Genomic DNA, 72089 nt, shown 5'->3' with positions numbered 1-72089 from the left:
CCCATGTAGTGATGAAGTATCCATGTGATAGTGGACATTGTCTCATGTTGCCATTTTGTCAATGTAGGAAACATAATTTTAGGTCATATGTTATAAATGTTTGGATTGGAGTATGTTATAAATGTTTGGATTGGAGTATGTTATAAATGTTTGGATTGGAGTATGTTATAAATGGTTGCAAGAAACCCTTAAATCAATGACATGCTCGTGTTTCGGTTTTGGAAGAATATACCAGAGCAAAAAACACTTTATCCAACACACGGTGTTCTGTAAAGGGCATATGCGACAATGAATCCGTGCAGTCCAACACATTTAGTTTTGATAATATAAATGCACATAAAAATGCACGTAGCACTAACACTGCACAAGTGCATTTAAGGTCAAAAACAAACACACCACGATAGGGGATGAAGTGTTTGGTTGTCCAGGAAAAAAAAGACCATTCTCCCATCTGCCGTATCTGTGAGGAAATCAGATTAATGAGTTGTCGCTAGTAATCATTTAATGACTTCGGAAAAGATATAAAAATTTGACAGAAGTTAAATAGAATGTCTTTCTTAAAACGCTTTCTAAAGTGTAACTATGGCAACGCTAATTTCAGAGTTTGAGCACGTCCTAGACATACAACAATTTTCAAATAAATTTTCAGGATATCTTTCTAATCGGTTTAAGAAACAATGTTTTCCAATACATCTCAGTCGGCCACACATAATCCATCTTTTAAAGTTGGAAAACATTTTAGGAGGATCTTCTTCCAGACCGTGTTCAGTCCTTTGAAGCTGCAGATTATGTCTGACTCAAACAGATTTAAATTTCTCAGCGTCTCTTTTCGGAAAATTATAAGTACAAGGAATTTGTTTTCACTTTGTAATATATGTTTTCGATAATGTCAAAATATATTTGCCAATAACAATCGGTAAAAGAATTCTTTGGATAATAATTAATGATTACATGCACACGTCACATCAACTCATTTCTTTGCGTTAATCATGCTTAATAAGCTTGAGAAACTTTGATAGTTATTTGTATACAAGACGACATTCAGTTACGCGCGGTTTGCAAACCACGTAACAATATTACTAATTATGAACGAATACATAATTATTTAGACGAGAAACCGAACATGCTTTGAAATGCAGTACCAGTGTTGAGTTAATTTGTTTTCATTCTATTTGGAAACAAACGCTGCAGTTTGTCATCCAATCCACTGTCATCTCATCTTCAGGGTTAATCTCTAGGATGTCAAAATTATCATCATTGTAATCACTTGTAAGCGTTATATGCAGCTATTGTGCTGGATCTATGACTATTTATAGATGCATTCAAACGCACAGTTTTGGTGTATTACTCCTACACGATGTTTCACACAATGTCTTTCCCTACATCTCAAGGCCCACTCAAGGTGTTAAGTGAATGAATCCACATTGTATTTTATGTTGAAACCTCTGTTTTAGGCGCTCCAATAACGTACACACGGACATTAAACCACAAACGTATTTGAATCAATGGCACATTGTAATGAAGAATGGCTCCAACTGGCTTTGAAATAAACTATAAAAAGGACAGAAGAATGCATTTTGTAATTGTTTGAATGGCATTCTGTTGAGTAAATAAGGAAACAAGCTGCTTTATTGATTGCTTGTTCATTCTTACACAGTTAGAGAGCCATCCTGGTTAGAATTGGTTGTAAGCAACCCAGTAATGTTGCTAGAAGCAGCTAACAGGATCGGGTGGTCAGACTTACTGACTTGGTTGACACATGTCATAACATCCAAAGTGTGTAGATTGCTGAGTGGATTGTCTGGCTCGATTATTTAAGGACTAACACGATAGAGGTATTACTTAATGAGGTATAACACAACAAACAAACACTGCTGGAATGGTGAGGTGCCTACAATCAAGAGTTGATAAAATGTATTCAAGGAAGACAAGCAGACAATAAATACAATAACATCATCAGCAGCAGGCGACTCATAGTAGGTGTCTTATAATTTGGTGAAGACGATGTAGAGTAAGACCAAGAAGTAGCACAGATGTACTGACGTCAAGAATACAAACGAGTGTGAATATATGTTTATTCTTAGCCTAGTTTGCTTTGCAGCAAGCCAAGCTTTCGGATGAGGTTGAATTCGATATTTAGGCATTGTAGCTGTGAAGAAACGAAAGCGATTACCGTCTTACAACAGCATAGTTTTCTCGACAAGACACCAATGGCCTTCACGGAGTAACGTATCTGCGGAATGAAACTGAACGCACAGTAAAATGCCTTGATGGACGTGTTGATTGGATGAGGGATGATAACATAGTTAACGCATACCGATTCCGTCACGTCACCGAGATAGAAATATGCTGACAAGTTCAATTCATGGTGTTGCTAATTTCAATTCATGGTGATGCTAATTTCGGAACACCTATTTCACGATGAAATGAACAACTAAAAGTGCTGAATGGAAGACGATTCTTCCGTTTCTTGCAAAACCTTGGTTTAATTATTTGGAGTTTTCAAAGAATTGGCAACAAATTGAAGAATTCATCCTTTTATGACTACCTAAATTCTGATTTCCGGACATAATTCAGCTCGATAACTTTATAAATGTCTTGTTCCGTTGCTGAGTTGATATCCTAAGCCGGCGTTCTGGAGTAAGACATTTCCATCTGATCATGTCACTCACGATGAAACAGGTTTCAAAGACACAAATACAGATGGAAAGTGAATCCAATTTCCAGTTTGTTTCCGCCTTACGAATGTCGGATTAACCACATCCTATTTTACCAATCCATGATTATCACATACTATCTCGGTTGTGTGAGCAAAGGTGGATTCCTCATCGATCTTAGGGCTTTGTCCATAAGCTATAATGAGGAGGAGAACCCGGTTGCTCTGTGAAAGGTTTTAGTTTGTATTTCTAAACGTATGATAAGACTTTTAGTCGGAAATCTTCACCAGACGCAGATAATAACTTTTAAAGATAGAATGTTAGCTACTAACTATAAGAAAACAACACCTCGTAATGTTTCTTACACAATTATTACGAAACACTTATAGTTTCGAGAGACAAGTGTAACATTGCATAACGAAAAAGCTGATCTGTTTCAACCTCAGTGTGATCTTTTTCAGTACTGCCATAACGCCAGTGACGAGCACCTTTCAGTTGACCAACAGGCGACGACGCGGAGATGTTGCTGCTTACCTATATCTTGATGACAGATTTGGGTAACGTTCGTTTTGGGGACAATTGTTGTGAGTTATATCCGGACATTTTGTCTTCAGCATGATTGTTCTTTGCTTTGCGGGCTTTGGAAGCAAATGTCAGTGTAGATAACAATCGGATACATCATCACATATTTACTAATTTACTAATGTACTATATTTCAGATTCTCTGTGTTCCCACTTCAGGTTGTATGAGTTATGTATTAAAAGTTAATGTTTTCGTGCATATTTCTCTTTTTGAACTATCAAAAGTAGCACTGGCGGTCTTTGGTCGATGGTCTGTGGACGGTAAGCCGTTGTAGTGGACAATATAACAGTAAGCGTTAATACACAGTATAAACTGTGGATTGAATTACGTGGATGATGGCGATGCACGATGGTAGATTTGTGACATGATATGACAATAGGTCAGACATATTTTATATAAAAACATGATTATTTGTTCAAGCATTAATGTTTTATCGGGCAAATAAGTGTGTTCTCATATTTTTGTCAAGACAGACAAGAGGTGAATCTCTATGCCCCAGGTATGGAATACATGCTGAACAGTAGTTGACTCTGTTAACCAGCGTACAGGCAGGATGTTTACTACGGCCACGAGATTGGACTGTAATGGACCTTTACAAATATTTTACTATCACATCGAAGAGATTAAAATAAATTTACAAATAATTCGCTCTGTCCAAGTAAAAGAACAACGAGCGTCATTCCAAACTTCCAATGATATGGTGGATTGTTTTTAATCACACTGAATGTATGGTAATCCTTGGGTTCATATGAATCTTTATTCTCATCAGTCAAAGATCTTTTTCTTGACTGAAGGAATCCCGGGATAGCGTGGCTGCCACGTGACATTAACACGCGTGTTCTGTACCACGTTTGAAAATTAACGGTAACCTTTTCTTGATATGCACAATAGTCCCAAACGTTCCTTCACTGCCTTCTATAATCTTACGTTATTATCTAGAAGTTAGGACGTAGTCCATTCTCTTGTGTTCTGGAACAATACACTTCACCTCTCTATTTGTGTCAGAACCTTGCGTGGCAGAATTAGTAGCCTTTGGATATGTGTAATGGAGAGGACACACTGCTGACATATTTGAAATCAGCAAACAGAACGTTTTTGTAAGTTTATTAAATATTCCTACACATCAGCCGCCATATATTGACATATCCTGCATCGCCCTTGAGCCGTTCATGTCTGTCTTTGCAAATACAAGCCTTAACATGGGCCTGTAACTGATGTCATTAACCGATTTCTGTGTAACGATAGAACTCGTTTTGACGCCGATCACGGACGATAGGCACGACACCTGATTTTTGCATACGTGTATCAAAACGTCAGTCATTTAGAAATCCAATAACGGTTGCTGTGAATTTAGTGAGCGGTTTTTGTATTGAAGTTGTGAATTTCCCATACGTTCTTCATACGGCAATTAACGTAATTTACGGCGGATATTTTCCGTCAAATTCCAATACATTCTCAATGAGTATAGACCAACTAAATCTAAGGCGTATAACGTAATCTCTGGGACTGAAAACAAAATAAAATTGTCTTTTTTTCTTCAAACCAACACAGATCTCAAACCAATAATCGAATTGAGGGATTGGTGGGAATAGGACATGCAACTGTTTTCAAGACAAATAGAACGCTGAATCTCGTCAACCGCCGACTTGGGCCCTGTGAGCAGTTAATCACTGACACAGTCTTTGAACCGCAGGGTACAATTTAGTCTCAAACGAGCTATTTTGTGCCTTAATTGTTTCCAAAACGAAAATCCTGCTTTCTTGATGAAGTCTCATAAAAACACAGGCTTTTGTCTTGAAGGAGGGACGCTGTGGACGACATCCGTGACACCCCCTGGGCAACGTTACCATCGTGGTCAGTACATGTATTTGCGACCAGTGTTGTACTTGGTGTGTGCATGAACTTTGTAAAACCGTGATAGATGAGAGATTAGCGTTTAACCTCGATGATGTTTTTTTTTCCGAGAAACCTTTAGAATGATAAATTTGAACGACAATGATTGGGTCGTTCCATATTAAACATAAGAATCTTTAATTTGAAAGGATTTACAAGTGACTTATTTAAGATGCTATATTTCTTTCCAGTGACTGGGAAAAACAAGAGTGCTCAGTCACTCACTAAGATGATAAAAAGTACACGCAGCACCATGTCATCCAGACATTGATTCTAGGATCAACGTTGGTCTACAAGTTGTTTTAACACTAGACTTGATTCCAATTCCAATACACATATGATCTAGTATATAGCCAGAAATGCAGAATTCGACGCTCACATTATCCAGTACATGGTTAGACGTAAATATTCCGTGTACCATACACAGGTGGCGCAGTTTGTTGGCCATGCCTACTACCATAGTCTAAGAATTAACCTGCAGCAAAGTTTGCAGAATTCATCAGTGCTATTACAACATCCGTCCCAAATCATAGTCTCCAGACTAAAAGCGTGACAAAAATCACTTGCAAGAACAGCGTCCTAGAGCAAATGCTATCGAAAGAACGTGAAAAGCTACCACCAGTCGAAAAATCGAAAGTTTGACAAAATTAGCAGCGCCTGAATGTTGCCGAAATCGTTGGCTTGTCAGATTAGAGCGTTGATAACGTGTTGATTTTGTGATTGAATCCTACCAGTCAACCATGAATGTGATTTGTTTCTTTCCTCACTGAACAGAGTTGAATTCTCCAGGGTTCATTCTTTATCCTGTTCATTTTGTTCGCCTGTTTAACTCTCCTGCGGTAAGTGATTTTCTATCCTCTTTTCGGTTACTTGCTTTTGGGGCAACAAAAGAAAGGGAACATTAAATGAGAGACATGGTCGTATTGAAGCCCAAATGGTTGTTTAAAATTGAAATTTCCCAATCGGCCAAATTAGCATCATTGATCATCAGTGAATGTCAAAACGGAAGCGTGAATGACGATACATTGAAACGTTGGACGACTAATAAAGTAGTAAATGTACTGTTTTTATGTTGCGGTTAATGGTACGTTTGCAAGGTAAAACACAGTAACATCATAGTGGTGGCGATAGGGCTGGCCACTTAAGGGTAGGGTACATGTAGGGTACACGTAGGGTAGGGGGGTAAGGTAGGGTAGGAGGCCATGGGGTAGGGCAAATTCGGATTACAATTTCTTAAAGTGTGATGCGAAGACGCTGGGGATTAGGCAGACCACTTTGTGTGCTGGCGATTGGGTGCCTGACTTTGAGGATGTGGGTTTGAATCAACCCAACAAAAGTGCTAGAATCTCTACTAAAAACGTATAGCGTAGTTACATTGTTACATACCGAAGGAAGCAACACAAGGTCAAAAACCCTGTAGTTAAAAAAGAAACAAAACCCCACACGAATTGGCATATGTCTTTGTTCATTCACTTACTCAACTGTCAGTGCCAAGACGTTATGTTTTTGTTTAAAGTCCCATCCAATCACAGTTGCACAAATTGAAAATACAATCAAATTATAAACTGTCCTTCTTTTCCCGTTCCTGAGTATGTTGTTAAGGTCAAAGCAGAATGGAAGAAGGCAAAAATCGTCAGACATGTTGGTTCAGAGAAAAACTCTGAGTGTGCTTTATTTCCCTTGTCCCTGACATTATGTTTTGGGCAGGGATGGAAGTAACGGGGTAATAGCACGAGATTGGATTTACCTGCCAACTATGGCTGAAAGTAATCAATGGAATAACCTACAAGGACTGATCTTTGTACAGTTTTTTCTTCCGGTTTTTGCATAATACTGATGCAAGACACCAATATCATGTCCCTTCTAAACTACTGATGACAAATGCCCTCGATAATAATCATCTTTCAATACAACATGACGTTTCCAAGTTGTAATCTCGTACTTACTCCAACACTTGTATCATCGTTACTCCTCTCTTCTCGAAGGTCACCGGCTCTATGTCCCACTTCTTTAGCTAATCGCCTGCCTTCCCGACGTTTTAAAATTAACCGCTCTGTTCAGCCACATCTCGAAGTAATTTACATGTCTTCCTAATATCTCAAATTTGACATTGGGAAGCTAGTCACATTTCAGACCCACTTCTCAAAAGAAATCGCTTGTTTTCTCCAGGTCTTAAAATTAACATACACTTTTTATACCCAAATTCTGTCATTGTTACACTTTGTAGATCAATGTTCCTCTTATCTCCTGGACGTCAGTCCCCACTTTTGTGACGACATAACGCGTTTCATATTGGACTTCATACACCTGCGTAATTGCCTGTATCTCGAAATCTTTACTGCACTTTATATACACATGTAAAACTCCTCATCTCAATGTTTACAGCGTCTTTATGAATCATACAGTTAATTAACGTTACTTCCTACAGGTCAGTGTTAATTTGCCAGTGTAGTTCCTGTACCTGTGCTGCTCCCCGCACCTCGGATTGTCACCTGTCGCGTATACCATTCAGGACACCCGAAAATGAACTGTCTGTTTCAGCTAAGTTGCCATCAGGTTAGTAATATATCATTTAGCAGCTGGGATTTTACGCTTCCTGCCAATTATTAGGGCTGGCAGTGGCATAGCAGTATGGCCCTGCATTATTCCGCCAAACAGCGCGTTCAGTGTGATATTATTGCACCACGACCCATCTCGGGAACAACGCCGAACAAGTGCTATCGATGGCGAAATAGAGTCACGTGACTTGAGTCAGGCATGAAACAGTGACGCTGTATTTCGTAATTCACGACGCAACATTATATATACGAAACTGATAATATTTCAACACTCGATAGACTGAAACCAGCAAATATCTTCGAAGATTGTTACGGAGCATATACTATCATGTATAAAGGAAATCAGCAATCACGTTTTCAATAAAGACAAAAATAGACTGGGAATCGTATCGCAGAGAAATCCCCTTACATCAACAACACCAGAACGTTACCCCAGTTGGTTCCTCTTTCTGATTTCTCCCACCCCTCCCATGGGTGCAACACGTGCATGATGCGAGTCTCATGTCAGGATGTGTTGGTGTAACGTTTGATATTTTGTCGATAGCTGACACATGTAGGATTAGGTACATACAGACCGAAAATGTAGGCCTATAATGTAGGTCGCACTCAATTCGTGGTCGATGTTTTATATGGTCTATTCAGCAGGTGCGGTTGACTTGCAACAGTTTTCTGTTGAGTTCCTGTCTCGTATAACATGGTTTATTCAATCTGGATCCAATCCCTGCTGTGGTTATCGTGTAGCTACAACGCAGTTGTTGCCAGCTGTAGATGATAGTATGTTGTTCATGAATTCTCATCATTACATCAAATCATTACATTACATTGTAAATCATTACATTCGCAAACTGTTTCTTTGGTATGCACCATTGATGTAATGTGAATTTCAACTATGGTTTTAAACGTCCGTGCTCCAATGAAGCTGCCCCACCGCCCCCGAGGCCCCCACTTCCTACCCCCATCCCCTCAAATAAATGTGGGTTGGGTCAGTCCATTTCACACTTAATGCAAAATGTCAATAAAAGGGTCACAGAGTAATACACAGAGGAGTGTTAGCATGGGATGATGGCGTTTATCCGTTTCGCGTGGGTTGACATATTAAGGATGAAAAACGGTTATAATTTGGAATTCAAACTCAAGACCAGAGGATCCTGAGTGAGTGAGTGAGTTTAGTTTCACGCCACACTCAGCAATATTCCAGCTATATGGCGGCGGTCTGTGAATAATCGAGACTGGACCAGACGATCCAGTGATCAACAGCATGAACATAGTTCTGCGCAATTGGGAACCGATGACATGTGTCAACCAAGTCAGCGAGATTGACCACCCGATCCCGTTAGTCGCCTCTTAAGATCCTGAGTAAGGTAAGCAAGACCTCCTCCATCCATGCCACTAATAATCGCAGCAGCAGCTGGGGATTTCTTTGTTTGGCTGTTCGTATATTCAGGCTTCATGGAAGACACTTTGTATTCGAATTGATATCATACTCTGTTCAGAACATCTTATTATCGGGAAGGTTGGGCCTTCAACCTCGCCTGTGTTTATCAACTCTACCCAGGTGAGAGCAACGTGTAGTCTTGCTCCATACACACAGAGGCCGAGTGTAGAGGGAAAGAGGTCATCGCATGTACACAAACAATCTATCAGATTCCTTCACGTGTACAGTTCCTGTCGTAATAGAGAATTATTGGAGGACTGAATGTAGAAAACATCATAACAGTGATCCGTATCCTGTTAATGGCGGGAACTGTATTTCTTTCTTGAGAAAGGTTTTTGTTGCTTATATTTCACTGCCCGTTTTAGAAGGTTTGAGCAGTCTGTGTGTCCTCATACCTTTGACATATAGAATTGTGCGAATGTTGATGGCATTCAACTTAGATATGTGTCATTCACTGATATCTAACAAACGGCATTATAATTACCAACAGATACCATTAAAAAGTAAATTCTGTGTCTGGTAAACTAGAAATTGAAATAGATAATGTAAGCGATATACTGATTTTATAATTATCAAATGTCACCCCATATGAAGATACAGCCACAATGTGTACAAAAACATTATTTATGCAACTATTCCAAATACACACCCAGGGTAATAAGTGACAAAGCGTACCCAATGCACGAGCGCATATAGTCATGAATGAGTTTCAGCGATCCTTTTATAGCAATATAATTGTCACCGCTCAGGACCTAATGGGATGTGTTCTGCCTGAATATCGAGCAGACATAGTTACAGTTGTATCATAGATGAGGCAGTGACAACAGTAACACCATCAATCTACATGAGTAACATCATACCAGTAATTATTGTCATAAACACTAAGTGCAACATGGTCATATTCTCTACAAATATAGTTATCTCATCATTCTTTCCATTGCTGCAGGTACATCGACATCCAACAGCAACCCATCACCTGTAAACCTTTACCAGTCCCCGCTCCCCTCTCCCCTCCAAGCAAATACCATATTGCCTTAACTAGTGCACAAAAGCGTGTTATCTAATATAGGTAGTGCTCATTGCCGAATTAGACAGCCAATTTGTCACCCAAATAATTCTGACTAGTCATTCAAAATGCATTGTAAACCAAAAGTCACTGTGTTCTGTAATCTGATTGGTTGAAAAACATGATCAAATGGTATTAGATTCCAGGAAACTACAAGACTATTCACTGCGTATTTACACGTAAACAATTGTTTTGTTGTGTCATCAACAGTGGTGACGTCATTAAAATCATATTGTGACGTAAAGTTAGAATGACGTCACAAATGAGCAACTCCAAATGCTACCATGTGAACCAGCTGAAACGGCCAGCTGATGACACTTCACTGCTGTACCCCTACCCGATGTAAACGAGTGCAGACAGTAAAACCCCTTTGGTGTACTTTTTTGTTTACAATGTCGATAAACATCATGTGTTGGTCAATTTCCGGGTGTTATTGAGTATTTGAAGCAAGGGCATTTCCGTGCTGTGCTTCAAATACTCAATAACACCCGGAAATTGGCCAACACATGATGTTTATCTCCTAAATAAGCACTGATAGTGCATCATTGATTGGTGTATCGCTAGGCGAGGTAACTTCTGTCCTGAAGAACAGCCTCTAAACCAACTGTGTCCAAGGGACATTTAAATGAATGAGTATATAGTATAGACCAACTGAAAGTCGGGGCCACCACAAATTCTACCTACTCCCGATGCAAGTATAACGTTTCTGCTGAGTGTTGGATATTCAAACTGCAAATTGGCTTGTATAGATTAGTAAAGTTCATTTCAGCTGTGGTCATCAGCTTATATTTAACATTTTATAGATCAGGGAATGTTGGTGTAAATTAAAAACGAAGAGAGCGTATGATTTCTAACGTAAAATCTTCTCTGGAACAAAAACGTGATTTTAAAGTAATTTATCATTTCTTGTAATGATTTTATATGGTGGTAATTAGTTCCAGTCGCATATCATCTCGAATACATGATAAGGCAGCAATCTGTATTTTCGTTTAGCTCCAAGGTTTATAGAACAGGCCTTCAGCAACCCATGCTTGCCATAAAGGTGACTCTGCTTGTCGTAAGGGGCGACTAACGGGATCGGGTGGTCAGGCTCGCTGACTTGGTTGGCACATGTCATCGATTCCCAATGTGCGCAGATCGATGCTCATGTCGTTGATCACTGGGTTGTCTGGACCAGACTCGATTATTTACAGACCGCCGCCATATAGCTGGAATATTGCCGAGTGCGGTGTAAAACTAAACTCACTCACTCATTCACTCACTCCACGGTTTACACACCCAGACACAAGTGGAGATCGATCCACGCACCTTTCGCTAACTAGCGCGGAGCCTTAGACAGTTCGCCCACCTTGGCCCTACTTGGGACAGACATGGGTGAACTGGTATCCTCTTCGGTTAAGCAGGATTCGCTGCTGTTGTAGAAATATCCCGTATCTGAAGTCGTAGTTGAGTCGGTAGGATTTGATGGTTTCTATTCCGTTCCTTAAATTATACTTCTGTTGCCGTATTAACGTAAGTACTGTCTAACTGTTTCAAATCAGTAAAACGGGCAACATCATCTCGTTCACGTACACGTACATGTTATATTTTCACACTAAAGCGAATCGTTATCCGAGGAGTTCTGAACAAATATTGACCTTTGTCAGATAGTTCTGCTGACATAATCCTTTCTCTAAGTAATCTATTTGGCTATGTCTACACATAATCAGGGCCTTCTTTCAGTGAGCTCTGTTACCTAATCTGACTGATAACTCCACGATTCAGATTCCCTCTATCTGTGATCACAGTTTCACCATGTCCTACAGACCCTATTTTCCAAAGACGACTAGAAACAGATCCGTGCCTCGATAAGCCAGTCTGTTTCAATGAGGTTCGAGTAATACGGACAACAATGTTTGTTCACGTGACAATATTTTCACATATGACAACTGTAAAGGGTGTTTCCATATGATCACAGCGGGGTGCATTAGGTATGGGTGTCGCACAATGTATGCATATGCTGAAGGGTTTCAGCCTGACAAATAAGTACACCATCCACTGGGCTATCCTGCCGCGCAACACATTGACGGAGTACAATCCGTCAGTCGTTAACATAAATATTGGTATAGTCCGTTTGGCTCAAAAGCGTACGGATGAATTGCAGTCTAACTCGGAAACGTATAGAGGCTTTTACAGAATTTTTGTAGTAAAACTTAAAATGTTGTTTAACAAACTATCAATAAAATATTGACACAGTTCACTATTTGTTACGAGACAGGAGTGCAAAGAAAGGAACAGCTAGGTATCCAAGAAAGGATAGCGACGGCACAGCACATTTAAATGAATAAATAACTTTGTCGGCACTTGTGCAAATACTTCCCTGACACCAGGCTGCCCTTTCCTCTGCACTCCTCCCTCGAAACAAACAGTAAACAGAGTCAATATTTTAATGATAGTTTGTTAAACAACTTTTTTTTATTTTTTCGACAAAAATTCTGCAAAATCGTCAGAGAGATGGTATGATGTTTTGTTTATGATCAGCGTTTCTTTGAGTATTTTATATTTTATAATTTTCAAGTTAGATTGCAAATCATTGGCACTCTTTGGAGCCAAACGGACCATAACCTTTGAACAAGATGTCATTTTAGAGGCTGTTTATGTAAACTTTTCTTTGGCGTAATGTGCACATACCATTGAGTGTGGACAATGTTAAATATATGTTGCAATACATCAGTAGAGAGTAAGTGTTCATTTCACAGCTGAAGTTATTCTGCTTTGTTGCTCTCAGGTCGTTAAATTACCTTAATTTGGTAAGCTGATGTCCGTTGTTTCCAAATGTCAAAACGATGTGGTCAACGTGTCTTATCTTATTTAGCGAACTTACTGTGAATGTCCTGCTACTTTCACTTTACGACATCCGAAATTGTCCTGCTAATTTCACCTTACGACATCCGAAATGATAGCAACAATAAAATGTTACAATTGTGTCGTTTTAAAAGATTCTAATTTTTAAGATCAAAGAAACATTTTGTGTTCGCCGCTACCGGAAGCACATCTGTTCCCCAGACCAACACTCGTATGTTTCCTAGAACATTACCGCTAATGTTGTAGTTTAACAAAATGAACAACTACGAGGTCAGTTATTTAGCCCGTCCGGCGAGATGGAAGTTGTGTGAGATGCAGGTTTTGATTCTTTGAATTCTATTGGAATCTATCACAAAGGACGATGGTGTTTGATTGTACCAGCGGGTAGGGTGCTAAAAGACTAAACATTATGGACCTCATGGTCAACAAATTATAAAGCCTGCTGGATAATGGCTCAGATACCGGTTTGTTTGTTTGTTTCTTGTTTAAAGTCGCGGCTGTCTGTAAATGAATAAACGAATCTGCATCAGACAATCTAGTGACTAACATCATAAACATTGAACCCTGTCGCTGAAGTTCGATGCCACGTGTATCACCAAAACCCGATTTATGAAATCATATACCAAAGTATAAGGGTATACGTATATTTATCTCCTGCGGCCAGATCTTTTCTGACTTTGATCTTCACGGGATAAGGGACAGAAAGCTGATGTATACCACTTGGTCAGCTGACAGCGCACAGACTCCAGGTGATACAGAGTAGGATGAACATCTTGTTAGGCGATTAATTTATTCTAGAAAGATACATGTTTCGGCACCAGCATAATTAGCCTGTGTTGTGCCAAATGCCATTCATAGTGCAATTTAACTACACATGCAGAGTCATATGACCGGTACTAATGGTGAGTATCGACCACTGAATACTTTTAGGAGTGAGTGAGTTTAGTTTTACGCCGCACTCAGCAATATTCCAGCTATATGGCGGCGGTCTGTAAATAATCGAATCTGGACCAGACAGTCCAGTGATCAACGACATGAGCATCGATCTGCACAATTGGAATGCTTTTAGGCGCCTCCTACAACAAGCAATGAATTTTCACCTGGCCCTGTACAATGTATGCAGTAATGAAGGGTGTTACCGTCTAGAGAATGGTCAAGAAGAAGGAGCAGGGAACAGCAGTCTGGACATTGGTGTTTTACATGTTTTGGTATTATACAAGGGCAGTTTATGAAACAAAAACTACATCAGCAAAACAAACCCACAACGTAGATATCAGTCAGTTGTCAATATGTCTACCACGTATGTTCACCGATTCAATCCTAGAATTTTAAAGGGCCGGTAATGTTGATAGGTTGAGGGGAAACACAAACATGAAATGACAGTGTCTTAGTAACATGGAAGCCAAACTCCAGACGAAACTCTTAACAATTACTGTAACGAGTTCGTATATTGTGATCAACGTCGCTTTATTAGATTGTAGTTATATAGAAAGTTCTAACAGAGAGATGACTCACTTGGTCGATACCAGTCGCACTACAGATAATGCCACACAGATTATGAAGACGGGACTTCAGGCTGTAATAACCTTTGTAATTTTGATATCAACTACGCTTGTTTGACGGGTTGAAACAACACAAGACACATTTCAAGCAGAAACATAGCCATTAGTCTGACAGTGAGTGTGGTATCTGTCCAAACATTGCCAGAGCAACTGAGCCGATGCATGATATCGCATGGAGACTGAAAGCAATCTGTAAGCGACATGGTTGTTTAAACCTTATCACATTGAACGATCTATGGCTCTTGCCTGATTACATATTGATTATCTGGATATATAAATATGTATTTAATTATATCATTCATATCTCATAATGCGTTGATATGAAACATCAATTGCATCATTCATTTAGAATATTTTGATACGAAATAACACTTAATGGGTTTGACAGATTGAATTAATTTTTTTCCATATTGTTCAAAGCTGAACGGAACGATATTCTAGCTATATTGCCGGGGAAAGAAAAAAGACACTTAAAAACTGGATGTGACATAATATATGTTCTTTTTCTGTCATTACATACCCATTGAAACCATGCATGCAATACCGTCACAATTACTTAACGATGTGAAATCATTATTTGATCGTTTCCTTTTGGCCACTATGGACACATTGTTTTTTTATGATTTCTTTTGCACGGCAGTGTATATCAAGGCGGTCTGTTTATGGCCGAACCTGGACCATGTAGACCAGTGGTTGAAAGCATGAGCTATGATTCGCACCGCTGAAACACGATCATGTAAAACCAGTGAACCACTCATTGTGGCCTAGGTTTTGTCGGCAGGAGTCACCTCTAAACGCTCGTCTCCAGTAGCCTGATACATAGGTAACGAAAGTGGTGATGAGAAGACAGTGACGTTTCATGGGAACTGGATGTACACGTTTCGGCCTTGAATCGATAATTCAACATGTTCTAGTTTCCCATAGTTACCTCAAAGTCACTCTGAATGCACATTTCAGTGAAATAATAGCTGCACAACACTTTTCCAAAACCACGAGAAATGTGTGCAAAACTACGGCTTGAGCTCCTTCCTCTTTCTCAACAAGTTGATAATATCGCTTATGGCGTCCCTGTCCTCATGTCCCGGCTATCATTCAGCCATCGTCACACATCTGGACACCCTCAAACAAGAATTACAACTTCCTGGCAAGTGGACATTCATTTCTGGAAGTGGTCCTTGTTTGATGCCAGATTAGATTCAAAGACCACAGTTAGCTGAAACGACAGCAGGAAATGAAGAATAGCCACACGGACCAGCGCACTGACACGACATCGGAACACGTGAACAAGTATTTACTATCAATGTTAATCTATACAGTGGGAAGGTTAAGAGCTATCTGTGGAACCTATGGTTCTCAGAGTGAGAGCGGGTTTGGTTTTAAGGATATTCCACTAATATGACGGAGGAGGTCACCGTAATTGTACCCATGTGGAGAATCGCAACCGGGTCTTCGACGACACGAGGAAGGACGTTTGATGTATCGTCGCGAAGGACTCTCGAAATGGGCAAAATTCATAGATGGGTGTGGGTTTATGTGATACTTGTTCCCTACGGTTATTATTCATGTTCTTGTTTCTTACCAAAGTGATATACGTCTCAAGCTTCCGTGAGACATAACCAGAAGGATTAAGAGGAATATAATCAAAATCACTCACCCAGTTTCAAAGAGTTAATTGTTGTTCTTAAGCCTTTAATGGTCAACGATCATGCTTCATGCTTCACCTTTAACCATTTATGTGATGTTCCTTGAAGTTCATTTTGATATAAAAGCTCTTTCAGGTCACCCCGATCAGTTTTATATGTGATCAATGTTAACATTGAGCCTATTACTGAAAGGAATCGGATTAACAAATGACAGCCTTTGAAGTGTGGCCCCGGAAGAAGATTACGTCATGTTATTTTTTTCACGTGTAGCGCCGAAGTGAATGTTGTGGTAATGGTTCGATCCAAAAGTGTGATTTGTTTCCGACTGAGGTGCTGATGCGTTTCCACACCCACTTGTACAATATCAATCATTATTTCAGTGCATTCCCATTCTCCAAATGATCTTCACATCAAAGTGATATTACTTTATTATCATGATGATTTGGCTCAGCTCAACACATCAGACAAGCCTCATTATTACGCTATATCATGTCAGCAAGTCACGAAATGGAATATTATTTCTTCTTACATTTTATGGGATAGAAAAAATCCAACAACATGAGCATGGATCCATTTCGTCGTTTCTCTGCGTTTCTTCACATGAACTTTTTCCAGCTTTTTGTTTCTAGACATGTTTATTGATGTAAGAAGCTCAATTTGTTTATGAGGTCCAGGTAGCCATGGAGAGGCGTACCTTATGTGCCAAGGTGGGGCCAGATTCACCCATGTTTACGCTTCTTGGTCTGTGTGTCCACGTCCATGCAAGTATAAGCCTCTCTCAATTTGGACTTTTCTTCCATGGTAACAGACGGACGCATCCAGATACAACAGAATGCTGAATTACTCACTGTGTGTTTTTCGGAACCATTCTACCCGCATATTTCAGGCATTTTTGAAACCCAGTATAGCGCAGAGAACATGTTTTATGGATTGACAACGTATTGCTTGCAATACATGGGAAGTTTTGGTGTAGCTGCATATGCCGAGATCAATAACTTGATAACAGTGTTAGCACCTACACCAACACGTAGCAATTGCAATAAGTAAGTTGTCAATCCATAATATTGCACTTTTTTGTATCATCCATATGGTTCAATCAGTGTTACGGACGTTGTTGCCAACCTGCTCAAGCTTTAAAATGTTGAATGTTTTGATGTTAACTCAAAATTTAGTTAAAATATTTTATTTGTTTGTTAGTTGTTAAAGGTCACATGCAACGTAAAACAGAACTTTGCAGATTCTGATACCTTTAAGGCATGCACTTACCGAAACAAATCATCAAAAATGCCAATTCAGCCTATAAAGTTGAAAAACAAACGCGATGAAAAAACGCCAGTGAAATCAGTGTTCAAGCGATTCACTAAATTTCCCCCAGCGCTGGGGAAAAAGTGGCTGCGCCCATAACGCATGCGCAGTTAATAGGTTCGCGAAGGTTGAAACAGTATGCGTGCCCGGAGTATGAGGTCGTGAGCAGTAGTCTAATCTTGGTTGTGTGCTCAAACAAGTAAATAATCTACTCGTTACATAAAAATACTCATTCTCTTCCCACAGTGGTTACTTGTCACAGCTTCCTACGTAACCTGGTCTAATACGACCCTTTCATGGTGCGAGTGTTCAAGACTCGTGATTGGAGGCAATCAGATTTAGTAGTGCAGTCAGCGACCTTGTTTCAAAAGTGATCGTTCGAAAGATCTCGGTAATTTCCGGATGCATCGTGAAAACTAGAACCTCTTCCCGAACGCGATACTCAAAAGTTTCTTCTAGACAGAACTTGGTCATGTCATTTGTGTTTCTCCACATTGCTTGCATTTGTCAAGTTGACTCTAAGTCGATGTAACACGTGTTCTGATTGGACAGAATAAAAGGGAGATAAATCTGCTGCTTTTTTGCCGCTAGGGGATTTTATGAGAACCGCAAAATATGGCCGTATTAGAACAGAGATTCGTAGGAAGATATGACAAGTAACCTCTGTGGGAAGAGAATGAAAAATACTTGTTGATTGTGGAAAGCAGCCTCTGTCACAGAGAAAGCTCAATGTCTGGTTTATTGACGCCTATATGTCTGTCTGCCTATCTACTAAAGACAATATGCAATACAATGCTTCAGTCATTGACCACATATCAGGCTATACGCCATAAACAAAATAAATTGATTTATGACTCGTGCATCCGAGTCCTGTCTCTGACACATTATGTAACTAGGCAGGTGCGATACTTGAACACATGACATGATTCTGTGTCTGTGGGTTGCAAACAAACTACATCCATTTTTCTCGGATGACTGGATCTGATGCAAACTCTTGTCAGTTTCAAGTCCTGCTTTGTACTTGGACGAATGACAGTTTCCAGCTACGCCGTAGTTCACTATCTCTACAGAACATCAGAGAACATTTATTAATAAAACCCAAAACCTCCATATACCTTCTTTATGGATAACAACTTCTTCTAGTGTATATGATTTTGTTTGACTACGGTATATGAATCCATACTGAAACGACTCATCAAGTACAATAAAAGAAGTTGTTATCCATAAAGAATCTTACTTTCTTGTGACTCGCCATACATGTACTTCTAAAATGCCCATAAAACAGATCATCTTTCTGTACACAAAATGAGCCCTCGGCATATCAGCAAATGAACCAGCCAATCGGAAACCGTCGTTACACTTGAGTGCACATCCATCCGCTATGACTGGGTTCGGTCTCCCGAGGGCTTCGTTTCGGGAGAAGTAAGCCCAAGTACAAAATATTGCACTTTTGAATCGCGATTGTACGCTTTTAATTTTGTTTATTTCGTTTTTAACAAGCAGCAAACTATATTATATGTCGTGAAAAAGTGAGAATTGTGTTTTAATTATGTTTGATTTTTTGTTGCATGTGACCTTTAAGGTAAAAAGGTTATAATTTATCGTCTTAATGAAAATAATGCAGGTATCTTATACGGAGTGATCGTAGTCACTCGCGACTGGGTTATCTCTGGTAATAATTTCTGTTATATTAGATTGTCACGTCCAATATATCACGTGGGTGGGGGTGTAAAACACAGATAAACATAAGTTAAGATAGACGAGATCTTAAGTGGCGAAGGTGCTACATTTGTATGACTGTGAAATGAAGCCTACCGACAGGCTCGCCAGAAGAAGTGGTGATCGTGGAGGCGCCAGACTGATTGATATGACCTAATATGACAGTAGCTAAACAAATGACAGCATTCATGAAATATGTATCCTCCCTGTTCCAAATGGAGAATCTTTAAGGAGAAACGGAAGCTCCCGTGCTCGTTCGTTAGCGTATCCAGTGTTGTAGGGCCAGGGACAAATTAGGTTGAGACTACAGGTCACCACAGATGCATAGAGATCGGTAGTTGCTGTTTAGCCTGACTGAAATCTAGTTTCTAAAAACAATCAAAATTGCAATTACTTTTTTTGGGTGATCAACGTCTTTATTTTCACAATAGCGACGTTTCGGTATGGATTCTTATACCGTTTTCAAGAAAACAAGGACAAGGTGTAACAGTTTATATACAAGTACATGAGATATTGCTGAGGAGATTAACAATAACAACAACATAATTGAGGAGATGAGATAACAAAAACATCAAAGGATATAACTTGAGTTGTTGACATAACCAGTAATTAGTGTGAAGCCAGGATTGGGGGTGAGGGATTACAGCGCTGAGGAGACCAATTAATAGTGGATTAGTGACGGAAGCCAGAGATTAATATTTCTTGATTAAAGTGTCGAATTGGTTAGGTAGAAATATACCCTGATCCCTGTTTATAGAAGGGTTGTGTCTGCGGATGTGAATAGCTTCGGCCAATTTTCTCTGTTTGTACTCATGTTTGTTGCTGGAGAGTGTTTTGATAGTGTCCCAATTGTTTGCAGTTACTTGCGCTATGTTTCAGTGAAAGACGCCCCATTCCTGAAACGAAAAATGAAGAAGAATAATTATCACCATTTGAGCAATGGATCGGAAAACACGTATTAACAGATGAAGTATAGTCAGTGAAGTACAGTCAGTGAAGTACTTTCAGTAAAGCAGTCAGTGAAGTACAGCCAGTGAAGTACTGTCAGTGAAATACAGTCAGTGAACTACATTCAGTGAAGCATCTAGGAATGAAAACGACGATGTTTGGTGTCCGGCATGATATCAGTGGACAACCTCCAGGAGCTCAGCTGTCGTATACATCTCACCGATCCGAGTGCACGTCGATCCGCTGACTGAGGACCCATGTCTGGTTACATGGACAGTAACGTATTACAAATATCAGTTCACTATCACGGCCAGTTTCTGATGTTGTACCTAATCACATCAAGTCTTTCCATTTTAGCGGTTTGGACATGATATCAGTTGTCTCAGACTAGTTATTTAATAGCAGTTGTCTCAGACTAGTTATTTAATATCAGTTGCCTCATACTAGTTATTTAGTATCAGTTGTCTCAGACTACTTATTCAATATCAGTTGCCTCAGACTAGTTTTTAATATCAGTTGTCTCAGACTAGTTATTTAATGGTTACAGCCCGGGAAAGCCACATTTCGAGAATTAGTAGCTGATTTTGGTGTGGCTCTCGCGGTAATAGTTACGGTCAAGTGATTACAGAATTTGGCTTTCGCGGGGTATGTCGTCAAAACAAACCGGACGGTGTTTATAACTACCGTAGTAAACACAACAAATATCGTGGTCTCATTCTCTTTCTTTATTTAGATTACAGTGTTTGGGGTCATTTGAAATAATTATGAAATAATAATGAAATAATAAAATAAATACTAATAAATAAACAAATAATTATGATTTGATCAGCTGTGTGCTTATAGCCACAGTAATAGTCACTTCACTTCACTGAAATCACTTCATTGCAGATGCAGAAGGTCTCCCACATGGTCTGCATACGTTATCTCATTGAGCCTCTGGTTTAATAGCTGCTGCTTCAAAGATGCTATACGTGCATCTATTGCACGATATCTCCTTCGACGTGAAGGTTCTTTGGGCTGATGTGAAAGTCTGAGTATGGTGACCTCTGTGAGGGACTGTTCCCGTTGGAAGAGCTGGATTACTTCGAAAATGTTCGGATGGGACTTTCTCAAAAGTTTCTTGATTTTGTTGTGCCATCCTTCCAAATGATTATTCATTCGGTGCCCTTGATTTTCAAAGTGATTCCAGATTTCTGGAATGAAAGCCTGGCCTTCAACCCAGCTTGTGGTTACGTAGTCCATGAAGGCAGTGACCTTAGGACTGGCAGGAGATTCCGCAACGGCATTCTATCTTGTCACAGGGCACCAGGGGCAAGGCAGCAGCTCGTCGTACCAACTTCTTGACTTCCCCATCTTCTTTGTAGTCACTAACCAGGCCTTCTTTCTGTACCCTCCTCCATATGCATTGCGCATAGTGAAAGAAGCACCCTCTCACAGAAGCAGCTGGAAATACACCTCTCACTGCATTGTGAGCTGCACGTTCAAAGTCCAGTTGTACAGTATGCGGGGCAAACTGCAAGCCTTGTCTTCCAGCAAGATCACACAGATACTCAAACATCTGAGTGTAGCATTCTGCGCTTCTGTTGGACAGTAAACAGTACACTAGTGGAACCATGTGACAAAACACCTCAGCATGTACACAATATATCTGATCAAACAATTTAGGACATGTATAGAACGTACCATCACAAAATACGGTGCTTGCAGTACACAGATTTTCGATGTTCTTGTCTGTAGTGAAGATCAGAATGTCGGCGTTGACACGATGAAGGAACTGATCGCCTCCTTCCGTCTTTGCGTACTTGTCTTCAAGGTTGGTTTCGGGTCGACTCTCAGGAAGGCGGGGCAAGGTCTTGTGTCTCTGACGATACAGAATGGTGTTCAGTGACTTGAATGATGGGATCTGCTTCAGCATGTCGTCTGAGATGATGTCGTGGTTCTGACGCAGTCTTGAGATCTCCTCGCCGTAAATAGTAGGTATGGGAGTCGTCTCTGTCATTGCTCTCTCCATCAGTCTTGCTTTGAAGGCGTCGACGTGAAACTCGAAGGGAAGTGGGTCGTGGGAGTGTCCAAAAATCTCTATGGCATAGAGTATCTCGCCCTCAGTTGTGAGCCTGGCAGTACATTCTCTCACAACGCAAGAAGAAAATGTTTGATCTCTAACTCATTACTTACTCCCAACAGGATATTTTCATTTGAAATCACCCATACCGAGACGCTCTAAAAAAAAAAAAAAAGACGGGACGCTCTTTTACAGGTAACGGTAATCGGATTAGGTAATTAAGGTCCAGAGTAGGTGAAATGCAATCAACCGTAAATGTGGCTCTCGCGGTATATGTCATTTTTAAAATGTGGCTTTCCCGGGGTGACACCTATTTAATATCAGTTGTCTCAGATTAGGTATTTAATATCAGCTGCCTCAGACTAATTATTTAGTATCAGCTGTCTCCCACTAGGTATTTAATATCATTTGTTTCAGTCTAGTTATTTGATATCAAGTTGTCTCAGACTAGTTACTTAACATCAGTTGTCTCAGACTAGTTACTTAGTATCAATTGTCTCAGACACGTTATGTAATATCAGTTGTCTCAGACTAATTATTTAATATCAATTGTCTCAGACTAGTTATTTATTATCAGTTGTCTCAGACTAGTTGTTTAATATCAGTTGTCTCAGACTAATTATTTAATATCAGCTGTCTCAGACTAATAATTTAATATCAGCTGTCTCAGACTAATCATTTAATATCAGTTGTCTCAGACTAGTTTTTAATATCAGTTGTCTCAGACTAATTATTTAATATCATTTGCCGCAGACTAGTTATTTAACTGAGAATCGTCATGTATGGTTAATTTTCCTGCATTGTAATTCATATAATGTCGTTTATCTGTGTGTGGTAATTATTCCACATGTAATGTCCACTATCCAGATCACACCATGTATGTAGACAAGAGTTCTAGTGTGTCAGAACATGAACCAACTGCTTGTCGTTCCTTTGTACGGATGCCGAGTAACAAACCTGCCGTTCTACTGAAAACCGTTCAGTTCCACTCTACCGATTGACATAATTGATACAAGCAGTCGACAACGTCGTAATGACGTATGGAATGGGGCGACACTGGCAGCGTCAACGTTTCATCACAAGCCTGTCGATCGCACAGTCAATCAACTGTTATCAATTTCGGTTTGACTAATGTCATTTACAGCGAGGCAGTCACTGATAACTGGCCTGTCACAGAATCAAAGTGTTCTGTGGAAACCTGTCAAGTCAACAAACGCATTTACCTACTGATGGTAATAGTTCATTCTACTGGAGTGTTAATTTTAGTTCATTTTGCCTTTTGAAGTTTTTGCACATATGAGATGTTATTCATCATACAACGCATTTCTTCACAAAAAGAAACTACGTTTAGAGAGACACAAAAACGACACACGCACGGGCGTACTCACATACAGACGCACATGCGTGCGTGCGTGAATACATGCGTGCGTGAATACGTGCGTGCATGCGTGCGTGCGTGCATGCATACATACATACATATATACTGTACATGTAGTCACATGCCCAGAGCAAATGGCTATTGAAAGGCATGCAATGAAATACGATGACGTGTTTGGTTGTGAGGGGAAAAACTTTCTCCCGTCCGCCATCTATCGGATTAATCAGATTAATGAGTTTTTGCTTAAAATAACTTAATTCCGTGATGAAAGGTATAAAAGTGTGTCACAAGTTAATTAATTTAACGGACGAATTACGTCTTAGACCACGTTCTGTTACTATGGCAACGCTAGTTTTGAATTCGAGCAAGTCCTGGTCATAAAACAACTTCAGATCAATTTTCAGGGTATCTTTCGAATCGGTTTTAGAAACACAATATTTTCCAATGCACCTCAATGTGTCAGATAGAATCCATCTTTTAAAGTTGCAAAATAAATTAAGATTTACTGCTAGACGAAGTTCAGTCGTTTAAACCTGTAGAGTCCAACAGACTCAAATCTTCCACCGCCTATATTGGGAAAAACTAAACAACAAACTTATTCCTCTTTTTTCACCACAAAACATGGACACCTGTGTTGTTTACTGTGTTGATTAGCATTGATCTTCAGTAACCCATGCTTGTCTGTCGGTGAAGATCCGGGTTAGCATTGATCTTCAGTAACCCATGCTTGTCTGTAGGTGAAGATCCGGGTTAGCATTGATCCTCAGTCACGCATGCTTGTGGAAAAAGGCGACTGACGGGATCGGGTGGTCAGCCTCGCTGACTAGGTTCCCAAATGCACAGATCGAGGCTCATGTTGTTGAACACTGGAATGTCTGGCCCTGACTCGATTATTTACAGACTGCGGCATATAGCTGGAATACTGCTGAATGCGGCGTAAAACTAATGATCTTATTCACGTATTTGTTGATTGTTATTCTAGAATGTGATGATAGATAAGGAAACATCTAACCTTTTAAGTATCAGCTTCTTGTTTACTGCATTCAGCAACGTTTCCGTGTAGATTTAAACATGTTGAGGTCACAACAACACATCAATGCTATGTACATTTACACGTACACGTGTTTACAATTAGCATAAACAAATACAGGTAGCAAATAACAAGTAGCACATTATTGGTGTAGATTAAGATCAATAAAGAACAATGAAGCCACTTAACGGTGTAAACTGATGTTTCGTCGTCAATATTCCCGTAATTGCAGCAAACCCAGCTTTGGAATGAAACATGAGTAACGTTAAAACTGAAGGAATGCAGTAGTGGACCAGCGATGGAGGTCACCATCTTTGGAAAAGGTTACCTTCATAATGAACACTCACACGTGAATAAAAAAAGGTTCTCAAATTAATATATCTTTCATATCGTGGTATAGACAAAATATATTAACGGACAAGTCAGCAATATCTCAACAACATCTCAGTAGATGACATTAGGCTACCACACCGCTCCGTCAATTGGATGAGGAATGAAAACAGTTAAGTCAAGTCACGTCATTCGCACCCACCGAATTCGGGATATGTTGACAAGTTCATTCCACGGTGTTGCAAATTTCAGTTGATGGTATTGCCGATTGCGGAACACCTTTTTCAAATGTACATTTAATAGTGCTGAATGTAACTGAATTAGTTATGTTTCTTGTGAAACCGTGGGTAATTTGGAATTCTCAGACAATTGGCAGCAAATAGAAGCAATTGTTCTTTCCTAACTACCTGAATTCAGATTCACGGCCATAATTCAGCCTGATAATGATAATTCATCATATATAATTCATTAATTCATAGATTCCACCTTAAGAACTAGAACTATTCATATTTGTTCTAAACATAATGAACACATTAATCACTTCATGTTTCCGTAAAGGTAACCCTCGCATGTCCTCATTATAAACGTACCTAACCCGTTTTGAACATAAGTTCTTAAACGGTGATTTTCAAATCTGTCTCGAAACGTTGTGACCTTGTATAATAAAGAAGTTGAACCATAAAGCACTTTTAGTTAGGGTGAGTCAGAGTTTGACAAAAAGGCTTTCTATGATGGGTCGGTAGTAGTCGTCCTGCCATAGAAGAACTCAAACAAATACACGGAAACCCACACACCAGCATGCCGTTACGCACACGAGGCTCACACGTACACACACACACACACACGCACACACACACACACGAACGCACCGTAATTGTTCCCAGTTGTGTCTCCAGATACAACCCAACCTCAATCACGCCTTCGAAATAAATCTGCTCTAAAACAACATGTGACAGATTTACTTTTCCTGACTACTTCAAAGAGAAGTTACAAAGTTACATTAAAACGACCTGCTGAACCCTTTAAGTGTACTCGCCACATCGTTCTGGGACTCTCAAGGCTGTGTATTTGTGTATGGTGCTATTAGGTCCCGGTCGGATCAGAAGGCGAATTTAATCACTTAGTAAACTTGCTCTGAGCTACGGAATCTCAAAGATCAGAACCCATGAACAGGGAATTGTGTTTCCCTTAGGTTTACTTTCCAACATACAATTAACTTTTCAAAGACTTACGATTTTTACAGCGAAATACATTCTTACGTACAGGGAGTCGTCCATTGTTCACACTATAAAGAAAACAACTTTAGAAGCGACATCATGGCTTTGATGTACGCCTCTTGTTAACACACAGATTTAAACTTTTCCATAATGTTTTGACAACCAACAACGTTACACGATGACGAGTTTGATGCAACAGACTTAAGCGAAGAACTTTACCCTTTACACGAGGTTTTGTGACAATTATTCTAAGGATTTGTTCGACTGAATATGTACTTCTGACTGAGATTGAAAGGATTTTCCCAAATGACAAAACGAGTGACCAAAGGGATGAAGAGACACATTAGCTTTGTACCTTTTAGCTGTGTTATCTGTAATGACCTGTGACACCTTAACGCCATCGTGTTTCGGATGAGATTTGACGTTGTTTTCATACCGAAAGTCCCAAGGGAGACAACTAGCACTCAGCTTTCCGGATGGCTGAGTTCCGCAGCCACCATACATTCACTCCTCGGGCGTCTATTAGACGAACACCACCATTGCCGAAATTCACTAGTGAGTTATCCTCTCACGGGATGAGCCCATCCCATCTCATTTGTGTCTTTGATGTAATATAATTATTTTTTCGAGGTTTTGCTTGAGCTCCAGTACCTTATAGAAACGAAGATAGCATTACGCCTTCTTCCTTCTGGGAGTCTTAGATCTACTCTGATGCTCCTAGCAGACACCATGGCGAGGTCCTGTAATGGAATTGCAACACCAAGACCTGTTTGTTCAGTTTGTTAAGTTTTGATAAGTAAACAAGTGTGAACAGAGCTTCCACTTGAAGATGGATTAGATGTACAAGAATTATGGAAAGTTACGTTTAGCGGCAGGCGGAAAAAACGGGGAATCAGTAATGATGTGGGACGGGGTGCAATGAAGATGAAATATCAGTGCAAATTGTGGTCAGTTTGCCTCCAGATGAATGTATTTCAACATGTATTGTATTAACATGTGAACAACATTGCAGTTTAAAAGGAACTGATGGGACTGGCCTTATCTAAACATTTAAATATTAAGCTGCCCCACCACCAAAAAAGACAGATAGATTTTTCGACATTGACCCATAAGGAATAAAATACCATGTGTGTCAACATAGTAAAGACTTGCAATGTTTCATACATAAAACCATGTATCTAAGTTGTGTCTATAGCAGGACAGACTGACCGATTAACGTAAAACATTAATGTCACGGCGATATAATTATGGCCAGGCAATCCGGTGACACTTTTGGCGAGTGAGTGACTGTAAGAGGGTATCGGCTACTGACGTCAGAGCTGTTTCACAATTCATGGAGTGAGTGAGTGAGTGAGTACACCGAAAACGTGTAACTGACTGACTAAAATTTAAAGATTTATGGAGGTATCTCGCTGGCCTTTTGGTAGAGGTAAATGTGATGTATTGATCTATGCCCGTGACATACAGAACATATAATCCTTGCATCAAGGATATTTACAAACATGCACTACAGGTAAATAGTATAAACCATGGACAGATTGTTTAACAAACACGCTGACAATGTTCTGAGAAAAGAAAAGACCCAGATATGATTCTGACAATGGCGTTTTGTGACACTGGCAGGTTGTGTGAAAGGTTGGTGCAGCCGAAGGTACTGGACATGCTCTTCACGAACACCTGGTGGGTACAATCTGTAGTACCGGACATGCTCTTCACGAACACTTGGTGGGTACAATCTGTAGTACCGGACATGCTCTTCACGAACACCTGGTGGGTACAATCTGTAGTACCGGACATGCTCTTCACGAACACCTGGTGGGTACAATCTGTAGTACCGGACATGCTCTTCACGAACACCTGGTGGGTACAATCTGTAGTACCGGACATGCTCTTCACGAACATCTGGTGGGTACAATCTGTAGTACCGGACATGCTCTTCACGAACACCTGGTGGGCACAATCTGTAGTACCGGACATGCTCTTCACGAACACCTGGTGGGTACAATCTGTAGTACCGGGCATGCTCTTCACGAACACCTGGTGGGTACAATCTGTAGTACCGGACATGCTCTTCACGAACACTTGGTAGGTGCAATCTGTAGTACCGGACATGCTCTTCACGAACACCTGGTGGGTACAATCTGTAGTACCGGACATGCTCTTCACGAACACCTGGTGGGTACAATCTGCAGTACCGGACATGCACTTCACGAACACTTGGTGGGTACAATCTGTAGTACCGGACATGCTCTTCACGAACACCTGGTGGGTACAATCTGTAGTACCGGACATGCTCTTCACGAACACCTGGTGGGTACAATCTGTAGTACCGGACATGCTCTTCACGAACACTTGGTAGGTGCAATCTGTAGTACCGGACATGCTCTTCACGAACACCTGGTGGGTACAATCTGTAGTACCGGACATGCACTTCACGAACACCTGGTGGGTACAATCTGTAGTACCGGACATGCTCTTCACGAACACCTGGGGGGTACAATCTGTAGTACCGGACATGCTCTTCACGAACACCTGGTGGGTACAATCTGTAGTACCGGACATGCTCTTCACGAACACCTGGTGGGTACAATCTGTAGTACCGGACATGCTCTTCACGAACACTTGGTGGGTACAATCTGTAGTACCGGACATGCTCTTCACGAACACCTGGTGGGTACAATCTGTAGTACCGGACATGCTCTTCACGAACACCTGGTGGGTACAATCTGTAGTACCGGACATGCTCTTCACGAACACCTGGTGGGTACAATCTGTAGTACCGGACATGCTCTTCACGAACACTTGGTGGGTACAATCTGTAGTACCGGACATGCACTTCACGAACACTTGGTGGGTACAATCTGTAGTACCGGACATGCTCTTCACGAACACTTGGTGGGTACAATCTGTAGTACCGGACATGCACTTCACGAACACTTGGTGGGTACAATCTGTAGTACCGGACATGCTCTTCACGAACACCTGGTGGGTACAATCTGTAGTACCGGACATGCTCTTCACGAACACCTGGTGGGTACAATCTGTAGTACCGGACATGCACTTCACGAACACCTGGTGGGTACAATCTGTAGTACCGGACATGCTCTTCACGAACACCTGGTGGGTACAATCTGTAGTACCGGACATGCTCTTCACGAACACCTGGTGGGTACAATCTGTAGTACCGGACATGCACTTCACGAACACGTGGTGGGTACAATCTGTAGTACCGGACATGCACTTCACGAACACCTGGTGGGTACAATCTGTAGTACCGGACATGCACTTCACGAACACTTGGTGGGTACAATCTGTAGTACCGGACATGCTCTTCACGAACACCTGGTGGGTACAATCTGTAGTACCGGACATGCTCTTCACGAACACCTGGTGGGTACAATCTGTAGTACCGGACATGCTCTTCACGAACACCTGGTGGGTACAATCTGTAGTACCGGACATGCTCTTCACGAACACCTGGTGGGTACAATCTGTAGTACCGGACATGCACTTCACGAACACTTGGTGGGTACAATCTGTAGTACCGGACATGCACTTCACGAACACCTGGTGGGTACAATCTGTAGTACCGGACATGCTTTTCACGAACACTTGGTAGGTGCAACCTGTAGTACCGGACATGCTCTTCACGAACACCTGGTGGGTACAATCTGTAGTACCGGACATGCACTTCACGAACACTTGGTGGGTACAATCTGTAGTACCGGACATGCTCTTCACGAACACCTGGTGGGTACAATCTGTAGTACCGGACATGCTCTTCACGAACATCTGGTGGGTACAATCTGTAGTACCGGACATGCTCTTCACGAACACTTGGTAGGTGCATTCTGTAGTACCGGACATGCTCTTCACGAACACCTGGTGGGTACAATCTGTAGTACCGGACATGCACTTGACGAACACTTGGTAGGTACAATCTGTAGTACCGGACATGCACTTCACGAACACCTGGTGGGTACAATCTGTAGTACCGGACATGCTCTTCACGAACACCTGGTGGGTACAATCTGTAGTACCGGACATGCACTTCACGAACACTTGGTAGGTGCAATCTGTAGTACCGGACATGCTCTTCACGAACACCTGGTGGGTACAATCTGTAGTACCGGACATGCACTTCACGAACACTTGGTGGGTACAATCTGTAGTACCGGACATGCACTTCACGAACACCTGGTGGGTACAATCTGTAGTACCGGACATGCTCTTCACGAACACTTGGTAGGTACAATCTGTAGTACCGGACATGCTCTTCACGAACACCTGGTGGGTACAATCTGTAGTACCGGACATGCACTTCACGAACACCTGGTGGGTGCAATCTGTAGTACCGGACATGCTCTTGAATCATGAACACCTGGTGTCAGCACTGATTTTCAGTTGTGCACCCATCTAGTTTACAGTTTTTTCCCTTTATATTAAATGGAATTTCTTTCTGAGGATTGTTAAGACTCGATAATACTTTTATACCGACGTTCTTTTTTAGTTTACAATTTACAGTGTTTACAGTTCATATCTGCATGAAAGAAAAAGTATTCATTAAATTACACCTAAATAGACTTTTCCACATTGAATTGAACAGATCTATGTTATTCATATTTTCCGCTGATAAAACCGCCAACAGAGTTAGGACGCACTGACTCAACGTTTCAATAATTCAGACTTTACAGGAACACATATATAGTTAGTGCATACTGATTCAGCAAAAATAATTGTATTAGCACTAATTTAGCAGCATCTGATAGGATACGGAGTTGAACATTTAATCAAATTATAAATAATTAAACAGAGAGCAGAAACAAAAGAATTGATTTGACTTGAGTCAAACAGAGGAACTATTTTTGTCTTACCTCTCAAAATGTACAGATCATTACCTCCATGCATACACAGATTATACATAACAAACCCACCTTTGACGTACATTTTATACAGAACATCACTGCAACTGATACACACGGTTCTGTAAATATTTCTGTAAACCTGTTGTCTATAAGTTACTCAAATGTCTGAATTGTAATTTAGGTATCTGTTGATAAAAAATATATAAATATTTGCCGACCAAAATAATAAATGGATATATTTCGAATCTTTATCATCATGTGAGACCAGGTTTTCGTCGGGACCTACGGTTGTTTCCGCAATATACTGAATGACAGTCCTGTCCCGTGACGATAGGAAAACGTGATAACTAGTCAGCACACCACGATGAGTGTCTGGTGAGTCCAAAAGCAAAATGGTGGTACTGTGTATTGGCGGCTGCAAGTGAGATATTTTACTTGCGTTTCAAATTATCCAGTATAATGTTTTGTCAAAGTCATGCGCGTGAGCAAGTTGTCACTTATAATCGGTAGTGTTGAAGATAGGCTAAGGACTGTTATGGGTTTTGAACTGTATCGTGTATTGTTCGATTTATTATTTACAGTAACAATTATTTCAAGCATATTATTTTGCATCCTAGTGGTTACAGAGTTCGTTCGTCATGCAGGAGGCCGGGGTTCGATCCCCCACATGGGTACATTATGTTAAGTCTATTGCTGGTGTCCCCAGCCGTGATATTGCTGGAATACTGCTAAAAGCGGCGAAAAACCCAACTCACTCACTCACTCACTCACTATACATTTATGTCATGAGAAAAATAACCCTACAAATAACATCACAGATATCTAACATATTCTTATTTAATACTTATAATTGAAACAAAATGTGTCTCAGAGAGGTAGTGAAAGCGTGTACGTGATTTTAAGGCGGCTTGTACCAAAATGGCATAGATGAACCAAGTAAATGAAGAGTTATTCCCCTTATATAGGTATTTGTCATCTGTCGACAGGCGATGACACGTTCAGATGGATGCATGTACAGTCATGAGTATCAGGACAGCCAGCTGGTGTGTAGATGCTTTGTCAATAACAACATGTCTGTATCCCTGTAAACTGTAGTATGACAATGACAAATAGATCAAAACCTGCATCAAGGAGAACTAGTACAAGCGTTGAAACATGCAAGCACGCACGCATGCACACACACACACACATCCACACAGGTGCATTCATTTATCATCCAAAACTGTGTTCCACAGGGTATATCGCTTGTGTGAGACAATACGATATCCCCTAGGCGATATAGTTTTGACACACGATTTTGTACAATGCCTTTACAACACTATGTCGTCATGATCTTGATGACATCACAATGCTATGACATCGCTGCACAGCAAGTGTTAATGGTACGCAAGTGTTCAGAGATGTACATTTTTCATTGAAAACTAATGAAGAATGATTTTTGATGATAAATAGAATATCACCCTCGTGTCTACTGATATCAATTATATCAAAACTTGTTGATAAAAGTAAAAATATCCTTGAAACTTTTACCAACTCGTGTTGATACAATTGATGTCTGTTGACACTTGGGTGCGATTCTTTATATAGCAGCAATAATCCAAAAACCTATTTCACCTCATCTCACCACATACATCAATGTCAGCACGTGGTTAGTTGAAACATTTCTGACAGCAGAACAGAAAGCTAAGTAATTAGGCAGGTGCAAACAATCGATAATCACCATGGAACGATACAAACGTCTAATTAGGAACGTATAACATTTGTTTTTGATTTTGAAACGTTATTCAGACTAGATGTGATACTTTGGTGTGCATACTTCCACGTCTCTGGAGAAAATCATGACACGATGATAAGTGTTATTCACACAGGTACGGCTGTTGCAAAGAAGAGCTGTTGAAGCAAAATAATTGAAATATAACTCTCAGTATTGTTCTTAGATATATCTTTCACACAATATTTCATTGAAAATGTGTTGATATTGTCCATCCAAGTTTTTGACATAGCTTATTTGCTTGAAACATCTCCACCTCCGATTGATCATTAGTTACAGATGATAAACATACATCCAAGGAAACAACGTTTATTCATACAACTAACTAACACTACTTTCCCTTTGTTATTTATCTATAAAATGTAACTCCCGAGGCTAAAAAATACACAATACATTTTATTTCTAATCGACTCGTGTTTTTATGTGATAATGCTGTGTTTGCATGTGAAAAAGTGCGTGTGGAGTGTGTGGTTGTGAGCATATGTTCCGTATACATCACGTTCTCAAGACTATGGTTTCCCAAATACGCAGTATGTAATGTTCTCCCTGAAAATGATTTGACAATAATCAGAGAGACTGAACATTCCATTGACGTGTAGATGAATGCAATGCAAGAAAAAGGATGATGTTTGCCGTGTCAGCATTGTGACGTCACAGCTCTGACTCTGCCAATGCTGGGATTGCGATATGCATACACGTATGTTGTGTATGTCATCATACTTACATGTATGATATGTCTTATGTGTTAATGAATATATATCTATATCTATACTTTGTTAGATCATTTAGCGTAATTATGTTAACACGTTTGTATTCAATATATCAATAATTGCGTTTGCTTAATTGCGTTTGTGCACTTTATTCAATAATTAATATGATTTATTTCACTGTAAAACGTAACGTATTTCACAGTTATTATCGTCTGAACAGAGAGCAACGAAATGCCTTTAAGGATTTCTCAATAACACATTTCATGTTTTTTTACCATTCAAACATCTAAACCAGAAAGAACAATAGGCCATTGCACACACGCTTTAATATGATTCTGTACAGGACAATACAGAGACGATCAGCCCCAGTGTTCCACAGTTACAATCAGTTCCCATGCAGCGTCTGAACTTCATGCAGGTGTTTGTAAAGATTTTAACTATTGTTGCTTTTCTCGCCTCCCCCAGCGACAACTAAATGGGGAATGTCAAAATTAAATAACTAATATCCAAATCTGAAATGACACATGTGGATTTGTTGTTCCAAATATGAAAAAAATGTTGCCATATTAAAATCATGTTACATGACAAATTGCCACACAAACTATACTCATTTAGACCCCAGAGCTCATTTCACGGAATTGTAGGTTCTTATTGAAGCAATTCACCTCACTCAGCTGATAAAATAAACATCGATGTGTAAACTCCGTGTGTCGCCGCAGTCCCCGCTGTTTAAGTACCCCCTAAGTACCTCCTAAGTGCCCAACCACCATAAGTTCATTGAAAAAGCTCACAGTGTCCATAGTGGTGTCAGATAAAGAGACAAAACTGAATCACCACTGGACCAATAGCAGTAATAATGAGCCTTATGGTGGAAAAAAATACGAGGGGAGAAATAGCAAAATAGACGTAGAAGCCCACTCTCTGTGAAATTGACTTATTCAAATGCAAACTAAACGTAATAGGGTTTACTGGTTGTCAATGTCTCAGTGTCTTTTTATTGGCTCATAGTAGATGGGGATATACCCCCCATGGAGTTACCAACAATAGGCAATTGACACGTGACACGGCGTTTGGAAAGTTTGGTGTAATATTTTGTAAACGTGAAAAGAAACTGTTGCAATTTTTTTTAGAAATGTATTGTGCAAGATAAACGAGTTTTCGTTCAAGTTTACACTGTGTAGAGGATCTGCCATTGGTGAGGGTGTGGGCGAGGTTCACTACAAGGACGATCAAGAAAATTCTTACTGTATTTCGGTTGACAATGGCTGGACATTAATATCTACGTGTAAGTGTACTTGACAACAGGCTACTTAATCGACATGGATAACCTAAATAAATTGTGATGTTCCAAAATTGAAACGCTACGGTTTAATTAAAGAACCAGTTCACACAACATAAATGAACAGGGACACATGTTTCTTTAAACACACTGGAGTTGGTTTTAGAAAGAATAATCCCGCCCCTCACCAACTGTAAATAGAAGCAAAAGCTCTTGCCGTACTCCTAAGATTCTCTGTAAGAGCAGACTATCAGCACTTACGGGATCTGTGACAAACACATCCAAATACTTGGCATTTGTTCACCTGCAAAAATATTCTGTACATATAATTAAGGCAGAGGTTAAATGTGTCTGAGGATATGGTTATTAGAAAGATACATTTACATGTTGTTGAACCGCTAGAACATTCCTCAGCGGACAGTGACGTTGGACTGTTGGCAAGTTAAAGCCGTTCTTGGTCACTGTGTCATAATACCTTCTAACACCCTGCTTATTATGCTTTATAAAAGCTTATAATACCTTATAATACGTTATGATACCCTGCTTATAATGCCACCCTGGATACTATGCCACTTGCCAAGAAATCCAGCATTTCACATCTCGTGTTTTGAGTACATTTTAATTACATGCATCGATGGTAATGTTACATGTGTGCAGTATGGTAATCGAAGACAAAGAGAGAAAATTATAGTTTGGGCAACTTTCCTTATCAGTTAACAAAATGGCTTTTGTAGCAATAGTTTTACAATTTACATCAAATTCTTTGATGAAACATTTAATGCTTACATAATTTGATGCCTTCACAATGACGAATCTTTTGCGCTAAACAGCCAATTCAGTTCCTCCTTTTTCAGTTTTGACATCACGCACGTACATAGGCTGCAACACAGTCAACATATTCCTCAGCTGCGTCCCATCAGTGGTGTTTCAAAGTTGTTAACCCAATCTGAAGCAAGGTGCTCACAAGATTTGTGTCCTTGCTTGAAGCGGGCCCAGGTTGTTATTGTCGCCACATACAACACCTTCACCTGTGGGTACATGTTTGTTACCTACAGGTTATTCTGTGTGATTGACATTTTAAAATACGCCATATGTACTCGATCGCACCAAAGCGTTCATCGACCAGGTTAATTGTTTCATCAAGTGACTGTAGACAAACACGGGGAATCTCCGATAACAGTATTTTAAAGGTGCATTACGGACGAGACAGATATTCTTTAATAAGCCATCATTCATTGTGCGCATTAATAGGTTTGCGTCATGGGAGGCATGCCAATCTACACTTGTCAGATTCATACACAAAGTACCTGATTTTTGTTGTCGGACTTCTATTTTGAGGAGGCCTCGGTGGCTGAGTGGGTTCGATCGCTGACTTTGTGTGCTGGTTGTTAGGTTCTTCGCCCTTGAGAGAGGGTTCATTTTAGGGTAATGTGGAAGTGTAATACCAAATGTAACATGTTAATTTTGATAACGTTCTGAATGCCATAATGAAAATCACTGGATTGTGTGGTCCAGACTCGATATGTTTCCAAACAACATCATACAGCGGTGATATCACCTCACGGTTGTCACAGTTATACTCTGACACCAAACTTTACCAGAGAGAATGTAGAGGGGGTTTTGCCACGTCTATTTCTGTCATACACATTGTTTTAAATACTGCACCAAAAACATCTCTCCACACTCAAATACTCATACCGTGCCTAGAATACAGCACGTATCACTGTGCAGTTCCACGCAACACACAACCACACTACAACACACTAACATTTTCCGCTAGTCTCCTCACACCATACTTCCCATGCCACACACACTAACATTTCCCGCTATTCTGCACACATTATACTCCTCCCACCAGACTTCACGAGTCACACTAACACTTCCCGGCATTCTGCACACATATTCCTTATACGAGACTTCACGTTCCGCTCATAGTAACATCTCCTGCTATTCTGCACACACTACAGTTCTCATGCCACACACACGAACATCCCCTACTATTCTGCACACACAAAACTCCACAAACCTCAATTTACGTGTCACACACACAAACATTTCCCGGTATTCTGCACAAAGAAAACTCCTCACACCACCCTTCACTTGTAACACGTGCTAACCCTCACTCACCACCGTTCACGTGTCATACCTACTAACGTCTCTACACCATCCTACACACACTCTATTATACATTCCAGACATCATGTGTCACACGCATAAATAGATTCATTGCCTCTAACAGTCAAAGCCTTGATTTACGTCATAGTACTGTGTAATTCATCTGTCCTGCGATTTCACCAGACCGTTTTCGTTCACTGCCTGCAGCGAATAAGTCCTGACTCAAAAGATAGTAAAATGGGATGAAGAACTAGGATTTCCGTGGTTTTTTATATGACATAACTCTACCTGTGTCTACTAGAGATACAGACTGGATACGATAACTTTGTAAAGCTTGCTGTGTCAGCACATATATGGATGTATTTGGTTGTCGATATATTGACGGGAATATAACGGATAGTTTACTTATTGATAAAATGTGGGTATTAGTCGATTAGCTCGGCTCTCCGGTGCTGTATCACAAGACGCAAACATGCTGGTGCACTTCAGTCAATACACACGTGTTAAAGTCAGCTATACTTTATCATAGATTCGCTATTGGGAAGAAACAAAACAGTGCTGGGAACGTGCATAAGGCAAACCCAATCCAAACTTTGCCTGTACGAGCGCCACAATGAAATAAAAAAGTTAGACATAATATAATTGTTAACGCGGTTTGGAACCAACATGCGGAACTAAGATGCTCACACTCTTTATTCGTAAACACAAGGCAGGTTTTTCATTTCAACAAATGTATAGTTTGTAAAAGGAGCCGTGTGAGTCGACCTGACAAACAGCACAACGTCTTGACGGGGTGATATGTTTGCACTGGGGGGACTCTACAGTGAAACAGCATCTAACCTGAATATCAAGGGTATGCTGCTAAACTACTTGCCCACAATCTACAGTCACTTTCAACATCATAGCATTTCAACCACCAACGACATCGACGGTATTGTCAAACCATTGTGTCTCGATGCGACGATAGTGTGGAGTGCCTTACCCAAACCTTTGCCCCGCAAGCCCTCCCCTTAGACTGCTTCAAGGGTGTGTGGCCAATCTCTGACATGGTCTAGCAATGCAGATGTTTCCAGCTTAACACACATGTAATTCTCGTCGTAAACAAAAGCCATTGAGGTAAATCTGGGCTAAACAACAACGCCGTTTGTTACTAAGGTGCGTGGTTTCTTGAGGACCCTTCATGAAGTCAATGAATTATTTGATGAGAGTAGAGGCGGGTTCTCGTTGGGGGATGGAGTGAGTGACGTGGAGGAGAGGGGTGGGGACGAATTTGACAGTGGTTATTTCACCCCCATCATTTACGAGGTGGGGTTAAGAGAGGGAAGAAAGGTGAGTGGTGTAAAGAGATTGGGAGTGCGGTACAGATTGGTAATTTCATGTCCATGCAGACAACACTTGTGCTCCTAACATGTCCAGCACTCACGTCTCGTGGTAACGGGGAGTTATATTTGTGAAAGAAAATTCCCATTGTATGGACTAATTACTACTGAAGGGGGTTCAGAGGTTATCTAACAACTTAGTGTGTATTCTTCTCTGTATTTTGACACAAATTCACTTGCTGATATTTTTAAAAGGATTTTCATCAGTATACATTGGAAATCAATAACTCGTAATTTGTCATTCTTTAAATGTTTTTACCTTTGAATTGTACCGTTAGGGTACACGTCACCCTCATCAACACCAGGTAGAATTAAACATTACACACCTGTGTGTTCAGTAATCACAGGTGCGAAATCGAGCTGGGAGGGACTGATAATATAGTAACATCTAATGTTAAATTAGTGCGCAACGTTATATGCTTCCATGACGCTATGATTTGTGATGATTATAAAATATATGTGCTTCGTTATAGCAAATGTGATGATTATATAAAACATGAAATATATCAAACGTGAGAGAGAGAGGGAGAGGGGACAGGGAGAGACACAGACAGGGAGAGAGAGAAGGAGAGAGATGTTATTTTTAACTACATATATAGTTATTTACGTGGTTTATCATCACACTGAAATGTTCATTTACATAAATATCATTTTGAGGCTGATATACACTTTTACATAGGATGCTGGAATTTTCTTTAAATTACAAAATGACTTGAATTCAAATACAACAACAATGACTTTTAGATGAATGATATTACTCCAGTGAGTCAGGAAGTATGGCTTTAACAATATGCCAGCTACATTCCTAAAGTCTGGAGACACGAAGAAACTTAAATACGGATAAAGAAATATCACTTGTGATCGGAATGGATTTTATCATCACAAAATACAAGGAAAGCAAGGAAAGTATTGTATTACTAGGCCCTATAGTAAATAAAGATGAGTTGTCATATTTTTCCATGATCAAAGGGGCACATCAGACACTAAAGAGCGCTCACGGTATCAGCTGTAGATATAAAGATATGTCCATACTGAACACATTACTAGTCATATATTATTACATCATTCGGGTGTCATTATCGCACCGAATCAAAAGCATCTACACAGACACAGTGAGCATAATCCAAGAACTGGTAACGGGCACCTGTTTTAATGTGCATCAACAACAACTACAAACTATTCAATATTATTTACTAAGTGGGATATTTACAAATATGCATCGGCAACATGTTGCAGTAATACAATCCAAATACTTGTTATGAAAGGATATGTGCAACGTAACGAGTGGTTATTTTGACAATAGTGGACAATGTGTTTGTCTTCTCAAGTCCTCCTGTACGCTGCATCGTATTAGGAATTTCATAACAGGACTCGTTAAAAGATGATAATTAACCCGTCTTATCTCCATGTGTGGTCAAAAGATTACCAGATCTTAATAAATTGAAACTAAACTCCAGGAACCGTCACCACAAGCCCCGGTTTATATGTATTACCTACACACACGTTGACACTAACATGCACATACTTATACTCACGCACGCATGCGCGCACATACACGTAGCTGTACATACTCGATACATCTGGGAGAAACGTTATAATCAGTTACTTAGGAGTAGATATAGTACCAAAACCACCGTGAAAGTAAACGATGTTTCCTGACAACTAACGATGGCATAAACTTGTCCAAAATATACTGAGCCTTTTCCCCAGCAAATGCTCCATCTTTAGGCCCGAGGTGTGAACTGTCCTTCATGCAAGAATTATCATACGCAGCACAATAGATGTCCTCACTATTCTAACAGTTACACTGATATAGCACTTGGCAATGTTTATTATCTCACTTGTCTTGTCTCACTTGTCTCTGCGTTAGAGCACATGCGTGTCTTGTTCTCCAACTGTTAGTATCAAGTTCGTTGTACATTGGTTACATGGAAACAGTAACTTTATCACTTGAGCAAAACGATATCTTCATCTCCAAATCACCACAGGACTCGTCATCTCAGGACAAGGACGAAGCGAACCTGCTGGGATGTGCCTCTGAGACATCGAAAGTCACACGTCTGTCAGCTAAGCTTTCGTAAATCTAAATCGATTTACCACGCCAACATATTGTCTTTATCTATGTCTTTATGTTTTCGACAACCGTTTTCGAGAGTCAGCTGTGTGCATTGAAGCACCATGGTGTCATCCGTCCGAGCACACATTTAGCACTTGAACATATCATCAGAATCGCTTAGCACATCATAGAACATCTTGTCGGACTTTTCCCTAAGACAAGCCGTGGTGTAAGTACGTTTGGAAGTAGGGATAAGACGGCGGGACTGGGGCGGGGCAGGGGTTCACTGGGTAATGGCGTGTAGCTTGCAAAAGTCGAAGAATGTTCTGAGTAGCTACAGTCTCTGCCTTGGAGTCCTTGGCCTCGGCCTCCCGCTCCCGGTCCCGCTTGTACTTAGTACGGCGGTTCTGGAACCACACCTTCACCTGTACAGGGAGAAATACATAATTTTAATATAATAATGTTAATGACGGTATCCAAGCAACTGAAAGCATTTGGAGACTGCACATCTACAGCTATGACACGATATTGGTTGGAATTGCTTGTCATAACTGGAGACTAACAGTATCGGGTGGTCAGCTTTGGCCACACAATATGCTAATGTGTAGTTGAATTGGGTGTGTGTCCACGACAGTCAATCAGGATCAATGATAACAACAGCAGATGGGATTTTTGAGAAAATTCTTTAGTGCAGGTATATCTTGATTACCCAGTAGTCGTATAGATTGCTGGATATGACGTTGCAAAACACAAAAGAACCAAGGATAAAAATATTCCATGAGATAAGAAGACAAATTTGTGCACTTCTCCTACCTGAGTCTCGGACAACTTCAGCCTCTTGGCGAGTTCCGTCCGCTCCTTGCCTACAAGGTACTGGTTCCTCTGGAACTCCTGTTCCAGCTTGTACAGCTGCTCCGATGAGAATGTCGTCCTCGCCCTCTTAGGACGGTCCAAGTCCAGGGCCTTGGGGAAGACCAGTTCCTTCACCATGCCGTTAGGATCTGTTATGAGAGAGGCAGAGACTGACTGAGAGTTGGCTTGTACGCCTCTTTCAGCAACAGAGTAGGAATATCACGGGGAGAAACATCACAACCCAGAAATGGAACCAAACCGTGGCCAACGAACAATTTATCACTTTAAACAACACCGTCCTTAACCAAGTTACTGAGAATTATGTAAGGTATGAATGATAATGCCCCAATCAGCACTATTTCAGCTGTATCATTGCCAAGTAAGTCAAATGAAATAAATTGTCTGTGACTTACAAGCTAGTGACTGAAAGCATGAACAATTGTCTATGCAACAAGTAATAAATTGTGGCCATACTACCGGATTTACGGCCAGCATGAGGTGCAAGGGAGTAATTTAAGTACTTATATAGAAAAAAAACTAATTTGATCGGGCTTGAATAAACTCCACATAGACCATCGTATATTTGAGTCTTCGGACGTGACGTTTCAGCGTTCTTCATTACAATACACTGTTATGTGTTCTAACATAAATGATTTGGACTCTACACAACTTCTAGAAGTTGACCACTGCCAGGTACCACAGACACATGCTTAACCTATCACCATAACAGAATCGAACCCTTCTGTGTGATTATCAAACGCTTTGACTGTGCTGTCTCTCTCCCTCCCTGCACGTCAACTACGAAGACATGTATGATATGGCTGAAGCATCAAGTGAATAACTATTGCAGTATGTTTGTTTTCGGGATACAGGCAGAGAATAAACAACTCAGTTGCATGTCGGTGTTTATGGAATGTGCACTGTTGATGTCCATCTGGAAAACTGAGCCACTAATAGCACTCGGTGAATACATAATCATATTCATTACAAAGGATATTGCACACCAGAAATACCCTGCCATAATTCTTATGACTTACAGAAACCAGGGTAATTTTATCGACATCGCTGCTATATAATTTTCCCTCCTCAAACTAATAGAATTTACTAATTGGAGTTGTCATGACAGTTTTTTCCCATCCCCTTTCTCCTTCTTGTCAACATTAAAAGAACACTTTATCAAATATTTCATCCTCACATCATGCACAATAATCTCTTGATGGGTCCAACATTCGCCTGAAACATCCGCACGAGGCTCCTGGAACCATCAGGCTGGTGGCAAAGTTATTCAAAGCCTCTGCTCTTCACCCACAGAGATTTTTTCACAATGCTAACAAACAATATCCATCAAACCGCCATCAACATCGTTTGTACTCAAGCCTCAATCGAACTCCACCGAAACACTATGGACGAGGTTCGACGGTCGACAGTAAACCTTTGCAACAAAACCAGCGATTCTAGACGTTTCGTTTATTGCATTCGCCCGACAACTGCTATTATAAAACATTTAGTTAGTGTAATTGTAACTGGTCTATCTCGAGTCTTCGTCTTCATAACGGATAATTAGCCCGTCGCTGAGGGAGGCACTTTCTACGCTCCTCTGTCCCGCTGAGTTAATTATTGAGTTGGGGCCGTGTCACCAATCTTTTTGTGAGTAAACATTTTGTAAGCCCGTCATCTCGTGGAGCCCGATTTCTCGCGGTTGTGTTACTAAAGCATAACGTACAGGGGTCGTTACAAAACCTGTCACTTTTCCTTTCTTAGAAAAGAACGAACTGATGCAGATCCTTCCTACATTTTGTGGAAAAAATCAAACTTTCAAACGCTTTTCGAGTTTGACAACCTGACACCTCGTTAGTAATAAAATGCGTATAAATTAATATTTCAATATGAATTAATTGCTACATGGCCCCCCAACATAAAGCAACAAAAGTTGAAATAATGAGTATTTCAACATCTATCAAAGGGAGACAACTGAAGATGAATGAATAGTGCGGTTTCGGAACACTGATGTTTGGGGTGAGAAACTGAACAAATTGAGATATCCTTATTATCAGTTAAATCTGGTAATTATGGGTGATAATAGGCTGACTGATTATAGAAAATAAGAGAATAATAGCCTAGTCACAGGCAGACAGTATCTGCTGTTTGACAAAAGACGTGTCATTATCAATTTGACAATCCGGTTTACAAAATGGTGAGTAATGTGTATTCTACAAGAAACAAAATTGAAATTTCCTGTTAGTGTCGGTATTAATGCGAGATGCCATGATTCATTAAATTGGAGTTAATTATTTTTGAAATCATATCCTTATCTTAAGCTGTCAAAAGGGTTGATTTTATGGCAAAGAACATCTGGTTTTCAGGAAGCTGTGACAGGAGGTACACATTACTGACGTGGATAATTCATGCCGGAAAGACAGGTTCAATAGTTGACAACCACTCCAAGTTTCCAAACAACATAGAAACGTCTATATTTTCGTCTTTATTTTAAAGGAAATTTTATAATGACAGTGTTAGTTTGGTGTTGTTAGTGACTTGAAGACATGTTAGAGGTAATGGCGTTCTATCACATCGGCACCTTCACCGAAGTAAACTGGGCTCCCAATGTGTGTCGCATTTAAGAAATGAGCAAAAAAGCTCATCGTAACAGAAAACACCAAAACAAAAAAAACCCCATTTAAGATAAGTTCTGAAACATCCAACAAGACAAACCCTAAAGGTAAATTGCCATCCTATTCTTCCATGTTAATATATACTACCCATCATGTTTCCACTCACAAGTGTAAATGTACCCACTTACTTCACTCAGTTGTTCTCAATATTTTACACTGTTTACAGGTATTATTTACGTATGAACTGATGCACTGTAAAACAATTACATAACTTTGAAAAGATTATTGCCATGAGTTCAACATATACGTTCGTAGTTAATCTATCATGCCAAATTTCGAATGCTGAACTGACAAATGAAAAAAAAAAGATTACAAAACTCGAACAGAAAAATAGAGTGAACGTTTCACGTATATAGAACAATATTGATTCAGTGCATCATAACATTTACACAAACACAGAGGGTTTGTTTAAGTTTTCAATATCTATAATTCGTTCTCATTTTTTAACACGACAACATACAAAGCTTAAGCTTCTTTGGAATGGAACTGCGGACGTGGCTGTACTTACTTGTTATACATTTTATACACAAACAACGCCTATTGAATACTATCATTCAAGTTCAACGAATATAGCCACTTTAACAGAAGATTTATTGTACCCATACATAATTTCAAGTCAGTTATTTAAACAGGAAGCCACTGTTTGACTGGGCATCTATTCTAGAGATTGCAGCTACGAAACGATCAAGTGTATTACTAAAATAAAAAAATCAACATACCGTCAATAATTATGACTTGTTTGCAAAATTTTGACAAAGATGTATTTACATCCCATGCAAGATAGGGCGGACGTCTACTCACGCTGCTTTTTTCAATGTACAGTGTGTAAACTACCTGAACTCTCCCTTTCTATTGAATAGTAGCTCTCAGCAAGCCTTTTGTCAATTTTTATATAAACCGTTTTAGACAAATTTGTTCAAATAGGATATGTTAACTTCTCATATCGTTGTTTGAGAAATATCTTTATCAGAAGATACCATTTGAACTGCACTGTGTGATCATCTTACAGCCATGCTAACATGGAACTATTATAACCGGAATTCTCCGTTTACAACACGTTGTATACACTGGTGCTTGGCACTACATCGACTACAGGCCAAACGTTTGGAAACAAGTACCAGTGTTAGTGTTTATAATTAATGTCAGTGTGATCTGCACCTGGGTATAATGAGTTGTCATTAATGACTGACTGAATGTTGTTCAACGCTGATGCTGGTACATACTGGCGGCTTATTTAACTGAGTATGGTGAGGTAACCAACCGACACTAACAGCTCCATGCCTTACTTAATTGCCGCTCATGTCAGGGACCAGAAATTGTTAATTTGTATGCATTGTACAAGAATACTGAACTTCTTATATGGCACACATCACATATAACATTATGCGTAATACTATTAATATACACGATGAAAAATGTAGTTTGAACAATAGTTTATTCCCTTGAATGAGAACCGGGTTAAGTCAGCAGCCATGCACCCTTGTAAAGTCTCCCGGGATTATGTCGGCATGTTCATCATTACACATGGTTGCATGGTGTTACTCCACCTACAGTGTCAAATGATTGCAAACAGTACAAAATGTAATCAAGGAAGCTGCATGAATTCACGGTTTATTGATTTTTTTTATGAATACTGCTGTACTTTTCTTTGTGCTTTTTATCCCCAATTGTGTTCTATTGTACTTTCCAGCTTCTAAAACGCCACACAAAAAGAAATATTACCAATGTGTGCGCTTCAAGGTAGGTTCAAGGCAGTTATCTGAGGTAAATCCTCAAATGTTAGGGACAAAGCTTTCCCACATCATATGAACACTGCTAGAATCAGTCTATTGAACGACTCCAACTATATCTGTGTTTTGTAATCACGATCAGCTTGTCGTGAAACGAGGTGCTAGCGACAGGACCAGTCGACAGCACGTGTGACAAACACATGCAAAGGCAGAGCACATTTCACTCGAACAAGAAACACAGGAAAGTATATGTAAACTGTCCCAAATAGACACATGTACATTGTTCGGCAGGATATATGTTTTGGCAGAAGAGGTAAATTCACATAAATATGCGGTTACATCGAAACTGAATTTCTCCACCTGAAAAACCAACTGAAAAACCTTATGTAGATGAACTGCACGAGGATCATGTTACACGTGACTAAAGCTAAACTTTAGCTGAACTGCATGTCGTGCATGTGAATAGATGAGTTTTGGTGAAAAGAATTTTCTGTTCAGAATTTTAACTGATTTTTCTCATTTACTGAACTTATGACAATGATCTTTTCAGCGTTACGAAGTTGTTTTGCAAGAAATCAGTTCTTGTGTAAACAGTAACTTTAAACAGAATGGAATGTTTTGCAAAATCTAGTTAAGAATAGTTGACATTGTTACTTGTGAGTCTAAACTTTTAATGGGCAGTATACAAGTCGAATTACGTGTATATAGAATGGTTCTGTACAAAAACAGTGGGCATTGCATGAATTATCAAATATTGTATAATGCTGTAGAGACCGTCAAATCAATCAGTTAACCGAGTCAATTCAAATATTGTCTGATCATTGTAGGAATCGGGGATGAGTGTTAGATAACGCGGAAACAATCATACCTTAATATTGTAAGAACATGTGCGTTTGAAAATGAAATACAATGAAAAACATGATCATGTTCAGATGTTAACATAATGTTAGATATAATTTTTGAAAATGTTGTATTCCTCAAACGAACTTTACACAGTGTTCGCGTCTCCTCCTTTAATATCTAAAGTTAGCTAACATATACATATAGTCTGCATATACATATAGTCTGCATATACATATAGTCTGCATATACATATAGTCTGCATATACATATAGTCTCAAATGTTTTCCGACACAGATTCCATCTGGCGTGAAAGGCAAAACTGCGCGGAATATTAGATGATTCGATCACTGAAAATGACACAGATGACACAAAGTGGTCGCACAAAAGGTACGCATGTCCTCCCTTACCGGTAGTGCTATATATCACTTTCCTCAAACAAAACCTAAACACAATTTAATGGAAAATATTGGAATTGTAAGTATGTGGTGGTCGAAATATTGAGATGTCACGGCAATGGATGACCAACGTGGAATCGTGATCATATTCCTGATAAACGCATGATTATGATTCACATATTGATCATTCTTGAAGAAATCACATACTAATACTTAAATACCAGGGGATTTTTAAAATCCCATTGCCCGACGCCCGGGACAAGTCAGTTTTCATTTCGGGCAATCGGATATAGCATCTTACTTGACCGTGGGCTAAAAGATAATTTCCACTTATCAAACTGCAAATAAACTTGGATTTCATGTCGTGTCTGCTCAAAATGTAGCTATTAATTTCAAAGGGATAATAAAGTAGTGTTACCTTTCTTTGCTATTTATCACATCTCGATAAAATGTCCAGTAAACACTAACACCACATACCATGTTCATTTGTTCTTTCGCATTTACATCATCATGATTATGTCCTAATAATCAGGACAAGTGAAAAATTAGTCAGAACAAGTAACTTGAAGTCACTTGCCACAGGGCAAGCGATTTTAAAAAAAATGAACCCCTGAATCCGATGCCTTCCCAGTTTTGTGTGTCTCCAGTACCTACACGTACTCCTTTCTCATATAAGGCACTCAGCTGCGTCAGTTAGAGAGAAATCAAACCCCAGTCAACACCAAGCCGAGAAGAAAAAACAGATTTCACCTGGTTTCAAAGCAACTGTTTTAACAACCCTTTGTAAATCATCAAAGGTAATTACGCAGTCGTTAGTTTATTGATTTAGACGATTGTTGATCTAATGCAAGTTGAGAGTTTGTTAGCCCCCTCATCCCTTATTCAACGTGCGCAAGCGGCAGATGTTGAAGTGGACGAATGTTTTTTTCTTTTCATTTGCTGAAAAACAACTTTTGATAACGAATTAATTCAATTAACTTTTCGATTTTTAATGAGCCATTTACATCGTTTTCTGGGGAACATATTGAAGGAACAAAAGTCCATATAAATGGTTAAATGATAAATTACTATTTATAAAATAATGCAGTAATAAGGTATTCATTACTATAGAATGGAAAATAAACTGGCATCGTGTACAATTCATTTTCAACCGGTCAGGAATAAGTCGAATTTTTCCGAAAAATGATTCACAGCTATTTGACCCGTGAATCTGTTTCTGAGATTGGGTATTAGTTTTCACTGATGTTTTATTTCTTCTCGTCATATATGTGACAGTGTCAATAAATGCAATGTGTACCGATCACATCTTATGACCATGCATCCACAAAGCGTCATCGTAATGGACGGATGACAGTATTTCCCTGAAACGTTCCCATAAAGAGTGTTTTTGGGTTTTTTTCTCAAAACATTGAAATATGTGATCTTCATATGCAAGCAATTTATGTACATTTTCCACCTTGAGATATTTCAGTTCAGTGTAGTCATTAGTCCCGTTATGTGAAGATATATAATATCACTTCACACTAACCACTTTATCAAATGTTTCAATTATGGAACATTGGGATCTAGTATTGGAGTAAATGAATGGTCATGACTTCATCTACCCAATATCTGCTTATACTTACTTACTTAATGTATGTCACAACTGAATGTCACATTGACTTTTATCTCCAGAAAGTAAAATTAAATTTACTTTCTGGACAGTAAATAAAAATATTTAACATCCCATTGTCTCATTGGCATCTTTGAAGTTAACGAATAAACAAGTATACATATATCTTCATGGATAACAACTGCTTGTTTACTACATAAAGCTTACATTATTGCGTTTACTCTTATCATTTGGCTGACAAGGGGCCGAGTTAAACGGAGAGTAATCCAGATGGGCTGGAGAAAATAGACCTTTATTATGATTGTCTGACATAAACACACTAGTATACCACCACATTGGCCTCAGTGTAACTGGCTCCGAGTTCTGTGACCTGATTGTCCTCAACATACACACTGACTTTGGAACAAAATGGACATCCCTTATATGAGTATGATGTACACTATGTATTAAATATCACGAAAAATGTGTTTCTGAAATCTGTCACTATTATTTCAGCTTTTGCGCAATTGTTGAATATGGAAACACATCATAGAACGTATAGCTTACATGTTTGGATAAGTGGAACGGGAGCACTAACAAGTTTGGAGAGTTTTGAATAGCGATATATTTCTCAGTGTACTAATGTCATGTTTCTTGAAGCTGAGATGACACCCAACAGGAGTCATTCCGGTGTATATTACACGTACACTGCATCACCTCCTTATTACAAAATTAATCAATAATAGTCCAGTTCAGTCCCAACAGAAAAGCATAAAAAAATACTTTTAAAAGTACCATTATGACAAATCAGTATGAATTATGTTACGTCACAATAGATCACGTGCTCCATCTAGAATATCAAGTAATTGTTCCTAATTATTCCGTACTAAAAAAAATATATATATGTATATATGTTCGAGACTTGTATGTATATTCCCATCTCTAGTGTTGACTGAAATCCGTGTTAATTTCTACGCAAAGAATATTATTCTGTTGTGAAAACAAAATACGGGCAGCTATCCTTTAAAATGTGATGTATTGTTCTATTTAATCCATCCAAACACTGACTGTAAAGCTTGAACAAAAAGCAAGCATGGCTTGCATCGCTTATGATTAATAATCATTTACTATGGAATTCCTTCATGTGTATTAAATCCATTGATAAGATTATTATTCGAACTCATCGAATTGTATCCTACCTTTGACGGTGAGCTTCTGGCAATATGTTGGGTAGGTCCCCGCAACGTGTGCAGTGCCGTTGGTGCCGATGTTCATGGTGCGGCCCCACTGTGACTGACCACTGTCCATCATCACGGCAGAGGAGATGACGCGAGAGTCCAGCCGCATGCATAAAATGACCTCCTTAATTTAGTTCCACCTTACACCTGTAATTGTCAATTTGACACGTTCTCGTCACAAGGGCTATCTGTGAATGTTGACAGCGGCGGATATTCCAGGATGCTTGTGATAACTGCCAATCTTCCCCCGTGTTATAGCATGGCACACTGAGACTATTTGTCAAATCGTCAACACCTCATCTGCCAACAACTTTGGAGGCGCTTTGTCGTCGTTGTCGACGTCGCTATAAACAACGTTACGTCTATCAGCTGTTGACGAGGGAATGGAGGGAGGTGTCTTTTGGTGGATTTGTGGGACGCAGTGGAGAAATGACGGTAACAGGCCACTCTTTAATACAACCCTGTACAATAGGCCAGCGGGGTACCTCCACAATAGAGCGATTGGCTCGACTCAATGTTAAGTGTTTGGACGTAAAAGAGGATCTTTGAATGGAATAAATAACAATAGCTAGTTTTACGTTTTGATTAGAGAAGGTAAGGAGGTCCCCCATGCCGAGTCTATCAACGTTTTAGCTACTTCTAGGTCACGTGACATATCCTCAAATTTTTACCTTCAGATTCTAAGATTGAAAACATGCATATCAACTGTGAATGATTTTTCACATCTAAATTGAGAAGATTTCTGATTAAATATTTGATGTCATGGCTATACCTACATACGAGTCACTGACAAAGAACTATCTTCCTTTGACATCTTCATAGGGCTCAGACAGTTTATTCTCTTTAGTTTATGAATGTTGTCGTTGGTGCATGGTTTCCGAGTGGCTGGCCTTGAACAAAACACTCCGCTCTGAGCACCATTGATACGATCTTGGTGTGTCACGACTGCCAACGCGCTATTCTACGAGAGTACACACCGGAACCGTTTTGACACAGCGCGACAGTGACGAGACGGTATATTTAGGCCGGTACGGGTAGAAAACATGATTTACCTGCTCGAATAAAAGTTTCACTGATTATATCACATCTTCGTCTCTGCTTGCTATTGCTGAAGAGACGGTAATTGCTAAAGGGAGACCACTGGGTTGATCTACCGCACGATGTTGATGCTAGGATTAGTGGCGCGGCTGTCGTGCGATAAGATCGAATGTCGGCATGTGACAGACATACAATAGTAGATAGCAGAGACAGGCACAGGGTGCATTCATCAACAATCTCCATGCTGACATCTGCTAAAGAGATAATCACTTTTCATATATTCCTATATGACATCAGTTAGCGTGTCCCGTATTGTGGCAAGCTAGTTGAGGTGGTTTTAGGATTACCTGTCTCCACAAACTGAAACAGATTCATTAAGAATGGTAACAAATGGGCGACGCCATGACACTTTCCATTCACACATTGATCTTAACTTGAGGCAGGTCATGTAATATGTCAGAACAGTTAATAATCTTAAACAGCAGAAGAAAAATATTTGGAATTTAACAATAACAAACATTGTCATAGGTCATGTTTCAGCTCCAATACCGCTCAGCGACCCCGTCAGTTGGATTGCCAGAGGCCGGTAAGCATGGTCTTCTTGGAAGACTTGTACCCGTCTTTGATTGTTAGCACTCTTGCTCACTGTGCGTTCAAAATAGAATGATAGGCCCTGTTTCCGATAGCGTCATGTGGCTTTTGAAAAAAAATCATGATTTCTAATCCTATGATATCGCAGACTTTTGTGTGGACAAGTGACATCGGTGCGCTGGTTTTAATTTAGTCTTAAAACAGTTTCTACTCGGCGTCTTCAAGAAATGCTTCCCACATACTTCTCTGAGATGAGCTTGTAGCAGTTGCAGGGGGTCAAGTGTCTGATTTGCAGTTAAATAAACTATTATAAATATGTAATTCACCGATTGTAACAGTTCATTCAACCGAGACAGTGTAACTACTTGACCGTGTTAATGTCAAAGGCAATAAGTATAACGCACACTAAAACATCAAAAAGTGGCCAGAGACAATATAAAACTCTTGTGTTCTTCACAATCAATCCTCATTGCTGAATTATTATTCTAACCTTAAGTTACTGTTATGTTTGTCGGTTAAAGCCGTATACAGCGATGTGATAGTTATATGGCGGTTCGTACATGGCAATGACAATTTGATATGCAAACAATGTTTATCCGAGTGGTAGAGATAGAGAGAGAAAGAGGGGAAACAGGTAAACAGCTCGTATAATGCAAGACGATGGTATCAGTTTTCGGAAGGTCCATATAAAATGTTTCACCCCCTGACCCGTGTTTGCCCATCAGGGTGCAGTCAAACACATACCTCACACCTGTTGTGTATGAAGACGTACGCGGAAAGTACCACCCGTTGCTTTGGTTGGCTCAGGGAACGCCGCCATCAAAGGGTTTTGTGGTTGAAACACTACCCGGGGTGGCCACAGGAGAGGTGTCTGGTGCGACAGGCTACCCAGGGTGACCACACGAGAGGTGTTCGGAGCGACACACTACCCGCTTATCACATGCTGAGTTTTTTTCTGTACTTCTAATGTTTAATCACTGTGTGCATATACATGGCGTGAAATCTCTAACACCATTGCCAGGTGTTGTATGGTAACATGGAGGTATTGTGGTATCACAGACGCTATACGATTGTGAATTATATATGATGATGGAGAAAGAAATAGCGCAGACACGTTATGTAAGGATTACTAATTCATAACCGCGTGCCCTTGACATAGGTGGAAGAGTGAGATGGACCTGGATGTAGGCAGATACTTCTCATGGTTCTGGAAATGTTCCAGTATAGTTGCATCGTCTTGACTGCTATAGTCAATCATAAGAAACGAATTAGACGTTTGTTACAAAAAAGTTCTCCTCACTTGGAAATAGCAGTATTTGTGCTAGTTTCAAGGTAAAATTACGAGACATGTATTGCTGAAACTGAGAGTTCTTGGAAATATTTAAGTTTTGTTCAGTTCTGTCAGTTATGATAATCTAAAAATGTTGTCAGGTGAAAATGAACACTTCCAAGCCAGATAGGCATGTAGAAGTTGGACTGTAGCATGACAATGTATGGTATGGATTTACAACTTCTTAAATACTAGTATTTACAACACGACTTGTCAGGGCTTGCTCTTGATCCTTCATCAGGTTGATGGACGTTTCACCGGATGCAAGGGCAAGAAGTTGCCCAGAAATGTGGTGTTGTAAATGTTAAAGAAGTTGTAAATCCGAACCATGCGTTGTTATGTCACTTCTAAGTCGACGCTACCGGTATCTGCAAATCCTACCCATACATGCGGTCATGTGTCAGCAGTAGGGTCGTGACCTGCATGAACGTCATGACAGTCTCAGAACTGACCAATATTGGCCAGTTACGAAGAATGAATGGTTGTACTGTCCATTATGGCAATGCACGACTCTCCTTTATACTGACCACTTCTGGGTCTTCCATATGATTAATAATAATGCTCATTTAATTTAAAAGCTGTCATGAAATACAACCAAACTGGTTTCTATATGAATCCGTGTATATTAACATAATGAAACCTGAACACCTAGAGGAAGTGAAGGGCCTTGGGTAAGTATTTCATAGTTTGTCATGCTAAATCATGTATATCTCTATTTCTGTTTCTTACATAAACAACACTGTATACTAGTAAGTAGATTATTGGTTTCCAGATGCCAAACTAATCAAATACTGATCATGCTTTCCGTTGTTTTGCAAGCGCAGGTAGTTAGTAAAATTTGTCGATAATTTGAAAGATTGGCATAGTCACGTGTCCAGGGTAAGGAATTGGACTCTTATCGCTTCAAGCCATGAAGCAGGAAATTCCACTGACGTCAAAATACTTTTAAAAAATATTTTACCTTTCTAAAACTATTCTGTAAGGCCTTCATGAGTTGATGCTATATGTTATCAGTTCCTGCAGCAGTGTCTTGTGTATGTTTAGGAGTTTGTGGAAGCTCCCGAATCTTTATTAAAATAATCCCCATCAGAGGACTTTGGGATACATTCATCAACTATGATTTTATGGGATCTGTGTAAGTGGTAGGTGTGGTGCCATTAGTCCTGTTTTCAGCGATCCTTTCATACACTCGAGTCTGATCATGATCTGGACTTGTAACTGTGTATGTCAATTGCTGTTCTTGTTTTGATTATGCTATTCGTCATATGTACATATACGGAAGTAGCGGGTCTCGTTTGTCCGAGACCCTTACAACACACATGTCCAGTTTATAACAGGTGAGTGTGTGAACTCGTTGATCGTCATTAAATGTACCCAGATTAACACACAAGACATCCGGACAGGTTTAATACATGTGTCCATGCGGGTAATCATATATCCATGTCACATAACAATATGTCGATAGTATAAAATAATATGATAGATATATTACAATTAAAGCAAACAGTTACTGATTAATATTCAACTACTATTCAGGACTATTGACGCTAATTACCTATGATACTGTAATACACAAACTAAAGGTGTAGCGATTATAACATTGAAATTATTCGCCCTGTATCTGGCAGTTTAAGGCTTCTATTTTACTACTTTGTTAAATTGCCTAAATTAATCCACAGCCAAACAAGCCACGGCGTATCACAGATGGGTGACGGTTTCACTGCGTAATGCTGTGACGTAATTGCACGAGACAGATGCTCAACGTCAGTGACGATGGCCACGTTATACGAGGACATTTGTAACACGTCTCCTCAACCACGATGTAGTTGTGTAATTGTCCGTGACTGGAGAGGATGGAGAGTGTTCGTCACCCCGTCTATATTTAGCCAATTTGTCTACCCCTAAACAGTAATTATACGGTCACAATAACACGATTTATTGAGAACAATGATTTCTCCCTTGGAGGACTCATGTGCTTAATTCAGCGTTCAGAATGACGGAAATTAAAGGTTTCATCGTCGTCAAATGGGCACCTGATCTGCATCGGTAATGTCATAGTTATTTCTCGCCATGTTCCGCCCCGCCCCCAACCCCCGGGCATGTCAGACGGAGGGGTCGGGGCAGCAGGACTGATCCCTTTACGATGGCTTAATAACGTTGATTATTCCATCATCGCGTCACAGAGGGGTTCCGACTGGTCAATCAAAGTGATCGAGAAAGAATACAGAGTTAATGAGACCCCCCGAAGGATCTGTAAATATTCAGACAATGACTTCTTTGGAAAGAATCTGCTCGAATTAGTCGGACCGAGACTGTTACAAACAAACAATTGGTAAAGGGCTTCGCCTGAAGTGGGCACAGTGCGACATGCGCCATTCCGGCGAGATATTGCGACATGCCGTACCCCGGTGAGGCTTTGTTGTCGGAGCAACACCTGTTCGGGTGAACGGTTGAAAGAAGAGAAACTGTTTCAACATTGCCTTGTTTTCAGTTCAATATTTATTTCTTGACATCAATATGACGATGGTAGTTTATATTAAACATTATGAGAAGTTCATGAGGCCTGTTTAAATAATGATATGGCAGTAAACGGATGTCAACGCACTTTGACAATTGCAACAAAGGACACTTTGCTGGACTGAATAGATTCAATTCACCTTTCACCCTTCACTGATACAATTTTACGAACATATAATAAATATTCAAATTAAGGAAGAATGATGCTTGACAAGATTTTTATACCATCCATTTTCTTAATTTTTCTGAAGGCATTCTTATATTTCTCAAAAATAACATATCCATATTTGTCAAACAACAACGTGTCATTTACCATTCCGCTCTGTAACTTAAGTTTCCGCTCCTTGCGGATGGGTTTTTTCTGTCGATAATGATGAATAAATGCTTTGTCCGGAGTGATATGGCCGACGCGATAGTTGGCAACGTCGGGCCATGGCCGACTTATGTGGTGGATCCCCATTTCAAACACCTTAGATGGCTCCACCATCACTTTTCTCAGTGAAGTCGGTTTTGGAGGAGATTTCCGCCTGCCTAGGGCATTAAACACTGTCATCCTGAGTTTGGAAACGTTATTCAGTTTGTTTATACTGAACAGGATTCGTTCAAAACTGATACCACACAAGCCGGATCTGAAGAGTTTCGTTGTTAAGTCCTTCCATGACATTATATCCGGGTCACGAGGAACTAGAAATTCGTCCAGATCATTGAAAATAATATATTTTGTTGAAAACATATGCCTGTACAGACAGTCATTCGCAGCAATCGATTGCCCATGATACCAAATGTTTTGTTTGCGATTGATGGTGACTGAATTGAATGGAATCTTCCATGGAAACACAGACACGAGTCCCATTGACTTGTAATAGTTCAAGGTGGCCTGCACATCTTGTGGCGTGTCGAGATTATAGAAAACAAAATGATTAGCTCCAAGGATACGCGAGACTTCAACAAATTGAACAATATCATGAACAGTGATGCTGCCGAATAATGGTGGCACGCACACAGTGAAATCAAATCGTGGCTCCTTCATTCGGGTTCGCGTGCCCAGTATAGACAAATCTACATTAGGAGATGACCAAACATCCTCTGATAAACCTACACGCACATGGCACGGTTGTCTCCCTTGGACAGTGTACACTTCCGGCACAACGCAAGACCATATCCATCCTGCAAAATTATAATCATGACTCTCACACATTTCATAATCAGTCACACTGGTCACGTGATGCATCATAACCCCACGTGCAACATCTGAAACAAAATGGCACCAAAGTTTCGTTTTGTTCTTCATACGATTATTAATGCCCAGCAAACGTATATACGCCGTGTCAAGTCTTCCGTCAAAGAAGGCCGAATAGAGGAAAACGTCCTCTGTCAAACTGGCATACACACTATTCGGTCGTCGACTGGCCGGATCCTCGGAACAGTTGCCCGTCAGCTGGAAGGGTGACCGATCTGGGTAGCCTTTCTGTCCGCTGGGATGCTGTGTATAATGATAGAATATAAAACACGCTAAGACGTACAGTATAGTTCCCAAGCCAAGGCAACCTCGGATTCCAGACCTCCTCATTTTCAATGCTCTCAAACCCGCAGGGTGGATCAATCGACAGCTTATAGACTTTTCAGTGATACTACATAATCCAAATGCCACACCCAGTGGCACCTACTTCCGCGCCTTAAAAATCTTCCCGTTCATTCCACGTGACCTGAATTAAGTTGGTCCTAGTCTGATATGTTCATACAAAACTAGGAAACAATCCTCAAAGTAGTGTTGAACCGAGTAGTATGTAATGCACGTCTTACGGTTGTATTGAATTATGATATCGAACTAGCAATTATTAAGTACATTACGCTCGTTTTATGTGGTTCGTGAAGGCGCTGGGAGACAGGCCACCTGTTGCTGTATGAACACATCCCATGTTGGTTTGAATTAGAACTGGGTTTCTGGTTATGTAGATATCGATGGCTAGTGAATGACTCCATGCTAACATCACATCGGTGGTTTTCACGGCAACCATTCATACAGTATGCATTGTTGTCCTTCGCCAGCTTGTATGTGCGTTTACTTGTGAAGGTCCCGGCGTAGAATTGGCCTTCAGCAACCCATGCTTGTCATAAAAGGCGACTATGCTTGTCATAAGAGGCGACTAACAGGATCGGGTGGTCAGGTCTGACTTGGTTGACACATGTCATCGGGTCCCAGTTGCGAAGATGATGCTCATGATGCTGATCACTGGATTGTCTGCTCCGGACTCGATTATTTACAGACTAACGCCATATACCTGGAATACTGCAGAGTGAGGCGTAAAACTAAACTCACTCACTCACTTGTTCGGGTGTTTTATTTCACTTAACAACTGCCGTGCCTTTGAACGTCTTTGGCATGCACTTGAAGTTATATTACTAGTTGATAGTGTTTTAAGCACCCATACTAAAGATGTTATCACAATCATCTTCTCTTGCATGTACGTACCGTGTCATCATTGAGCGTTATGGATCTTGTGCCATCTGGTTTTCACCACGATATAAATAACTGAAAACCCAACGACCAGTGACTATATAGCTTATAGAGATTATGTCTTAGTAAACCCTATGTCACTCTTTACAGGGTGATATCTGGCGTTAGAGCAAGACCAGGGACTCCGGGCCGAGGAATATGCTCCAGCAAGTGTACAAGTCGTTAACCCTGAATCAACTTCCATCATGTGGGTATTTTTGGACGAAATGAGGATGTATGGTGCATGTTTTCCATGTGTATGATAGTCACTGTATACACCAGCGTATAGCTGACAGAAGATGGTAAAACTGTTCCTCATGCATTGTCCAGACATTTACAAACATGCCCAGCAATGCGAAATCGCTTATTCCTGTCGAAATTACAATTTTTATAAGGCTGCATTAAAAATCAAAGGGCGGTATGACTTTCTTTTTCAATTTTGGATTTAAAAAAAGGTGACAAGGGAGGAAGTTATTTTTATTTTTTCTCTCTCTAAGAAATACAGTTTGGAAGGTTTAGCACGTGTTAATGAGTTGTAGATTCAGTCACACTCGCCCTTACAGACAATCCTTCTTAGAGTGGACAAACGGATGATCGGGACGCGGCAAAGTCAAAATTATTTTTTTAAATGGCAATAAAATAATGTTTCGGGCACAAATAAAAGTGACGCGCCGATGTCCGACAAACATTTCACTTTAGCCTAAGGGGTGTTTGGTAGACTTCCTGATCAGGATCAACCTGAACGAAGCGCTTTATTGATGCAGTTACAAACCATTGTTGATATAAAATACTTACATTTGATCCATGGGTACTATAGATGAGAATGCGAAATCCTGCATGAATTAAGTACTTGTATTGTTCTCCGTTTTATACGACAATACCAAATATGTAATATTCTGGACAAAGGTTCATGATAACATGTGTAGTTCTAATGTATCACATTGTGACGCAGGAAAGCGTCAATTTAAATCAATATAAGATAACAATGTTTGGCAATTACTTTTTCCAATGGGGTCCTTATTCTCCTATGCGACTGTTGTTTTGATATTTTTTCAGAAGGAAAAATGAAAAATCAGGAATCACTGAATAATTACATAACCGGTTTGTTCTTATTCACCAGTCTCATTCTTCACAAGCATAAATGGTTGAAAGTTTTGATAAATGTTAAATAATTTGTTAAGAGATGATTTGTCACCATCTCTGAAGGTCTTGGTTAGGTGGTCAGACTCGCTCATGTTACCTGATTGTGCTCGTCATGTTGATCGCTGTATGTTGAGACTCGATTATTTACATATGGCAGTCACATTGGTGGAATGTTGTTGAGTGTGGCGTTAGGCAAAGAACAATTGAACCTATTTCAATGAATGGAACGCATAACATTTATTGATATCATAATAATAAATGCTTTGCGAGTGCATCACCACTTGCACTGTCTTATGACCATAGCTGTTTTTGAAAAATGATTGGTACATGGCGTGAAAATTGCATGTGTCCTATTTGCACTTTCAAACAAACCGAAGAAACGACTAGAAGCAAACACTGTGTGATGAAAGATGATTCTCAACAGCAATGGTCTACTGTGATTTACTGACCTTCTTGAAACCGTCAAAATCAAGAATGGCACCCCATGCATGTGTATGGGGATACAGCGTGGTGCATGTGTATAGGGATACAGCGTGGTGCATGTGTATGAGGATACAGCGTGGTGCATGTGTATGGGGATACAGAGTGGTGCATGTGTATGGGGATACAGCGTGGTGAATGTGTATGGGGATACAGCGTGGTGCATGTGTATGGGGATACAGCGTGGTGCGTGTATATGGGGATACAGCGTGGTGCATGTGTATGGGGATACAGCGTGGTGCATGTGTATGGGGATACAGCGTGGTGAATGTGTATGAGGATGCAGCGTGGTGCATGTGTATGGGGATACAGCGTGGTGCGTGTATATGGGGATACAGCGTGGTGCATGTGTATGGGGATACAGCGTGGTGCATGTGTATGAGGATACAGCGTGGTGCATGTGTATGGGGATACAGAGTGGTGCATGTGTATGGGGATACAGCGTGGTGAATGTGTATGGGGATACAGCGTGGTGCATGTATATGGGGATACAGCGTGGTGCATGTGTATGGGGATACAGCGTGGTGCATGTGTATGAGGATACAGCGTGTCGCATGTGTATGAGGATGCAGCGTGGTGCATGTGTATGGGGATGCAGCGTGGTGCGTGTATATGGGGATACAGCGTGGTGCATGTGTATGGGGATACAGCGTGGTGCATGTGTATGGGGATACAGCGTGGTGCATGTGTATGGGGATACAGCGTGGTGCATGTGTATGAGGATACAGCGTGGTGCATGTGTATGAGGATACAGCGTGGTGCATGTGTATGGGGATACAGCGTGGTGAATGTGTATGAGGATACAGCGTGGTGCATGTGTATGGGGATACAGCGTGGTGCATGTGTATGGGGATACAGCGTGGTGCATGTGTATGAGGATACAGCGTGGTGCATGTGTATGGGGATACAGAGTGGTGCATGTGTATGGGGATACAGCGTGGTGAATGTGTATGGGGATACAGCGTGGTGCGTGTATATGGGGATACAGCGTGGTGCATGTGTATGGGGATACAGCGTGGTGCATGTGTATGAGGATACAGCGTGTCGCATGTGTATGAGGATGCAGCGTGGTGCATGTGTATGGGGATGCAGCGTGGTGCGTGTATATGGGGATACAGCGTGGTGCATGTGTATGGGGATACAGCGTGGTGCATGTGTATGGGGATACAGCGTGGTGCATGTGTATGGGGATACAGCGTGGTGCATGTGTATGAGGATACAGCGTGGTGCATGTGTATGAGGATACAGCGTGGTGCATGTGTATGGGGATACAGCGTGGTGAATGTGTATGAGGATACAGCGTGGTGCATGTGTATGGGGATACAGTGTGGTGCATGTGTATGGGGATACAGCGTGTCGCATGTGTATGAGGATACAGCGTGGTGAATGTGTATGGGGATACAGCGTGGTGCATGTGTATGGGGATACAGCGTGGTGCGTGTGTATGAGGATACAGCGTGGTGCGTGTGTATGGGGATACAGCGTGGTGCGTGTATATGGGGATACAGCGTGGTGCATGTGTATGGGGATACAGCGTGGTGCGTGTGTATGAGGATACAGCGTGGTGCATGTGTATGAGGATACAGCGTGGTGCATGTGTATGAGGATACAGCGTGGTGCATGTGTATGGGGATACAGCGTGGTGCGTGTGTATGGGGATACAGCGTGGTGCGTGTGTATGAGGATACAGCGTGGTGAATGTGTATGAGGATACAGCGTGGTGCATGTGTATGAGGATACAGCGTGGTGCATGTGTATGAGGATGCAGCGTGGTGCATGTATATGGGGATACAGCGTGGTGCATGTGTATGGGGATACAGCGTGGTGCATGTGTATGGGGATACAGCGTGGTGAATGTGTATGAGGATGCAGCGTGGTGCATGTGTATGGGGATACAGCGTGGTGCGTGTGTATGGGGATACAGCGTGGTGCGTGTATATGGGGATACAGCGTGGTGCATGTGTATGAGGATACAGCGTGGTGCATGTGTATGAGGATACAGCGTGGTGCATGTGTATGGGGATACAGAGTGGTGCATGTGTATGGGGATACAGCGTGGTGAGTGTGTATGGGGATACAGCGTGGTGCATGTGTATGGGGATACAGCGTGGTCCGTGTATATGGGGATACAGCGTGGTGAATGTGTATGGGGATACAGCGTGGTGCGTGTGTATGAGGATACAGCGTGGTGCGTGTGTATGGGGATACAGCGTGGTGCATGTGTATGGGAATACAGCGTGGTGCATGTGTATGGGGATACAGCGTGGTGCATGTGTATGGGGATACAGCGTGGTGCATGTGTATGAGGATACAGCGTGGTGCATGTGTATGGGGATACAGCGTGGTGCATGTGTATGGGGATACAGCGTGGTGAATGTGTATGGGGATACAGCGTGGTGAATGTGTATGGGGATACAGCGTGGTGAATGTGTATGGGGATACAGCGTGGTGCATGTGTATGGGGATACAGCGTGGTGCATGTGTATGGGGATACAGCGTGGTGCATGTGTATGGGGATACAGCGTGGTGCATGTGTATGAGGATACAGCGTGGTGCATGTGTATGGGGATACAGCGTGGTGCATGTGTATGGGGATACAGCGTGGTGAATGTGTATGGGGATACAGCGTGGTGCATGTGTATGGGGATACAGCGTGGTGCATGTGTATGAGGATACAGCGTGGTGCATGTGTATGGGGATACAGCGTGGTGAATGTGTATGGGAATACAGCGTGGTGCATGTGTATGGGGATACAGCGTGGTGCATGTGTATGGGGATACAGCGTGGTGCATGTGTATGAGGATACAGCGTGGTGCATGTGTATGAGGATACAGCGTGGTGAATGTATATGGGGATACAGCGTGGTGCGTGTGTATGAGGATACAGCGTGGTGCATGTGTATGGGGATACAGCGTGGTGCATGTGTATGGGGATACAGCGTGGTGCATGTGTATGGGGATACAGCGTGGTGCATGTGTATGGGGATACAGCGTGGTGCATGTGTATGAGGATACAGCGTGGTGCATGTGTATGGGGATACAGCGTGGTGCATGTGTATGGGGATACAGCGTGGTGAATGTGTATGGGGATACAGCGTGGTGCATGTGTATGGGGATACAGCGTGGTGCATGTGTATGGGGATACAGCGTGGTGCATGTGTATGGGGATACAGCGTGGTGCATGTGTATGAGGATACAGCGTGGTGCATGTGTATGGGGATACAGCGTGGTGCATGTGTATGGGGATACAGCGTGGTGAATGTGTATGGGGATACAGCGTGGTGAATGTGTATGGGGATACAGCGTGGTGCATGTGTATGGGGATACAGCGTGGTGCGTGTGTATGAGGATACAGCGTGGTGCATGTGTATGAGGATACAGCGTGGTGCATGTGTATGAGGATACAGCGTGGTGCATGTGTATGAGGATACAGCGTGGTGAATGTGTATGGGAATACAGCGTGGTGCATGTGTATGGTGATACAGCGTGGTGCGTGTGTATGAGGATGCAGGGTGGTGCATGTGTATGGGGATACAGCGTGGTGCATGTGTATGGGGATACAGCGTGGTGCGTGTATATGGGGATACAGCGTGGTGCGTGTGTATGGGGATACAGCGTGGTGCATGTGTATGGGGATACAGAGTGGTGCATGTGCAACCTATGCGTTGTGTTTAATGGTGGTGACAAAGAGAAATGGCGGTGCGTTCAGAAGATTCTGTTCTGTCTTTGAAAATTTTGTTATCGCCAGTACTTCCTATCCAAACTGAAAAGCTCCCCAAGGGTTTTTTGTTTTGAAGAGTATGTATGTGAGCAGCCGTGCGTGTGTGCGTGTGGTAATGCTTGCGTTCGTTAGTGAGAGTTCATGTCTTATCTTATTGAAGACTACAAATGGGAATGTCCTTGTTCCTTTCTGTACAGTCAGAATATACGATGCACTGGGTATACACCACTGTTGCAGTGTCTAACAATCTCGCAAAGGGGAACACCGGGAACTGCCTTCATACACAGCTTCTCTAGATTTTTATTGTGAGTGAGTGAGGGAGGGAATTTAGTTTTACGTCGCTTTTTGCTGCATTATCATGGCTGGGGACAGCAGAACAGGGTTTCACTCATTGTATCCATGTACATCGAGTCTTCGGCGTGACCAGCGAAACCTTCAACCAGCAGGCTACCCCACATTCTGCTAGTGTAAGGACCAAGCATAACACATGCCTTACATTGGGCAAAGCCCCTGTTATCTGACTTTGCATTAGCGATGGTATTCAATTCAAGTCCATTTAATGTCACGCTATCGATAATCTGCTGTGTCAGACTTATAGTTAGCTGTCGGGTCCATGCAAACGAAATCTGTTATTGCAGATTGTCATGGCGGCAACTTAAAACTGTCGCACTTACGTATACCTTACCAAAGGTGCGTCTGTGCTCTTTCTCTACAAATGAACCCGTAATCGTTGATATAACTAGTATATTCTGAGGTGATGAGCTACTATATTCACAAAGGTTACATGGACACAGTCTGTTTCACCATACAGCAATATATGTTTACATAAATGTTCATATTTAGCAGTGACAATTGTCTCTGGACTTCGATGACTGGTCTTAGGCGTTCTCACTGTTCTAGATTCAGATAGACTTCTCTGACTGAGGTTCTCGTATCTGTTATTGACCATCACCTTATTCGCTTACTGATACACAGCATTATTGCACCTGGGTGACGGCTGTCTGTAATTAACCTCCCCTACAATTGTTACGAGAGTGTATTTTCTGTTATTGTGTTATTAATTAAGTGATAATTATTATGGGTCACATTTCATTTAGTATTTTGGCTGCAGGCCTTTAAGGAAGTGCTGTAGAGTTGCCTCCCTTGACTAATTGCTTCCAGGATGCTTGCCGAGAAAATTCTACGTTAATGGCGATGGTCGTATTGTGCTCGAACATTCAGGAATCGGTGACTGGCTGGTTATCGTATTGACGACGGGGAGACACACACATGATTAACTGGAGTACATTAAACTGCCTGCCTTCGTCAACGCCTGACCTACATAACCGCCGCCTGACCGCTTGTAAACCGCTAAAGAACCTGTTTCTCACTCTTACACCAAGACTTCGGTCAGTTGACATCATATTTGTGACCCATTACTTTAGATTTGACTCAGCTGCTTTGTACTTGAAACCTCTATTGTGTACGCTGTTGTCTGCTGAATACATATCATTGAAAGGTTCACACTTCTCAGTGTTATATTTTGCTGGATGTAAGGGGATTTCGTATACCTTTTGTCACGGCAAATTATTCACCCTAACACCCTAATCATCTGACTGATATCTTTTCGGGGTGTTTTTGTTTGTTGTTTAGTGCCGCACTCAGTAGAATGCCAGGTATATGCAAATATTACACGATCTTGAGATCAACGTCATGAGTTTCGATGTTCGCATGAGCATACGATGGCATGTGTCAACCTAGTCAGCAAGCCTAATCACCCGGTCCCATTAGTCCCACGTTGCAGTATGGTGTAAGGTCATATTCTAAAATCACTCTGTTTCGGAATAGCAGTTGGGAAGTTTTGCAGGTATTACGCTTGAGGCGATCTGTTATATCCGCAGCGAAATCCCTTCCCAAAACGGAGTGGCTTGTCCTATTCTCACTTGAACATGTGTTTATGTATCACAGTGCAGCGATGGCACCAGGTGAGACACTGTAGTTTATCTGCCCCACCTGAAACAGGGAACATTGGGAAATGTCAAAATAAGGAATGCCATCATTATTGTCACTGCATTATGAAATGTATTCTAGTTCTAGTTATTGTGTGATAGTGATAACCAACACATCTGGTGCGTCCGGGTCATATTACACTGTTACGACTTTGCCAGCCCGAGCAGAAATTCTCATTCATTTACAGTAAGAAAGACATCAGGGATATGTCCAGCACACCTGGTGACCATCGGAAGGCCTGCCTCCTGCTCATGTGTTTAACCCCTACGTGTACATTGAAGTCCAGTATTTGTCTTTTTGATTTTCAGTTTATCAGTACTTTTTGTTACAAAATCCAGACTGATCAAGGATTGAACTTTTCCCTCTATTGTACAATGTTGGACAGTGGTGTACGAAAGTCATCACTTCTATCTGCATACTGAACAAAACAAATCGGTGGCAAAAAATCAGAGCACCAGATGAGGCGCGTATTTGTGTATTTTGCCCAGTACAAATCACATTTTACTCAATTAAATACAAACACGGGAGTAACATAAACTCATAGGAATCACCTAGAAACCCAAAACTCTGTAATTCCTTGCGTACTTTACTCGGTTAACTAAATTGGCTTGCTTATGATAATTTGTTGTGGCGCCCAAACTCTATAACATTAACAAATGGTAAGTGACAATTATATATACATATACTATTATGGCCGTTGTCACTGTTTACTGCAGTAGTCTGAGTGTCACTGTTTACTGCAGTAGTCTGAGTGTCACTGTTTACTGCAGTAATCTGAGTGTCACTGTTTACTGCAGTAGTCTGAGTGTCACTGTTTACCGCAGTAGTCTGAGTGTCACTGTTTACAGCAGTAGTCTGAGTGTTTGAAAATGGCCTCCAACTGTTTGGCAATACAATAATTTCTGAAAACTAATGCCTACTAAGAAGCATTTGTATTTATTTAATCGTGCTAATTACCCAATAAGGATAAGACACTCTGTGTAAAAGTACTAAATTCTTTAAACTAGTGGGAGTACACAAAATGCTAGTTACTCCTCAAAACATGCAATTACTCATACATAAAAAGACATGGGAGTAAATACCCAGTTGCTTGAAAAATTATCTGGAGCTCAGGTAAAAGACTGGTCTATATGAACGTTATCCCATGGAGTTCAGTTTACGGTAACCTGTTGTAACATGCATGTAACATGCATGTAACTGCAGCAACTATAAACTCACTCGTGGTCTCTGTTGTCGATTTTATATTTGATGTAGTTGATCGATATATGAGCTGGATAGTAGAGAACGCCACCTCAACCTCTTGCCTGACAAGGACATGAGTGACTGCACAATAACCAATAAAAGCTTTTGTGTGACTTTTTGGCATGTGACAATAAAATTATTCGCTGTTGATGGAATTATAATCATACTCGAAAATGGCCGTTACTGTAAGCGAAAGATATTAATAAATACTTTATGATAAGGGCGAAAATCGAAAATATATTCCATCAATTTTGGCAATAATAATCACAATGATAATCTACCTGTACAGATACAAAATCCTCCACCGATACAATTTAACATAGTATTTCGAGCGCGAGCATCAGATCTGTTAACACATGTCATCGTATCCTAATTTCGTTGACTGGTGCTCATGATGCTAACCACTGGATTGTCAATTTATACTCAAATATGTACAGATGGTCGTCATATAGCTGCTGAGTGCGGTGTTAAACAACAAATAAACAAACAATACTATAAACAAGCTAATTTGAACTAGACGTTTCAGCGTCTAGTAGACTGATCGTATTCGATCGTCTAACAATAACCAACAGCTACTTTCCTTACACTGGTTGTTCCACCTGATCTAGAAAGTAAAGAGACCAGTGGGATCGCCTCACTTGGTTTGGACCTCAATATCATGTTGTTTGTAAGACTAAAACTGTCCAAAACGATAGTTTCCGTTTTGCATCGCTATACATGTGTTACCCCATGAACATGTTTACTGAAGGCTCTTGTCAGTACCAGTTCGACCTACACTACCATGTGGCTCCCGGCTTTGAAAGCACCTGTGACACGGCAATATCGGGTTCTTCAATATATGTTCTCTTGAAGAACATCGGTTCAGTTTAACCATGACTCCTAAGAACTGGATTGTGTCATTTCTCTCGGTGTATACTTTCTTTTGATCATCAATGGAACCCATTAATTAATGAGCCCCTTCACTACTTGCAGTGGTCTGAGGGCCAGTTTTACTGTGAAAACATGGGGTGTGTTGTGGCAGGTGTTACCGTCGTCCAGGATACCTGGTATCCGACCCGTGACAACCTTTGTGTTGTGTGCAAATATGCTTTGGGGTACTGGCCCTGTCCGTCAAATGAGAACTGTGTCGCCAGTAAGTAAATTGACTCTCTTGGCTGTTCTGTATGGAGATTATATAAAGGGTCGCGGGCAGTACATTGAGATAAGTAGATAAAATGAAACATATAATTTAGTGAGGATGTGACTTGGACTGTATTAAGGAGCAACAGGGCGTGTCAGTGCGGGATGAAATGCCCATTTGGTTCAGGTCGTCCAGGCGTGTAACCAACAATCACACCAACACTGCTGACTAAACACAGGTCATAATCAGGCCATATCAGATTGGGGACGGTATTCCCAATAGAGAAAAGCACAGACCACAATACTCTGTGATATAATAATTAATTGAATGGTCTTTAAGGTTACGAAAGAGACGTAATATGGGTCTACCTGGACCCTGCTGGGAACATTATTCCAGTCAAAGAAACGTCTAAAATGTGTGGTGAAGGAGAGGTGTTTATTGAAGTGTGTCTTCGAATACTACCCTACCCTACCCTGTCAACACACGGGGTTTTAACGGTAATATCAGTAGCGTTCTGTAATGACTATTTCACGGTCATCATAGGACGGGTGAGCAGGTGGGAATACTCAGCGTTAGTCTGATCAGAAGAGTTGTTCTGGAATGTCATTTGAGCTACAAACGGCCAAACGAACCCAAAGGAACTATTACTGGGGTGTTACACAAATTACCAATTCGTTCATTTAGTTTAAACCTTGTTAGATTAGGTTTTGTTTCCGGGTTGCTGTACGGAGCCAGAGAGGCTGTGCAGGGCTGTACATACTAGCCAATACCTACTATATGTCACCATATCTTGTGTAGTTGTAATTGTGCAGTATGTCATAAGCATTGTATATTTCATGTTATCAGTGTCATAAACGTGGATATTTAGAATCACTGTATTTCATGTTTATGTTTTACATTTCACTCTATTTCATGTCATATTCTTCATATGTAATTTACTTGTCATACACATACCATATGTTCTGAGAGACACAAATTAAAGAAAGCAGGAACATTCAAGTATTTCTTTAGTATTTTTATCACAGCCTTGAATTGTGATGTTGGAGGATATTTGCGAATAAGGAACACTGCCATGGTGTTCCTTTATTTGCTTTCCTCAGTATATTAGTGTATGTTTTGACGTTCTGGACGTCGCGTCGTGTTATTGTGTATTCCATCGCATTAATGTTGCATTCATATAGTTTTCCTCTGCCCTGTATTTCAGAAATCCCAGCTGCAGTTTTAGATTAGACACTAACTGACAAAAAGATGTATCCAGGAATAGGAAAGTGTTTACATAATATACATACATAACTCATAAAACATATATGAATTATGAATTCTTGCTCATCTTTGATCAGAGTGTGCCAGATGTTATTGACCCGGGTTGTGCTAGCTTGTTTGCGATAGCTGACATCGGATATTCTCTAGTGTTGGCATTTTATATTCCCTTAAACTGGGTTGAAGGATGTTCGTGGATGAAAGTTCCCGAGAATTGTGATAGTGTTATTAACAATCATCAGTTATACCGAGACAAATGCCAAGGCAAGGTTGGGGAGGAGATACTATATCTGCAATACACACAGTTACAAAACGAAAATAAACTTTTCTGTTTTTGTCCTATAATTGCATTCTAACGATTGTAATGAAATATTTTTATTTGGTTGTTAGTTTCAATAAAATATGTAACTGCGCTATCATGCCTGCACGTTTCACTTGATTGTCTTGTCTGTTTGTTTACATGCTGCTGTCGCCGATTACTGTACATGCATTTCTCTTTCTCTTTCATGTGAGTAAAGGAGTTAAACACCGGTCAGCCACATCTGGTGGCGTCGGCCATTGTCAGTCATACACAGAATGTTGTTGTGCTTTGCGACACTTGGAATCGATTTCTGCAGATAAACGGGATTAGTTGTTCGGACACTTACGTATTACGATATACAGTCTGTGTCATGTTGCCTCACACACTCAGTCACTCACTCATTCAGTGTTGTAATTAGAAACTTTAGCAGCATCTAGACTGCTGAAGATTTACCTCCCTGAAACTGAAACATGACCTGTAAAGACGTAAAATCTCTCAGATATTCTATAAAAACGCGTTCTGAAAAATAATGTTTGTTGACCAAAAAGAGACAGAAAATGTGAGTGTTCAAAAGAATTCTAGGAACGCTCCATAAACATATTTTTGAAAACTGGCATTCGAGTTTAAACTTAAGTACGCGATATTACTCTTACATGATCCTTTCAAACCCATCCTAAAATACATGTACGACTGTAAAGTTAAATAACTAACTAATTATCAATTGAGGATAGAAATACAGGAAAGGACAGAAATGAATCACATATCATGTAAAATACATATGAGAATGAAATCCACTTTGTCTTGACATGTTACCGTTATGTCATCGATAACCTGCGAATTATGTATACACCATAAATATACTTAGGTAAACACCAGATGCTGCCTTCCCGTGTTTATTACCTGTAGACATGACACCGATATTTTACATCTGTTGCTATATGTAAGGCGTGCAAATTGATATAATACTGCTCGTAACATTAAATTGAGTGAGCTATTGTACATTTTCTTTACTCTGTATGTGGTCTAAAATACAATAACCATCTTCATCTTCCTCTCTACGTGGATAGATTTTGTAATGATGAAACTTTGCCGCAGATAACACAGCATAAAACCAGCCATTAACCGTTAAAGACGATTTACATGTGTGTCGAATATTCAAATGCATAAACTACAAATAACAGCCATAATGATGTGTACATGTAATCAATGAAACGATAGTTTCCGTTTTGCATCGCTATACATGTGTTACCTCATGAACATAATTACTAAAGGCTCTTGTCAGTACCAGTTCGACCTATACAACCATGTGGGCGTGGTTCCTAGCTCTGAAGGCACCTGTGACACGGCAATATCGGGTTCTTCAATACATACCACCACAACCTAGGTCGATATCAGTTTCAGTGACTAACCTTGCGCCAAATCTATATTTGTGTGTATGATTACCTTTAATAAAACCAACAGTCGCTGAATCATTCGATGTATTGAATATAGTGCATAGGTCTTGTGTTGTTTACGTGCCATGTGAAAATTTCTGAAGCACGTTCAAAGTTCTGGTGGACAGTAGAGGAATGAGACTCCACCATCTAATGCAAAGTTTCCCAGAGTTTTTCTGGTGTTCTCTCAGGTTGTTCATGCCATGTCTGATGACAGACACTAGTCTTCGTGTCGACCAGATCATCGAGTCTTCATAATTGGGTGCATGTAAAGAGTACGGAAGACCGTGATAACTAACAGCTGAGCAAACGTTGGAGCACTTTCTAGGAAGCAGCGTGGTCTTCACACATCTGTGATTGTCACTGAAACTTTCTTGTATTTAGTTTAACAGCACGGTCTCTACAGTGCATCTAAATCTATCTTCATCAAGGATATTGTCAGCGAGATAATGTACCATGCAAGCGTGAAGACGGAGGACAAACTATTCACAAAGAAGGAATAAAGAAATATAGTTATGTGCCGCTAGGCACAGCAGTAACCACACACGACCTTCTTGTGGACTTAAGCGTACGGTTAAAAGGTGCCACTGGTGCTGAGAAAACATCCGGTATCATTGGTTTAAGGTGACCAGTTATTGACACATGGTATAATGACTTGTAGGACCTTGACAGAGTCTTCACCCCACTGAAAGGCAACGGTGTAACGGCTGCGAGTGACGGAGCTACTACGCAGAAGGATAGTCTGTATTTGACTGAAGGTCATCGGAGCAGTGTGTGACAGAATGAGGAATCTGGAGTGAAAACGAAACCACGAGTCACTGAAAATAGCATTGTGTCATGAGGGTGGCGAGGTTGCAGAGGTGCATCGCCATTGGCGTGATGACGTATTTTGTATGTTCGGTCATGTTCTTCAGTTTTCTGCAGAGTTCGTCTAATAACAAACATACATCAGAAGAACTCCCCCGGGAAAATACAGCTTTTATCCAGCAGGAAACGGTGAGACACAGACAGGCGCCGAATGTACTAAAGAAGACAGTGTCTAATCCAGTGACTCAACACTGTGTTCAGAATCCACGCTACGCAGTGAATCTACGATATCTTCATTCTAAACTTACGTCTCTGATCTACCTGTTCTCAGCCTATGCAGACTATAGATACGAGAAGCCACATGTTCGTATCGTTGGAATTGTCAACAAAAATGTGGCTTACATGAGTCTGCACTGCCACTACAAGGTTCCCGTTATGGGGGAAGATGGGAACATGATTCATCAGCTTATTTCTTTTGAGGCAGAGAGATACGAGTTGTGTGAGAACCATCGTCGTGCATTTGGGGGTTGGATTGTGTCGTGTCCTCTACCGGAGATTCAAGGGAGACAACCATGCTTCGTCTACGTCGGTTTATCAAGGAAGGATACTGTCAACAGTGTTGAGATGTCAATACTTACAACAGAAAAGTCTCGACCGGAGGCGCAGACCGACTTTGCTGTTTGCGTACCGCCTCTATATGGAAGATTAACAAAATCTGATATTGTTCAGTTTGTTGAGCTGAGTCGTCTCCTTGGAGCGCGTCACTTTGTATTTTATGATTTTGACACTTCGTCGGATGTGCAACAGGCTTTGAAATATTATCAGTCTGTTGGACTTGCTTCTATTATTCCTTGGGATCTCCCAGTTTCATGGAAGAATATATGGTATTTTGGGC

At 40.7% G+C, this 72089-nt stretch overlaps 3 protein-coding genes across 3 annotated transcripts in view; 1 reads left to right on the top strand and 2 right to left on the bottom strand.

The window, feature by feature from the left end:
• Window positions 1-21468: 21468 nt before the first annotated feature.
• On the bottom strand, window positions 21469-30592 carry LOC137266188 (uncharacterized). Its single transcript, XM_067801694.1, has 3 exons — window positions 27830-30592; window positions 26882-26970; window positions 21469-22327 (listed from the first exon to the last, which is right to left on the bottom strand). The coding sequence occupies exons 1-3, from the start codon at window positions 30590-30592 to the stop codon at window positions 21469-21471; spliced, it is 3711 nt and encodes a 1236-aa protein (XP_067657795.1).
• An 8936-nt stretch (window positions 30593-39528) lies between these two features.
• Window positions 39529-50184, bottom strand: LOC137265668 (ventral anterior homeobox 2-like). Its single transcript, XM_067801099.1, has 3 exons — window positions 49688-50184; window positions 41219-41406; window positions 39529-40830 (listed from the first exon to the last, which is right to left on the bottom strand). Exons 1-3 carry the CDS (start codon window positions 49833-49835, stop codon window positions 40618-40620), a joined length of 549 nt encoding a protein of 182 aa, XP_067657200.1. The 5' UTR covers window positions 49836-50184; the 3' UTR covers window positions 39529-40617.
• A 21106-nt stretch (window positions 50185-71290) lies between these two features.
• LOC137266187 (beta-1,4-galactosyltransferase galt-1-like) overlaps window positions 71291-72089 on the top strand; it is a 1609-nt gene continuing 810 nt past the window's right edge. Inside the window, exon 1 of the mRNA XM_067801693.1 lies at window positions 71291-72089. This exon is cut by the window's right edge and continues 810 nt beyond it. Coding sequence (XP_067657794.1) covers window positions 71291-72089 — 799 coding nt within the window.

Source organism: Haliotis asinina, chromosome 15 (genome assembly GCF_037392515.1).
Source record: "Haliotis asinina isolate JCU_RB_2024 chromosome 15, JCU_Hal_asi_v2, whole genome shotgun sequence".
NCBI lineage: Eukaryota > Metazoa > Mollusca > Gastropoda > Lepetellida > Haliotidae > Haliotis > Haliotis asinina.
The sequence above is the reverse complement of the archived record's forward strand: the minus strand, read 5'-3'. Positions and strand labels throughout refer to the sequence as shown.

What these genes read in the sequence shown, in the direction of transcription:
- LOC137266188 (XM_067801694.1), bottom strand. Translation starts at nt 30,592, where the DNA reads ATGTCCGGTACTACAGATTGCACCCACCAGGTGTTCGTGAAGTGCATG. An exon ending in CAGTGTCACAAAACGCCATT is followed by an intron (nt 26,971 to 27,829) that starts GTCAGAATCATA and finishes ATTCCATTACAG; the next exon opens with GACCTCGCCATGGTGTCTGC. An exon ending in GCTATCTTCGTTTCTATAAG is followed by an intron (nt 22,328 to 26,881) that starts GTACTGGAGCTC and finishes ATGTACTGCCAG; the next exon opens with GCTCACAACTGAGGGCGAGA.
- LOC137265668 (XM_067801099.1), bottom strand. Translation starts at nt 49,835, where the DNA reads ATGCGGCTGGACTCTCGCGTCATCTCCTCTGCCGTGATGATGGACAGT. An exon ending in CCAGAAGCTCACCGTCAAAG is followed by an intron (nt 41,407 to 49,687) that starts GTAGGATACAAT and finishes CTCTCATAACAG; the next exon opens with ATCCTAACGGCATGGTGAAG. An exon ending in TGAAGTTGTCCGAGACTCAG is followed by an intron (nt 40,831 to 41,218) that starts GTAGGAGAAGTG and finishes CTCCCTGTACAG; the next exon opens with GTGAAGGTGTGGTTCCAGAA.